General features: G+C 41.3%; 2 protein-coding genes across 2 annotated transcripts; one reads left to right on the forward strand and one right to left on the reverse strand.

The window, feature by feature from the left end:
• Window positions 1–624: 624 nt before the first annotated feature.
• LOC124288637 (membrane-associated tyrosine- and threonine-specific cdc2-inhibitory kinase-like) lies at window positions 625–22,359 on the reverse strand. The gene is given in 18 exon segments (XM_046725189.1): window positions 625–4,234; window positions 4,950–5,097; window positions 6,079–6,183; window positions 13,016–13,115; window positions 13,263–13,296; window positions 13,299–13,427; window positions 14,428–14,469; window positions 14,880–14,983; window positions 15,990–16,096; window positions 16,337–16,431; window positions 16,938–17,060; window positions 18,140–18,215; window positions 18,619–18,744; window positions 18,877–18,959; window positions 19,471–19,568; window positions 20,256–20,367; window positions 20,370–20,399; window positions 22,040–22,359. Coding segments are annotated over 18 exon segments (1,620 nt in total). The 5' UTR covers window positions 22,115–22,359; the 3' UTR covers window positions 625–4,201.
• Window positions 22,360–24,312: 1,953 nt separating this feature from the next.
• Window positions 24,313–43,852, forward strand: LOC124288634 (microfibrillar-associated protein 1-like). The gene is made up of 10 exons (XM_046725187.1): window positions 24,313–24,666; window positions 26,007–26,241; window positions 27,212–27,341; window positions 28,057–28,139; window positions 29,074–29,187; window positions 29,696–29,804; window positions 38,382–38,542; window positions 40,601–40,760; window positions 41,884–41,973; window positions 43,030–43,852. Exons 1-10 carry the CDS (start codon window positions 24,600–24,602, stop codon window positions 43,201–43,203), a joined length of 1,323 nt encoding a protein of 440 aa, XP_046581143.1. The 5' UTR covers window positions 24,313–24,599; the 3' UTR covers window positions 43,204–43,852.
• Window positions 43,853–72,089: the final 28,237 nt, after the last annotated feature.

The following is a 72,089-nucleotide window of genomic DNA, read 5'->3' on the forward strand; positions in this document are numbered from 1 at the left end:
TCTGTTCTCAAGAACTTATTGATGCCTTAAAACAGGGTCATATATGGACAGCACTAGCTTTCTCATGACGAATAGATAGCGTTAGACATGGTGGGGTGGTGGTTGGAGGAAGGGATGCTATGGACCCTCTTGTTAGACCATGAGGATCCGGGTTAGAATTGGTCTTTAGTAACCCATGCTTGTTGTAAGAGGCAACTAACGGGATCGGTTAATCAACTTTGCTAATGCTTACTTGGTTGACAACAAGTCATCGTATCCCAATTGCGTAGATTGCTGCTCATGATGCTCATCACTGGATTGTCCGGTCCACACTCAATCATTTACAGACCGTAGCCATATAGCTGGTATTGCCATTATTTACAGACCGTAGCCATATAGCTGGAATATTGCTGTGTGCGGCAATCATGAATGTTCAGTATTAGTACTATGGAAGGGACAACTGGACTCTCAATTTTTATTGCAAATGCTGTAACAAACTAGGCAAAGGTTATCTAGGTTTGTTTGTTCGTTAACACTGCACTCAGCAATATCCGGCTATATGGCAGCTGTCTGTAAATATTCAAGTCTGGGGTGAGTGAGTATGGTTTTACACAACTTTTAGCAATATTCCAGCAATATCACGACACAAGAAATGGGCTTCACACTAATCGAACCTGGGCCAGACAATCCAGAGACCAACATCATAAGCATCAGTCTATGCAATTGGGATATGATGACGTGTCAACCAAGTCAGCGAGGATAACCATTCGCTCCCGTTAGCCGGCTTTTATCAGAAAGGTTATCAAAGGTCACAAACGACCAAAGAAGTACTAGCCAATATTGTTACATATTGTGATAACAACTATCACCTACTGACTACACTGTACACAGCAATATATCAGTGAATTAGAAATAGAAATGCAAGTACTATTCTTTGCTTGATTAAGTAGTATTTTGTCCATTAAAACTTATACATCTATTTTGGCACAAGTGAATTAAAATGTAGCAACAGGTAGAACAGAGTTAAATATACACATACTAGGGAAAAATATTACACATAGCTGACATAGAGACCAGGATTCACAAAATCTTCATGTGCTCAGGGCTATGAGCTGGGACACTGAATATCTGTAATCTGCTGAGGAAAAATTACTTCATTGCCAAAGTAACTGTTGTGGTTTAGTGAATATTAAAAATGATGCCAAATGTTACGATAATTTACTGCCAATCTAAAACAACAAAATTTCACAACAGTTAACTACCTTATCAAATTGTTTGATGGGCATACCTTATCAAAGTGTCCACTATTACACAAATCTGCAGTTATTTCAGCGATTCCATCTATTCGATGTCTTCGTTCCCTGTCATTCGATGTTGTGGTAGTACTTGATGCCCGAGTCAAGCACAAGAACTTGGTACTGCTGGCATTTTTACCAATAATTCTGTTAGCTTAAATAGCTTTTTCAAATATTTTGCATGCTACTGTTTCACTTTCATGAATTCTGAAATTTAGCTACCTGTCAGATAAATTACATGTTGGATAAAAAGATAACTCACTCTATAATTGACATTGTTGATTTTGACTTAAATGAATCAACATGTTACATTCCCTGGACCAGGCTAGATACTTTCAAACACATATCAGCTGACAGAAACTTGTACTTCCTTGTTTGTCAGAAGCTAGTGGCTAAATACCAGTCCTTCACCCTCACCAAACTCACACACCCACCAACCAACAGGAGCAAATGATGAAGAAAAAGAAATATATTTATGATAGATTTCTGATGAAAGTCACTTTTCCATACAGGCTGATATGAACTGTGAATCTTTGATAATGCTGAAAGCTTACCTTTCAAAACTACTGGTATGCCATCAGAAACGTAAGGAGAAACAATTTAGTGTTCTCCAAAGGCAAACTTATGACAAAAGAGGCATCAGCACATAGAACACTCTTGTGGCTTAAAGCAAAGCACACAATACAAGGCCAACATTAAACAGTGTCAGTAAAGCTAAAGCCTCCCGATCATAGTGTATTAACACAATATAAACTGGTGTCACTGATTACATAGTTAATAATATACAGAACTACAAATAACTATCATATTTATAAATCTATACAATCATATACTGTGCAGTGCTCAAAATTAAGTGGGTCCTGAGTTCTATGAGATTTTCTCAAGAAGCAATATGAATCTAGGGACTCCCTAAGTGGTTACATTTTAGCTTGGCTAAGACAAGAACAAACAGGACTTCTGGGCTCAATTTAGAACACTGGTGTGCGTCTACAGGGTGACTAGTTTTTCATGAACACATGGAAATGTTCCTTAAAGGAAGACACAGTGGGTGATTACAGGTCACTTCTTTATACAGTTGTTGCTGGTACAATCCCTTCATTCATGGAATTGGTGTACAATCTTAAGTGACCCTTTATTTCTTGGCTTACCGATTCCACCACTCCACAATCAGAAATAAAATAATAACAGCATAAACTCCAAGCATAACTTAGAGTAACTTTGAACTTATAAATTAAAATGGATCAAATGCATCTTGTGCTGTACACTTTCCAAATACTGCATTAGCATATACTTTCTGCCCACTAAATTGACCAACCCAAACAAATAACACGTACTGAGCTACCCAAACTTCATTACCTCTTTACCAACCCATGCTAGACATGCTCACTGGTAAGTGGTAATCACTAAGTGACCAAAATGATAGGAATCATATGAGATCTGTTTAACTTTAACTGAGTATTTGTACAGAGTCCATAAACTTCAGGGGCTGGCTACTAACAATATCACTGAATATCATGATATTGATGTAACAATATATCTTGATGTCATACCACATCAGTGTTCACGAATAGCGTCTGACCCTCTGACAAATCCGGCAGATTCGCCGGTGGTCCGGTGGAAGTCTACCACCTGCCGGCCCCAGTGTCCGACTGTATATTTTACAATGACTTTGACTGAAGTTGTCGTATGTGACACATCACACTTGTTTGCTGTTTACAAATTTTACGTTTGTTAATAATTTCAATGCCACTTATAAGAAGTGTTAAATCTGAATTGTGTGTTTAATTTTTATTCTATGGGTCCTGTGAATTTTCAGTGGGTCAGACAGACCTCTGAAACTTACAGGGTTACTTTGAAACACCATTCGTGAACACTGCACATTACTACAAATGTATGAATACCAATTCAAATTTAGTAGATCATTGCCACAAAATGCTTCAGTTTATGATTACCATTGTTAAAAGGGACACAGAAGGCAGCGAATTATAATAACGTTAAATGGATAGTTGTGATAATACTTAGCATTAAGTTGATTAATTGCAAGTCTACGTATGTACATTTTATCTATACACATACAGAATAATTAAGTATATCATAAAGTTATATACAAACATCATTAATTTCCATTCAATATCTCAACTGCTTAAACCCATGAAGTCATCTTGTCGGTGTACTGTAAAAAGGTATAACCTGAGGTCATACATGTATACCATCAGGTTTGAAATACAGATCTAAACTGACATTAGGAGGGAAACGTTTTTCTCAGTTTAGATAAAGATAAGCTGTGGAAAACATCTTAAAACGAAGGAACTGTTTTGACCAATATAACACATGAGTAAAAGAGAGATTTTACTGTAAATGCATTTACAAAATTAGTTCATACACACAACTCCACTTCCATATTTTCTGAGTATAATCTACAAATCAGATAAATTATCCATTCATTAAATAACATCTGTACATACATAATATTTCACATTCTTTTCAAACAAGACTTCACCTTTCAATTCTTCGTAGGGAGAATGACAAGATTCTGGCCTCTATGTTGCTTTCACTAATAAGAATAAGAATAAACTCACCATATCTTCAACATATGGCCAAATGTGATTCATATTCTAATAATTATGTAAAATATGTTTTGATAAATACACCAACACCCAATCCAGCAGACACACAAATTTTACCTCCATATGGTTGATTCCCGCACAAAACCTTGTCAACTTGATCATTTTTCTTAGAGAATATTGCTTTAACTCACAAGCACACTGATAGATATTTAGGAGAATCCTTATCTGTAAATGAGACACAGAAATGAAGGAGTGAAGAAGGCAGCAGTAGAGGCAGTGATCAGCAGACAGCACCATATGAACACAGCAGGCAATTGGTCATGGTCTCAGTAGGCAGTGTGAACAGCAGCAGCAAGTCATCTAATCCTCCTCATCACTGGCAGCCTCGAACATCTGTGTAACATTAGTGACCATTCATAATTTATGGCAATTGGGGTTGATGATGATTTTTATGCAGAAGCATGTACAATGTGAATGACTCCCCTAAAATTTACATACAAAGTAAGTGACTCCCTTGCATAACATGTACAAAATCAATTACCCCCCTCCCCCCTCCTATAATTTATGAGCATAATTTTTTAATATTTTAAAGTACAAAATTGCTTTTACACCCCCCCCCCCCCCAAGTACATGAGTACAAAATTGCTGACACCCCCAAAACTCCCCAGAACAAAATGGGTGACCCCCTTAAAATCATCATCACCCCTCCCCTAGCCATAAATTATGAACGGTCCCTTACAGCAGGGAATAAAATACACTTCACTCCAGATGTCATATTCATTATGCAGGCAAATATTGAAGCAACATAGTTTCGTTTTTCTTTAAATCAGAATCATTTTAAGGATTCTGTAAGCAGCTAACATTCCATTTTTTTAAAGCAATTCAAGCCCAGTAACCATTCAAATGAAAATTGATTTCAAGGTAAAAACAAAGTAAAAAGTGTTTATGGCTATTTGTCTGAGTGTACTGCTTATAATACTTGAAAACATGACTTATAAAAAAGCAAATTCAAAGTCTTGTTAAGGCAACATGTTTAAGCCTTGTGCAAGTTCTAAGCATTCTATAAAGCTAGCTAAGATTTGGAACCAAGACCATAAAACAGGCTCACCCCTAGAAGATTTTTGGGCTCAATGCCTGGCTTTGCAATTTCTTCAAGATCCTCCAGACAGGGCCCTTCGATGTTATAGACCGGAGTGAGTGATCGGTCACTGTCTATACTTGTCTCAAGGCTAGAACACGGACTCCCGATAATCCTCCTGCAGAAAGAAACAATGATAACACTGGTGATGGATACTTAATTCAACAAAATAATGCATGCATGCTTTACTTAATTAATGTAACAGTAGCATGTGTTGGCAGTGTTTTTACTCAGAATCATCAAACTCAATGTCAGAAATTTACTCAGTACTACAGGGATTGGGAAAGGCAGGGGCCATGGGCCATTTTGCACTTTAGAATAAAAAATGGCCCATTAGAATTTTGAAGTTTACTATTGATACAAGGGCAGTGGCCCATTCTAAATTCAGAAAATGGCTAATAATCCTGAAAATGGCCCATTGTCAAAGTTCTCTACCCCAATCCCTGGTACTAACATGGTTGTTCAAGGACTCATATCTTATCCTGTTGACGTATAGTCTTATTGTAAACATTATCTGTCAATGGTTGAAACTATTGTATCATTGTCTGTGATACGACTGAAACCTAGGGAATGAAACCTTGAAGTGTTTCTAGCTTGTGAGCTACCTGTGTACTCAATTCCTATAACAGAACAGCCCAATCACAGTAATTCACAAATCAACTGTCATTTTCTAATATTCAACAAGGATAATTTTTAATATATATGTCTAAATGTGAAAATATAAATTCAGGATAATATTTCCTTACTTTTATAATCAAGAAAATTTTCGTAAGCCTGCAGAAATAATTCTTCTTGATAGTTTAAGTGTTTTTGCATGCTTTGTAAAGTCTACATGCCTAAACACTAAGTATTACTATAGCTTAGGCTGACTCTGAGGGAGGACTTTCATGAATGAGAACAATGTTTAGCTAAACTGGTCCCCCAAATCCTTGTAAGATGAGTGAGTGAGCAAGTGAGTGAGGTAGACAGGCAGGTTTAATGCTGCTTATCCAGTATTTCAGTGTGCTGTAGATGTTTGTTTTTCACACATTATAAAAGCCACCTGGGCCACAAATAATTGTGCATCTATTTGACAGAAGTAGATAATGTATTTACTTACGTTTGTCTGGAAGGCACGACTGGTGAAGAGCTGAGTGGGGTAGGCACATTGTTTGGTCGATGTCTAAGAACTGGTGTAGTGAATGCCCGCCTTGGTGCTGGGTGGCTGAACACAGAAAACATGTACCTGTACAAACACTTCCACTTATCTTGTTCAACATCACGCGTGAGACAGATTTGTTCACTGCCTCAAACATATGTCTAATGCAACACTACTTCATTAATAATGACATGATATGTGGGAGGAAAGCCTGACAAATCATGAAAATACATGTATCAAATGTTTTGGGCCCAAACTGAAGGTTGAATAACACTTTTCAACTCATTGAACCATATCCCAACTTAAGGTTAAGTCTGTAAATAATCGAGCCAATTAATATCTATAAATCTCTGCAAATGTGATATGATGTCATGCCTCAAACCAAGTCAGTGAGCCTTACCCCTCAATCCTGTCAGTCACCTCTTACGACCATAGGCATCAGGAGATAATAGATCCCCCTGATATGGTATAATTAGGAAATGGGTTTTGGTTACCTATACCCCTCATTTGGTTCATTCCTACTGAATACTTCCAGTTCAGTGAAGAGAAAAACATGATGATCAGTATTTTTTGGTATCTCTAATTATCCAAAGGCAGAACTAGACCGGTCTTGGTAGCAAGTTTCATTACAAATATTCAATGGTTCTGCTCTGAAAATCAACACTATCTTCACTTTCAGTAAAGTCCAACTTTTTATGAAAACATAAAAAAAAAATGAAATTAAAAAGAAATTCCAAATCATCTAAAACAATAACTCACTACTTGACTGATCTATATATATGTAATTTTTCAAGTAAAATTGATATTTTTATACTTATCCTGACTCATGATCTTTTGCTTATCTCCCTGTTCCTTCCGAATGGTAGTGGAACACTTGAATCCCTTGAAGTTCCCGAAGCGGACGTAAAAATACACTCACCCACGGGTTACCTCCCTTTTGCAAACAGATATGTGACCAGCCTTACTTGTCACTCTCTCCTGATTTTCTGCCCATGCACTTGGATCTGCTGTGAAATCCGAAGTGTTTCCAGCGGGGAGGTTGGGAGGGCTTCTCATCATGAGTCAGGATAAGTATAAAAATATCAATTTTACTTGAAAAATTACATATTTTTTCTTATCCTGACTCATGATCTTTTGCTTATAGAATCCGACGGATTGGTGGTTGGTCAAACCACTTCGTGGATTCATCAGCTGTCCTTAGATACGTCCTGTATCCCCTCCATGGGAACTGCGAAACGGCATTTTTGTGTTCCTATTCTTCCAACTTCCGTTATAACTCGGGGTGCCACTTCAGTCACAGACAAGTTGAATCATGTTGAATCATGTGGCTACAGATAAACTAGTATCTTCTTATTACTAGATATCTTATAACAACCCATAGATTATGATAAGATCTTTATCATAAATGAGTTCCGACCCCTTCACGTACAGGCAAGATCTTTACCCGTACAGGATCTTTAATCACTCATGCTAGCCTGTCCTAGACTGTGCGCATGGACTTTCAAACTAATACTTTTCCTTAGTAAAAGTTATCAACAAGTCAATGTGATAAAGGGTGAGATTTTCCAACTCAGTGCCTTTGAGGAACCGTTAGTTGCTGTGCTACAACGAGAGGCCCAAATTGGTGAATGCCTGAGACGTCTTCAGTGGCTATGTCTCGGAGGTAGTGGTTGGCAAATACAGTGTCCGACTTCCAAAAGCAGCCCTCCATAATTGCAGATATAGAGCAATTTCAATGCAGAGCCAGTGTTGACGCCAGTGCTCTGACTTCATGTGGGTTGGAAGCTCTAGGAGGTTCTAGTCCTGCTGCTTTATAGGCTCTCAATATGACTGCTCTCATCCAGAACGATATCGTCGTTCTTGAGACTTCTGCTGAAGTCAGTGGATATATCTTCAGGGCTCTGACCGGACACAAGGATAAGTCCTCTATATCCTCTGGTCCAAGGATTGTAGATAGAGCTGGTACGTGGAATTGTATCTGGCTGACCAGGTAGTTGGTTCTTGGCAATGAAGTCCCATCTAAGTCCTAGATGAACTGCAGCATGGTGCCCCGTGTCGAATCCGGTTCAACCAAAGTCCAGCGCATGTATCTCTGATATTCAAGCTGCCGTGGCTAGCGCAAGCAGGAACAGAGTCTTCTGTGTCAGCAGCTCGAGGGTGCCGATTTATGTAGAATGCCACTGTAGAGTTGTCCGTGTGGACCAACAGCATTTTGTTGTTCAGCGAGCTCGACCATAGTTGTAAGGCGTTGATCACGGCTTTCATCTCCAGCAGATTGATGTGAAGATGCTGCTCTATTTTGGACCACCTCCCTGATGCAACTTGATTGTTGAGATGCGCACCCCAGCCTTGTATCGAAGCATCTACGTACAGATGTGTGTCGAAGGCCGGCTCTTGTAAATAAATCCCTCCGCAAACGTTCAACCTGTGTGTCCACCACAGTAGATACCTCTTGAGGTTGTCTGGCAGCAAGATTCGGTCGACGCTGTCTCGATGTTTTGTCAGGAACCGTTGCAGCGGTCTTAGTTGTAACCTTCCTGTGCGAGTCAAGTCCTGCGCCGAGGTTAGTAGATCGAGTAGAACTTGCCATGATCATAGTGTTAACGATCTTCTGGGACGACAATACGATTCTGTGTTGTGATAAACCTTATTCCCAGAAATTTCTGATCTTGTTTTGGTTCCAACTCTGACTTCATAAGGTTCACCAGCCATCCTAGTTGAGTGAGCAACTTGATCGTGCAGTTCAGCTGTAGTCTAAGTTGACTGGCATCTTGGTGAACCTGAATTCTGTCGTCCAAGTAGAAGGCATTGCGTAGACCTCGATGATGTAGATATGCGACTATAGGCTTGGTTACTCGTGTGAATAGCCACGGAGCCGAAGATATTCCAAACGGTAGGACGTTCCATTGGAAGTGCTGCCCTCTGAATAGGAATCGCAGATACTTTCTTGATTCCGGATGTATGGGGATGTGTAGGTACGCATCCTGCAGGTCTATGGCCATGTAATCTGCTGGACGGACGAGTAGTCTTAGTTGAGGTAGGTGGATCATTCTAAACCTGTCTGGTTTCAGTAGATAGTCTGTTGAATTTGCGCATGTTGTAAATCAGTCTGAACCTCTCCTTGGAGTTCTTCTTGGGTACTAGAAAAATTGGGGAGTAGAAGCCTGGAGTGAGATGATGCTGATCTATTATCTCTACCGCCTCCTTCATAAGTAGTGAGTTGATGGCTTCTTGTAGTCTGTCTGTCGAAGACCATCGGGCTGAAGGTTAGCGGAGGTGTGGCCTTGAGTTGTACTCTGTATTCTTCTCGTAGTACTTGGGAGACGTAGTATTTCCCAATGTTTCCAGTACCTTTGAAGATGTCCACCCACTGTCGATGGTTTTACAGGAACGGCTGGGGGTGGAAGACTCCAGTCGTTCCGAACCCTGATATCAACGTCTAGTTCCTCTGGATCCTCTGGGAGTGCGGCCTCTGTAATTTCCAGATGGGCGACGAAAAGATCCTTTGCCGCCTCTGAAGCTGGAGTACTTCTTCTCCTTTGCTTTCTGTATGCTAGAATATTTGGAATTGCTGTTATACTTTTGCGAAGTATGATGGATGACATTGGCCAGAGTATCTATGGATTGTATCATCATAACTTCTCTAGAGTCGTGCGTAGCTTCCTTAGCTGCATCGTCTATTTGTCCTCCAAAGATAGTAGAAGCCTCCCATGGAGCTCTCAGCAGCGGTTGGGTGAATCTGTCACTCCATGAACAGGATGTAAGTAGCCCTTGTCTGCGTAGTAAAGTGAGACCTGCAGATATAGATGCCAGATGGTCCGATAAAAAGTATTGGTCTTTCTTCTGAGTTATGAGCGCCGAATATATCATTCTGTCCTCTTCCGAACTTGGGTTCTGAAAATTATTGATCAATGCTTCATTGATAGCTCTGGACCTGGCCGACCCGAAGAAGGATCTCCTTGTAGCAGTATCAAGTTGAGATAACTTTTTATCTTCTACTTTATACATCTTGTTCCGGGAGTCGTTGACTAACTTTATGTTATCATCCCATTCAAGCGCCTTTATAAATGGATCCATATGATGTAAGGGGAATCTCTTCACATTAAATGATGGCAGATGCCGACTCTGGTACTTGGATGCTTTCACGAAAGCTGTGTGTAGGTTGGAGGGTACCTTGGATATAGGTTCAATCGGAGGGATAGTGACGGAGTCAAAGTCGTCGTTACGCATCATATAAGTGTAGACTTCATCTTTATCCAAGCTGTAACCTCTGCGTCTGGGAAGACGAAGTCTGCTTGCTCATCCAGTATCTCCTGATTATTAGAGCTAGGCCTCCGTGTATCATCCATCTGAGAACCTGTATCCCTTCTCGAACCTTCATCATCCTTTTGTGAACCTCTGTCTGCAGATTCCTCCCTACGCGAACGTCTATCTTGAGAGTGCTCTCTTCGCGAACCTCTATCTGTATATTCATCTCTTCGCGAACCTCTGTGATGTAGCTTTCTCATCGCGAACGTCTGTTGCTAGATGTATCCCTTCGCGAACTACTGTGATGTGAGCCTTCTCTTCACGAACGTCTGTCTCATGATGAGTGACTTCGTGAAAGTCTGTGAGAGATATGAGATCTCGATCCTAGATTGGCTAAGTGTAGGAGATGGATCCTTCGATGTTCTCGAAAGTTGGGGGTTCGCAGATGTAGAACGATGAGTAGGCATCTCATGTCTTCTATCCGCCTCCAAGATGACAGAGTCGTCCGACTGTGGAGACCTTCACAAAGGAGTACGTTCGCCAACTTAGTCTTGAGACGTAGTTCTTTGAGGAGTAGGTTTGCGCAGGTCCGTAGGTTTGCGCACGCTGTTGGTAGATGAGAGGTTTCGCTGAGCCTTCGCTTCTTCCTCGAACCTGAGTTCCATCATGGCCATCATCTGGTTGGTGAATGGTCTCATAAATTCACCCGGGTCAAAGTTCTGCGTTGGTTGCAGCTGCTGCGGTGTAGAAGAAGCGTTCGCGAAACACTGATGAGTTCTGTGCCCGGACTTCACTCCATTGAGAAGTAAGTGGTAGTTCGTCAAACAGCTGTCTTGCTGTGACCGTTGCAGGAGACGATCTAGTAGTCGTAGAAGTCGATTGAGTCGCTGATCTCGTAGGTACTTCGGGTAGAAGTAAAGGGGGATCATCAAAAACGTCTACATCATGTGGAGGTAAAATCTCTTCGTTGAAGGATTTCTGATGCGTTGACTTACTGGCCCGCGTAGATTTACCCTCTGATCTGGTAACAGATGCTTTCTTCTACGATGTAGAAGAGAATGACGTCTTTTTCTTAGCTTGAGTCGGAGTCAACTGCGTTGTAGCCGATCTCTTCTTAGCCCACGTACCAGCAGACTGCCCCTGCAACGTACTCAACATGGCACCAGTATTATGAATTTCAGCAGTAGCAAGCAACATCTGATTTGCAGGCTCATCTCCTGTTTTATCAGCCGTGACTTGAGATGACTTCCTCACCCGATCCATGGCACGGCTATAGATATAAGATGAATATTGATTAAATTGTAGATTTGATGAATCAACACAATAAGTACAGCGCAAGCTGGAAGAACATGGTTTTATGCACGAAGGGCATTGGGGGTAAGGATTAGCCACGGATAACCTGTGCCTGCAAACACTGCAAGATTTCATGAAATGTAAACAAATGCACATAACGATGAAATTATGACACAAATACAAATAATTTTTACAATTTTTTTTACATATAATACATAGTAGTTATTGCCAAATCCATACACAGCGTAATTTTGAAGAATAGGACCTAAATATAAAGGATATAATGCCGTATATGGGACTCCAGTGCTCGCCCAACCATCCACTTGGGCGAAAAGGGAGAGAGTGACAAGTAAGGCTGGTCACATGACTGTTTGCACGGGAAAGGGCAAAAGGGAGGTAACTCGTGGGTGAGTGTATTTTTTAAGAAAAGCGGGAACTTCAAAGGGATTCAAATGTTCCAATATTTTGAAAAGGAAAAGGGTGATAAGCAAAGATCATGAGTCAGGATAAGATAAGTTTATCTAAAAAAATTCAATCATTTTGAAATCTGGATATGAGCATCACTCATCAAATGTCCAACTTGTCCACTTCGGCATAACAGTATTAACATCAAAAAAAGCAATTTACCAACAGTTTAGGAGTTCAGTTCCAGAAATGGACAATAGATGGTAGACCAACAGACATGTTTATCACTATGTTTGCTATTTTCCAAACTGTGGGCACAACACAAATAAGTTGCTCATCTCTCATGGGTGCCTAATGGCTGGGATCATGTAGAAATGTGATGTTAATTTCTGGGTAAATGTGAGAAAAATTCCTATGAACAGTTTTCAGTTGGTCAAGACATGTCAGTACAAACTTGGAGGAATGTCAAAAGTGATGAATTATAGATGTCAGTGTGTGAGTATGGTTTTATGCCGCTTTTAGCAATATTCCAGCAACCTCACAGCAGGGGACACCAGAAATGGGCTTCGCACATTGTACCCATATAACCCGGGCCTTCAGAGTGGCGAGCGAACGCTTTAACCACTAGGCTACCCCACCGCCCCCATGGTGAATGATACATTCAAACTAATGACCAGCGAGCCCAGCATTCAAAAGATGCAACTCTGACTCCTCCCGTGCCAATCTATCACCATGAGTGAGTGAGTGAGTGAGTTTGGTTTTACGCCGCTTTTAGCATTATTCCAGCAGTATCACGGCGGGGGACACCAGAAATGGGCTTAACACATTGTACCCATGTGGGGAATCGAACCCGGGTCTTCGGCGTGACGAGCGAACGCTATAACCACTAGGCTACTCCACCACCCCATCTATCACCATGAAATCTATTTACTGTCATATCAATGTAACTTACAAAGGGATAGCAAAGCTTTCCTGCGATGAAGACGAACAGTCTAGGGGTGTTGCAACGGAGTTGTTGGTGATGCTGATGTCATAATCGTCAAAACAGTCATCTGGAAATAGTTTTACATCACTGCATCAGTATCTAAAACTCTATCAACATGATACAAAGGAATTCACATCAAGTATAAAAACTTCATGGTAAATATTGAGGCATATTCATTCTACTTTATAGTGGTCAGATTTTGTGGACAACCTACCATCTGAGATGCTGTGGTCTGCATGGGATGACTGGGTGCTGTCACTGGGAAGTGAAATACGGGAAGTCTTGCGGGGAAAAACCTTGTCACAGGGAAGAACAGCATTGACACCAGGAACAGGAAACCGTGCCAGAATGAGGAGAAGAACGCTTTCACTTGAGATACCTGCCAGAAGATGTATGTACCGTACAAGCAGTTGAATGTATGTCTTCAATTTGGGTGATTGTCTGACACAATTTGAGACAGTCATGAGGCGAGGTGAGGTGAACTTGGGTTTAACGTCGCACTGGAGAATATTTCCACATGCCGACGTGCATGCGTGTGTATGTGTATGTGCGGCTGCTTGTACTAGCCCAGACTTAAGCTGGTTTTATAGTGCTAGCCCACTGAGATACCATGCCGCAGTGAAGCATGAATACCCCACTCAGACACATTATACTGACTCGAGCCGACCAGTCCTTGTTGTACCCATTAATGCCGAGAGCCAGGCAGGGACCAACAAGTACCATATTTTAACGTCTTTTGGTATGACGTGGCCGGGGATCGAACCCGCGACCTTCCACTCTCCAGACGGACGCTCTAACCACTACACCACGGAGGCGGTCGTGACAGTCATGAACTATTCAGGCATCCATTATATTCTTGATTATCACTGCCTTAATTAGTGTCTTTCTCCAAACATGTACTGGCATATTCCCCTCTTCTGAGCATTGTCTTTATCATTTAGTTGTCGTTTGAAAATTTGCTGTGTGATTTAACATTTACACAGGGATATATTTACTATTCAAAACTAAGGACCCTTGATTTGACACTGAATTTTAACCTTACATTCAATGCAGTAATGTTTTATTGACCCTTTTATCAGTGAAATAGTGTTAGTTATAAGGTAAATATAATAACATGACATGAAAAATGTTTCATTACAATGGGGAATTTTACTGACATTTATTGTAAACTTCAAATATCGACTTATCACAGATAATGAGGCCCAGATAAATCAGTTCAGTTGTCATGCATCTATTTCTGACACTGCTTCTGAGCCGATAACATGTTGTCTGCATGCTTAAACTGAAGAGAGTAAAAAACACAGCTCCCATTGTCATTAAGAATAGAACCAGCTGATCTTACTGGCAGTCAAATATCTCAAACATAAAACTGTACTTACAGCACTTTTGATCATGTAGTCCCTCATTCTTCTTTTCCACACCTAGAACACAGAATACAGAATGTCAAAGAATACTGAAAATTAGAGTGAAATATAGTCTATACAGTCGGCTACTGTCAGATTCTGACAGTTTCATCACCAAAAGCATGTTATAGATAGCAGACACTCAACTATCAGGTTTATAATAGTTGCACAAGTTAATAACCAGAATCTCAACAATGTATTCATAGACAAACAGATTTTGTGCACTGCAATTAGCAACAATAGGTTAGAATAGCTAGCCTTCATTGGATTAAGTTAAAAATTCATACCAATAATTGTAACATCAAATGAAACATTAAAAACATCTTATAATTATGAATATGCAACAATGTGGTGCTTATCATTTCTTTCAGTAGTTGACAGAATACAAGATACATCTTAGAGTTCTACTTGAACCTGTTATTTCTTACCTTGCGCACACATGGAAAAGCTAACAGCTGATCTACAGTGGGTCGACTCTTGGGGTCTGGGTCCAACATCTGACTGATGACATACTTCAGGTCAAATGTCTTGTCTGCAAAATATTGGAAAAAGGTCAGTGAGTGTGTGTCCTGTAGGGAATCAAACGAAAATCTACAGCAAGACATTTGTTTGTTTGCTTGTTTAGCAACACACTCAGGCAAAAAACAAAAATGTCTGTTTCCGGTAACCCGACCAACCGACCCTATCCCACCCGACCCTAAATCTTTTTTAACCAAGTCAAAATCATGACTGGAGCACATTTCAACTCATCATTTTCATCCAAATTTGAGTATGATATTTTCATGTTTTTAGTGTATGTAGGGCTAAAATGGATTGCACTGAATTGGCATAATGGGCTCTCACTGACAAAACCTGCAAATAAATAACAAATAATGATTTGATATAGAAATCTTTCAATGTTTCATCACAAGGCATTGTCACTACATGATATGGTATCCTTGAAGACCTTCTCAGGTGCCCACCTGGTGCTACTAAAAACTTTTTAAAAAGTAATAAAAAAAACCCACCTACCCTATTTTTGAAAAGCATGTAATAGGAAATGGACATATTGGGGGGGGGCCTCAGCAATATTCCAGCCATGTGACAGAGGATATAAATAATAGAGTCTGGACCAGCCAATCTAATGATGAACATTGAGAACATCAATGTAGTTGGGATACAATGACATGCAGCAACCAAGTCAGTGAGTCTGACCTCCCGATCCTGTTAGTCACCTCTTACAACAAACATGGGTTGCTGAAGACCAATTCTAACCCAGATCAGGTAACAAGGTCACTAAGTCTGGCCACCTGATCAATCTGGTTACCTCTTAAAGCAACATGGGATGCTGGGGGAGACATTACAAACCAGAATCCCCAACTTAGAACTGCACAACAGTTGAACGCATTAACCAATTGCTTATTTAACATCAGATTTTTTAAAAAGAGATCTAGGTTCTTCACATGCTGATATGACACATGTTTAATTCAAATCCCACACATAACTGATACATGATCCATTTTAACTTTCATCTGTGATATACTCGTCAATTTTCCTACCTCGTAAGAATTCTTCAGGTAAGATTCCTCTTCTGAGAATATGCCATCCTTCACCTCCACGTGGTAGGTCAAGGTCACTTGCCATTTCTAACATTGTCATTCCCAAACTATAAAAAGAACAGTGAACACAGTTATGACACCAGTTTCAAACAAATAACAGTAAAATTAATCCCTCAATAACTGTTAAAAAGAAGTGGATCAATGTCAACAAGATCAAATCAATGATTCAGACTATCATGGCATATACTGTCTTAAACTGACCACAGCTGCTTAAGATCTCGCCAAATATAACATACCAAAATGTCACCATGTTGACACATAACAAATACATATCCAGTCAATCTTACCTAAAGATATCAGCAGGTTTTCCAAACTTGCCCTCCATGAGTTCAGGGGAGAGGTACTTGGGGTCCCCCTCCTGAGCTTCAGACATATCAAGGCTCTGCAACATCAAGTTTCTTCCACTGTTTTACACTTCTTACTGTCATTTCTATATAAATTTAATTTTCTTAACACCACCATAGGCAGATCCAGAAGGGGGGTTGCAGGGGTGCGCACCCCACCTTTTGTCCTGAAGGTTTATAAAATGACCATTGAAACTTGGATGAAAATGAAGTGTGCACCCCCCTTTTTATTAATAGTGTGCACACACCCTTTTTGAAAAAGCTGTATCCGCCCCTGACTACTCTGGCTTCCTATTTACTTCAACATCAGTTTATGTCTGTTTAGAGATTCACTGGTTGAATACATTTAGACCTTTCATATATTTTTTTTCTCTCATTGATACAAGTACACTATTAAAGTGCTTACATCATAACAAAGCCACAGTCTGTTTGGGAGTGAGAATGGTCGACAGAAAAATTATCTCTGAACAGGAATCTGTCCATATTTAAGATTTTAGGGATTGGCTAATATGTAAGCTATGTCAAAAATAACAAAATGACTTACCTTGGATAAATCTAGCACTAATCCGAAGTCTCCTAGCTTGCAGACCCCGTCAAAAGAGACAAAGATATTGTCTGGCTTAATGTCCATGTGGATCAAGTTATGTTCATGGAGGTGTTTCACTGCCTGGAAGACAATGCCATCAACAGATCAGATCAAACACATAGAGAAAAAACCTGTTACTAGTTTTTTCCCACTTACAAACCCTGCTCTTGTTTTGATTTGATAATCATCGTGATGAGGGAAATGTAGCAAAATTTCTAATAGGAGTTAAACAGAACTCCAATTGAACAAAACATACAAATGAACCTTAAGTTTCTTTCCAATTTTATAACAATGCTGAATACAGAGACTGACAATTAATGATGTTGCATGCTGCACGCAGAGATATTAAAACTTTACACATTTGAGTTTAGACCAGATAAACGAGTGATTGACAAGAGCATCAATTCATGCAATCAGGATATGAAAGATTGTGTTAACCAAGTCAACAACCCAATCAGTTTTATCACCATTTGCATGGGTTGCTGTAAAACTATCGTACAGGTATCTTCTCAGGCTCGTTTTTTTCTTTCTCTCTTTTTAAATTTTTTATTATTACTATTTGTTTTTATTTTATATATTTATCTAATTATTTATCAATACAATTTCAATGGTACACATATAATGAAAAAAAAAAAACAAAACAAACAAAACAAATCTTCTCATTCTCAATTGTAACATTATACATACTTATACATATACCAGTTCAGCATGTTCACCAAGTCACCTGCTAAAGCAGCCAGAGCTTGACATATGGTCTACTTTAAACTTGAGAAGCAAAGTTTTCTGACATGTTGTAAACATGGAGAATGGCTTCTGTACTGAATTCTTAATTGACTGTAGTCGTTCATGATGGCACCCATGAAGGTCTGGGTTAGAATGAACCTTCAGTAACCCATGCTTGTCATAAAAAGGCGACTAACGGGATCGGGTGGTCTGGCTTGCTGGCTTGGTTGACACGTCATTGGTTCCCTATTGTGCAGATCGATGATCATACTGTTGATCACTGGATTGTCTGGTCCAGACTCGATTATTTACAGACCGCCACCATATAGCTGGAATATTGCTGAGTGCGGTGTCAAACTAAACTCACTCACGTTCATGATATGGCTGATGACACAAACAACACAGTCCCTAGTTGAGTTTGCTATTAGAAGTCTTACCATAAGAAGATCAACTAAGTAGTTCCATATAGTTGTCTCCGTAATCTCATGATTTGAGTCAGCAAAGTTACTCAGGCTGCAAAGAAAGTGTACATGTTGATAATCACAAGCAAACAGGTGTAGGTATAATTGTATTTACTGTACATACATAAAAATCATGATATGAATAATATTGTGTTCATTTCTAAGTAGCAGAGTGAGAGCATCAAAATTAACTTAACCAATCATACATTTAAGTTGCAATGATAACGAAAGGTTGCTACTTGGATGGCTGATGACTATGTAAACCATCATATTAATGATCCTGACAAAGGGTCAAATTTGAAATTGATCTGGGATTCAAACCCACAAACAGTGGATCCTAATATTGTTAAGGAACCCAATTTTACACAGTTATAGGCAGTGCCTTAGACCACTGGGCCACCAATGCCCCTTATAGTGTATGTGTATGAGTCTAGAACACTATTAAGACTCACTACCTTAACATACACAGCTCAGTCTGCAGGTACAGATGTTGCCTCTCCTCCCAGGCCTTGAAGAACCTGACACAGTTTGGGTGAGGCGGCAGCTTCTCATGTTTGGCTACCTCTTCCAACTTTCTGCGCCTGCAAACATTGAATAATTAAAGTGCCTGATCATTCTAATTAAAACTTAAAATGACAGTGACTTTCGAAGCTGTAGATGAAAATGTCTTCAATATTAGACTGATAAACCTAATTACCACACAGCTCCCTCACCTGTCTGATTCTCCCCTAAACCTTTCCTGTGATCTCTTCACTGCATACAACCTGCTATCCTCCCTGCTGCGCACTTTGAAAACCTTAAACACAAGATGATAATTCATGTTAGGAAAACTGGACAAAATTTATAATTTTGATGTGATTGCAGATGTTAAGGTCTATAAGCAAACATGGCTCTACCCCATGAGCTAAATCTAACTTGCCAACAATTTATACCAGAGTAGTCAAGCCAGTTGTTCAACACAAACATATATACCATGGGCTTCTTTCACAAAGCAACCTTTACTAAGGTTAACCTTAACTCCCAATCTTTAACATTGCACTAATGTTACCTTAGTGACTTACAATCACCCTAGTGCTTTGTGAAAATAGGCCCAGGTACATATATCTGGGGAGCAATATACTAGCTGAATTCCCAATGGTCTTGGACTACACTGGACAAGTAGGGGCTGTATCAACATGATCAAATACTGAACAAAGGGATGCTTATGATATACTTAATGAATATTTATTAATTTTAAAATAACCATGATCATACATAAGAATCAAAAACATTTGACTTTGTGTAGGTCAGTTACATGACTTCATTACCTCTCCAAATGAACCAGCTCCCAGCTTGGAAATGATTTCAAAGCACTGATTGAAGTAGAGATCTCGGCAGTGCTCATTGTACTTTGTGCTCAGGAATGCTAAGTTGTTGTCAAGGAAAAGTAACAATGACGTCATATTTTGCATTACCAAAATGTCACTTGTATCTCATAACAATGTAAATACTGACCTAAAATTCTAAAATCACCTTTGTCAAATACAAGTGAGTGAGTGAGTGAGTTTTATGCTGCTCTCAGCAATATTCCAGCTATATGGTGGCTAGTTGTCAAATACAAATGTGTAAGTTGTTTGACAAGTGTGTACAGGTGAGATGTCAAACATTTCATTCCATACATATAACATTTGCCATAACTGAATATGGCATTTCTAGTTGATCATCCTGTCCAAACAGCATAACTGGTCCATCATGGATCATGTTACCATACCAAAACACACAAACAAAGTGTTGATATCTGCCCCTTTGGACCTACTAGTGGTATAATGTTCACACTAGATGTGTGTATCTGGATTTGTATATCCAAACGACACCTTCATTCAAATAAACTCCTTGTGCGTCTTCTGACCAATTATGCATGAAGATAGTTTTCCTCAAACATATTCTTTCGGATCATTTCTAAACACAAAATTCAACTATAAACATGTCAAGCAAATTCCTTAGAATTTGAAAATTAACTAATTCCTCAGAATTTAAAAAAATCCAAATCAATCACAAATCTGTATCTAAATGTATCTGAGCATTTTAATATATACACAGATGGAATGGATACAGTTCTCTTCTCTTCTGAAAGACACAACTTGGGCTCTCTGGACTGGTCTGTGGGGGAAGATTCTGCTGACAGGAGGTGCACTCTTCACTGGTGGTTTGGGAGGCAGGGAGTCTAGATTGCAAGACAAGATGGTGTTCCTCTTTGCTAGATTGCAAGGCAAGATCGATGGACCAGAGTTAGTGATCAACAGTGAGTGAGTGAGTGAGTGAAACAGAGTGAGTTTAGTTTATCGCCGCCTCACTCAGCAATATTCCAGCTATATCCAGTGTGGCGGTCTGTAAATAATTGAGTCTGGACCAGATAATCCAGTGATCAACAGCATGAACATTATTCTACGCAGTTGGGATACGATGACATGTGTCAACCAAGTCAGCGAGCCTGACCACCCGATCCCGTTAGTCATCTCTTACGACAAGCAGTCGCCTTTTGTGGCAAGCATGGGTTGCTGAAGATCTATTCTACCCCGGATCTTCATGGGTATGAAACAAACAGAACTGTTAAAGGTGATTGATCATTCATAAATGAAAACATCTCAAGATTTTGCCAATACAATCATGTTATTATGGCTGGTTTGTACTTGTAGACCTTCTAGGTAAGACAATTTCAGGTGGACATGGGCAACTTGGCAAGCATTGAATAGTTTGAGTATTGACTCCAAAACAGTCACTGCTGATATAGAGAGCCTGGTTCATGATTCCTCCAAATATTTTGTGCATAACTGGGCAGTTTTGTGCCTCTGGCATGTTGGGGTGGGGTAGATAACATTGTCTGTCATGTCTGGGGAAGACAGAAGAAATAAGGTACTGTCACCATCACCATCACCAACCATGATTATGTACGAAGAGTGTTTCAAGTCATTGAAACATGTTAGTAAGGATGGAAATTTGAAAGGACACTCCAGCTCACAACAGTTAGGTTTTTCTTAACGTTGCCCAACGGGCCAGTAAAATTTCAAACATTTTCAGGGGTATTGCTACATGTCATAACTATTCTTGGTACTGAACATTCCTGGTGAATATCCACCTCTGCTTTGTAGGGGCCTTTGTAAATACCTATCATTATGCACACATACAAATGTATATAAAGAACATGAGCAGGTGCTTTAGGCCAGAGTCTGGAGAAAGCAGAATACAGTTGTATCCAAATATATCATTACCTTTTGGACAGTAAAGTGAGCATTGCAGAAAAGAACTATTACTGGTCAAAGGGGTTGAGATTGCTGACAGATTGATAGCAATACCAGTGTATGAAATAAGGCCCGTCCGACCGCCCGAGACGGGCAAAATTTTCAACGGACGGTCTAGATTGAAGCTAGCCAGCCTAATGGGCTGGTAAAAACTGTCCATACATCTGAGCAAATTCACCATATCTTGGTGTCTGGTCTGGTTGAATCCATTTGGGGCTGGTAACATTTTAAAGTTATCAGTCCTGATGTCTGGCTGGTTTTGGGCTTATTTCATACACCATGTACACTGGCAATACAGTTTTGTTTTTAAAAAGACAGACCTCCCAAAGAAGTTGAAATTTGCACATAACAGAATGAAGTTTCTGGATATATGTTCTGACATTATATAGCAGACATTATGTTAGATTATGTGACCATGGGGAGAGACAGCTAAAAAGTGACAGCTGTCAAAATTGTTTGACGGAGCAAAATATTACCAATAAACGATTATTGTCGCTGGCCGATGATGGCCAAGGGTTACGTTAACATGCATCGTTAGTATTATGATGTGATTACCAACACACAAGACCCATGTCAAATTTGAGGAGGAAAATGAAACCTTTTTCGTTGAAAACGTCTGCAGATCTTGAAAAAATTGAGGCGTTGGTCTTGGGCTGGAAAAAGCCGCATCCATTTTCCACTTAGTCATCTATTTCTATGTATTTCGTACAGTTGGTAACTTAAGTACATCCTAAACTTCATTAACGAGAGACTGTCGCATCGCCTCGTTTGGACATTAAACTAGACTTTGCTTGCATCCCAGCCAGTGTGTTTATTTTCCAACTGCTTATTTCGCGGTCTTTTTCGCTGTTAGAGCCAGGAGATTTGATTGGTTGAAAATAACTTCTAGAAGCTTTAAGTTATGATTTAAAAGTCGTACTATGAACGTGGTTGTGTAAAATACAAATTCAGCATAGCAATATATATCTGGCTGAAATTAAATGTATCCAGAATTAAAACTTAAACTTCACGTATTTTGATCCGCGGTGAATCACGTGTCTATCCAATCACAAGTCGCGTTTTAACGGATTTATGTAAAATAACGAAACGGTTTCTTCAACCGAAATATTATTTGCGATTGTTAGTAAATCGTCTCGAACAGTTTTAGAAAATTGGAGTAGCAAACACCAATTCCTTAAAAAAGGAGACTTTTAATCATTCTTTCCTTTTCATAGTAGACGGAATATTGGAATGTTTCAACGATATTTTAAATGTTAACATTCATAGGGACTATGATTGTAAATGATGTGCAAACGGTCCTATATATTGTAGCTAAGATAGTGAACGCTATGTATCTTAGCTACCTATATTGATGATATATATCATTGATCATGTTGCGTGGATTAATCTTCATTTTAATGTCAAAGGAGACATATGCATGATCATTGCATCTCATCATATATTTGTTGTCGATGCCATCTACGATTATTTGAAGGTGTAGGCCTACACGTACGTATATAATATGTCCTGCAGCAATTTATTTTTTTATACATACATGAAAACACAATGCCATAAGTTCTTTTTGCAGAAAATTATTGGTTTTTGTCAGTATACTGCTACCGAATTAAGTTTTTTCTCCATTTTCTAGACACAAGTTATTTGGTATTTTAGAATATAATCCCAGCTCCTTGCCCGTTTCCCCCTAGTTTCCAAATAATGATGTTCAAACTAATTTACCAGGACAGATTGGTAGTGGGTCTGAAGATATTCCCCGCCATGATTATATGAAAGTCAATACAACGGCTGTAGGTGAATTCGTAGACCAGACTGGTTCGTAGACGTGGAAATCCGGTGGATTCGTAGGCGGATTGAGCGGTGGATTCGTAGACTTTAGTAAAATGGGAAAAGTTCAACCTCAATGATGATGAAAATCGATATTATGACTTTAATGTAACCGAACAGTGTTTGCATTTTGTGAAATATATAAAATATATCAGGTAAGTATGATCGGCGATGAAAATATGCTTAAAATAATAAAATATGCTTCACAGCGGTCCACGTCCGACAAATTCTGATAAATCATAGGCCGCTAATATATTAAATTCAGTTGTGTAAATTTAAACGATATGTGTTAGGTAAGTATCGTCATTCAACATTCAGCTACGCAGACCAGCAGAGAAGTAGCAGAAAACACTTCTTAAGAAAACACTTACATCTCCTACACACAGTATTTCGCAATCAAAACAACTCACCACTTCCTAATTAACGTCCCAGTTTGGGGAGGTAAACATTAGCGGGAACGTTCAGATGTACAGGTAAACAGTATCCAACACCTGTTCCTATGTTTTACAAAACAGTATACGACAGTGAAGTTGGTGAAGGTAGGGAAAGTTATGGAAATCAACTTCTGTATTAGGAGCACGGCGTGATCGTATATGATAATAATAATACGTGTATTTATAATGCGCTAAACTCCATTTACTAGAAGAAAGCTCATAGCGCAAACAATCAAAGCACAGCACATTATTACCCCCGATAACCCAAGCTGCCTGTGAGGCGCTAGATGGTTAATAATCACATGTCTTATCCCACAGGGTATATATATATATAGATTATATACTGAACATTCAATATGAAAACATATGATAAATGGATGGCTAAATCCATCGATGTATAGTAATTCGATCCTTTAATGAGGCAAGTCTAGATAAGCTGACAGCACGCCAGACTGTTAGAGTGATATGCATATTTTATAGAAATCATCATTTGAACTATTAATTATTACCTTATAGACTTGTGTAAGTGTATTGAATACCTGACAATGCGTTTGTTTCTTTTCAGTCTTTTCAGAAAACAAATTCACAATTTAAATGTTCCAAGGGCAGGTAACTCTCCACTTCAGCTAAATATCAACTCGTCAATGAGATGATGCTTGGCGTCTAGTTACCCCTTATTCTGAAGACATACCAATTATCTTCATTATGTCTAAATAGATCCACTATAAATAGTTTCTCTGGTTCGGATTGGACCATATATGTTCAGGTCAGGTGTAATTAAAGACAGGCGTGAAGCGCCTTAGACCTATCGTGTCGTGCAGTATAGATTTTCCGTTTGCTCTTGTTTTAGATCTGTTTATATCAGAAGTCAGCTTTTTGCTAACAAGTAACTGAAACGTCACAATGGCGAACAGACCTAAAGTTCCTATCCAGTCTACAGCTGGTGCCATTCCTATTCGGAATGAAAAAGGTATGTATACTATGTTTCTTTTCTGTTTGATGTTCATTAATAACATCTTCTAGATCAAGTCAGGTAAAGCCAGTGGTCATAAAGTAACAGGACTGCAGTCATCACACAGATTGCTGATATGTTCAAGGCGTTAAAATTCGGATAAGAAGGTCTGTGGTTCGAATCCCATCACAGGACTCGGAAATTTTAAGGCCACTGACCGACTGGGTGGGCCACTGAGTTGGCTCCCAATTTGAGGATGAGCACGCTCCTATCAAATTCTGCGAAATAAATCTCAGTTCCCTGCTATGAGATCAGGATTTACATTCTGTTGACAGGGGAGTATGTAACAGAGTATGGAACCAGGCATGGGTCAACCCTAGTGATGTGCTTACTTTGTCAGGGTTAATCATTTAGTTCATGTGCACAAAGTGTCTGACATCAGTTCAGATGGTCCATGATTGGAGTTTTTGTTTATGGAAGCTACAATAGCACGATTGATGTCATATATTCTCTGACAGTAGAAGCATGATAAGGAAACACAATCATAGCAGTCAAAGAGCCCACATAATCCTTGTTTAGTGGGTAAGACAGAGATGATTCACTGTTGTAGCTGTGTCCTTTTAATTGTCCGACAGTGGTGAGTCACTGTAGCTGTGAAATTGTAGCTGTGTCCATCAGTGCTTTTACTGTTGATAATCAACTACAGGCCAGTGATAGTTCTCCAACTGCAACAGTCTTATATTCTGCTGGGGGACGGGCGTTGGGTAGCCTAGTGGGTAATGTGTTCACTCATCATGGGTACAATGTGTGAATCCCATTTCTTTTGCTCCCTGCTGAAGTATTGCTAAAAGTGGCATAAAACTAAACTCACTCACTTATATTCTGATGGTGATTTTACAACAGCTTCCACAAGCTGACTCAGTAACATCAAAATGCCCATTGGTTAATGTCCTGAAAAAATATTTTTAAGCCCTAATTCCCAATCCATTTACATATTGATAAACCAGTTGTTTTGAATAAGAATGTATTTGAACCAAAAAATGTGAATGAGATGGGTTCCCTGCCTGGGCATCTGTTTCTGTGTATACAATAAAGTGACCAGGGCAAGGAACAGACTGTTTACTAACCAGAATATAACTGTTAAGTATCACAAGTGCAGCCAAGTGTTCAGTGGCAATTTGAGAGTTTGTAGTATTGAGTATAGTATTTGAGAGTTTGACATGCTTTGCCCATACTAAGTTTGTCATGGTTGTAAATTTATTTCAAAACAGTCAGGCAATCTAGATTTACATGATTACCTCTTCCATGTCTTGTCAAACATGTCCAAAGATTTTGAAAGCATTTGTCTTTTCCCACAGGTGACATTGCTATGGAGAAGGTGAAGGTCACACGATATGTGACGGGTAAACGGCCAGACTATGCCCCAGAAAGCAGCAGTGATGAAGAACAAGAACATTTTGAACTTGCACAAAAGAAAAAGCTGGTTGTTGAGGAAACTGAAGAAGTTGAAACAACAGCAAATGAGATTCAAGACAGAAGACTGAGACGACTGCAAGAAAGAGTGGTCGATGACAGTGACGATGAAGATGACAGGTTGATATGACTTTGTGATGTTGTTGTTTGTTTCCAGCTCAGTGAACAATTTAGCGATGGTATAAAAATAATTCTTTCATATTTGCAAGTTTGGTCATTGACTGAACCATGCTGAATGAACTAATCAACCCAAATCATCCAACTGATACTTTTTCAACCCTGTTCACAACTTCTGGTCCAAAATATCTATCTTCAATAACCTAAGAAAAATTCTTTGTGAGTTTGTCAGATTTTAATCATGCTATAGAAGCTTGTTGTTGAGTAAATCTTTTTATTGCTGTAATGGATAGATCATTTTATATGTGTAAAATGTGTTATGTTCATCGATCATCATTGGCATATGTGAAGGTGGCGATAGTTTGAACATGTTGACGTTATATACTGTAAGATGTATCTGTCTTCTTTACAAGCATATGACAAGTTTTGAGAATGGTTAAGTGTGTTCATGTTTTATAAAAAAATTGAAAACTAAGCACTAACAGGCATATGTACTTCCTTTGACTTTCAAAAGTTGAAAACCCGTGAAGATCCGGATTAGAATGAACCTTCAGTAACCCATGCTTGTCGTAAGAGGCGACTAACGGGATCGTGTGGTCAGGCTCGCTGACTTGGTTGACACATGTCATCGGTTCCCAGTTGAGCAGATCGATGCTCATGCTGTTGATCACTGGATTGTCTGGTCCAGACTCGATTATATACAGACCGCCGCCATATAGCTGGAATATTGCTGAGTGAGGCATAAAACTAAACTCACTCACTCACTCACTCAAAAGTTGAAGGCAGTGAAGTGAATGATATACAATGTACTTGTTTTAGCTAAATATTTTAAAGATCATTGTGAAGATATGATTAGAATCATGACTGTAAACACAGTAAATATTAATAATAATGCAATATTTTATACATTTAAGACTGGAAATGGTATTCAGCAAGCTTTTGCAAACATTTAACTCAGTATCTATACTTACAGAGTTGCACGTCATCGACGGGAGGTCATTGAACCGGAGATCATTCAATACATGTCTGAGGATGAAGATGATCGAGGTCGTGGTAAGGATGAGGAAGAAAGCAGTGAGGAAGAGGAGGAACTGGATGATGAGGTAAGAGCTGTGATTACTTTTGTCAAATGTTTGTGTTTGATAGTTGTGGTATAATTCTGTTCATGTGTAATAAAATGTGTTTCATCCTCTTTGTGAACATGGACAAGTTGATGACCAACAGAATTGACATTCATTTTTGAATATAAGGTTCTAGCATCTTAATAAGGCAAGTGGCTTTTAAAGACCATTACTTGTTTGAGGTACTAATATCTGTAGGCAGATATCACACTGAAAGTAAAAATGAGAAGATCCGTGTCATATGTCAAATCTACTACAGCATCTACAGCGACTTAAAACATCTCCCATTAATTGGTACACAATTCAGTATGAACATGATCAAGGCTGTAAGTCCCCATGGTCCTTAGTATGGTGATCTACTTTCAGTTTTTGGCAATTGTCAGCCTGTTTGTATTGTAGTGTCTATAGTTTTGGATTTACATGCTAGTTTTACATGTATATCTGTGAGGTTCTGGTTGTGTTTACTGTCGTCGACAGTTTATGTGTCATGAATGTGTAACTTGTTTTAGTCACGATATGGCTTAAATACTGCCGATGTGACTTAAAATCTCAACTCACTCAGTATGAAGGCATTTTTTGTCTCTTCTGTAATTAATATCACAAACATATGTCAGAGTTAAAGCACAGTAATGAAAGTACTATGTAGTCAGATGTGTTTATGGACTATGACAGATTGGCAACACTTCTTGCTTTTCAGGAAATTGAGCGTCGTCGAGCTTTATTGAGGCAGCGGGCGCTACAGAGGAGAGAAGATGAAGTGGAGGTATGTGTAGGAGAGATGTTTTTAACAGTGAAAGATATACAGTCAAGCACCGTTGTCTCGATATTCATGGGACCAAGGAAAAATATCGAGTTATCCGAACTTCGAGACATCCGACCAGGGCATATCGTCACATATCACTATGAAAGAAAACAAAACCCTTCTCAGAATGTTTTGATTCGAAACTATAATCCGTTATCAGTAGTGTTTAGTCGTAACAGTGAGTACTTCCTAATTAAATCCTTCTTAATTAATCGTAATTAAATAACAAACAAGTGACACCTTCAACTCAGTTAGCTCTAATTAGTTTACACTACCGCATCCCTTTGATTCATGCCGCACTGTGTGTCAACCTGTGGAAACAACCTCAATTCAGAGGGATACTTGCCCATGAAAGGTAGGTGAATATTGAGGCAAGTGGCTCATATCGAGTTAAAAGGGTAATTTTGCTTGTTGGGACCATGAAATTATATCGAGATATCTGAAATATCGAGACATCCGTATCAAGTTAAAAGAGTTTGAATAATGATAAGTTATGAAGGATTTTGCCGGGACCGAGATGTTATATCAAGACAACCGAGATATCGAGTTATCAGAGTTTGACACAATGGTGCTCGACTGTATATGATATTTGAAACCGTCTTACTTGTTGCCAGTTTAAATTCAGAAAGTGGTTACAGATGATTTCTAGACATCTTGCCATGTTTGTTGAACTAGGCAGGAGCTAGATGTTAGGCAATCCTACTCACATTTTACAACTAATCACTGTGCAGTGCACAGGTTTATCAACACAAATGTACAATTTGTTATTGCTATTTACTGTCAACATTATCTGATTGTCAACAAACAGTTGTTGGCAATGGTTATCATGTACACACTTGTCAGAGATATTGTAAAGCTCTGTGTTTCCAGCAAGAGGAGGTGTTGGGTTGTTGGAGGACAGAGATATTGAAGTCAGCAAGAGGAGAAGTCAGAGGGAGAAAGCGAGGAGGAATCATCTGAGTACGAGGAGTACACTGACTCCGAGGAGGAGACAGGTCCGAGGCTGAAACCTGTCTTTGTCAGGAAGTATGTATTAACTTCAGCCAGTTTTACCTGTGTTAAGAGGGCTGGCATTTATCCAGGATTGTAAATCAGGTGTAAATTTTGTGTGTGTGCGTGTGTGCACGGGCTGGGGGTGGGGAAGGTCATTATTTTGTTGAATTTCTTTTGAAATTCTATTTTATCTTCTTGAATTCAGGGATATTTGATCATTATCATTAGACAGCATTCTAAGCAGTTACGTAAAACTTACCTTTATGCTTAGAGAGACATAAAATCATATTCACTCACTGGCATGGTAAGCAGCTGAAAGTATGGGTGACTGCTGCACAAAGCAACACACAGGTCAATATAGTTGGTAATTTGAGGATACTTTTACAACTTAAGTGATTATGGGGAACTATTTTTATCGCACAGACATGTTTGAATAATGTTCATGGCATAGATCCATAGTTTGTTCTGTAGTTTTGAAGTGTTGACTGAGTACATCTGTTTGAGTTGGGTAGTCATGGTGGTATTGGTTGATCTCCTTTAGGAGAGATCGTATCACTATCCAGGAGAAGGAGAGAGAAGAGCAGAAGTATCGGGACCAAGAGACAGACATGAAGAAGCTGGCCGAGGAAAGGAGGAAACAGACTCTCAAGGTCAGGCTATTGTCACATTGCAGTTCAGTTACACGCACATTCTACATTCTTTTTCATATAGTCCTCCTTGGGGTACATATAAGCATTTAAATGTCCATTTAAAATCCCTGCGACAGTTGTAACAATATTTGAATAAAAATATTTACAAAACAAAAAACTACGTTTTTGTCTTGTGAGACCACCCCTACAGGGCCCCACGGACCCCTACAGCCAAGAGCAGGTAACTCTAGCCTATAACCTCGTACCTCACTTTCCATGCTGTAGTTTGACTGACTAGACGTGGTGTCCAGATCGACAAGAGAGTTGATTTTTTAAATTCCCTGCTAAAAGATGAGTGGTTCCGGAACAGCTACTGCATGTATTGTTCTCTTTTTTCCCTGCATGGGTGATTTAGAGATTGTTTCTGAAATTTTTTCATTCATCTTTTGTTGTAACATTGTACCCATCCCTGTCGGCTTGCAATGTGCTTGTCAAGATGGCGGATGGGTACCTTCGCTATGCTCACCTTTTCATTGTATCCTCTTAAGGTTATTCAATGTTTAGTGTAGTTATAGTGTCTCAATTATGTTTGAAGTTAGCACGTTAGGGCGTGTTTTCCGCTGCTAGCATTTTTTCCTATATACAATTTTTTTCGTATTATGGTGGTATATTGAGGCATATCCAGCATAAATTTTGCTGGTGTTCAACTTAATGCTTGCTCTATCTTTCACATGTATGTGTTAGTTACATTAGCATTAGTTTTTATCGCCCATGCGTGTCTTTTATGTATATGTTATAAGGGCAGGTTGTTGCAAGGTTTTTCACTTTTTGCAGTTTAAAACCTGCGCTTCGTGCCTTGCATCTATCCCCGTGAAAGACACTCATGAGGTGTGTTTGCGGTGTCTTACGGAGGGTAAACATGACGAGAAGGGTTGTCCAGCGTGCGAACGTTTTTCCCCCAAGACTATTAAGTCTCAAAGGGCGGATCCGCTGTTCTACAGCAACTTAATCAGGGCGGGGGGTGATATCTGGGCCCAGGTATCCCCATCCAAGCGTTCACCAAAAAAAGGGGTCTTCTGGAGCTGCCTCCTCTACAGAGTCAGCTCCTAAAAAAGCTAAGGTCGTCAAGAAGACCTCTACTAACCCTGTCTCTACCCCTGTCTCTACTCCTGTATCTACCTCCCCTACACCTACTGTTACTTCAGCCCCTGTAGTTACATTCAATACTTTATCAACTTTATTTCAGGAGCAGATGTTGTCCGTGAAATCTTTGATTCACAGGGCGCTAGCAGGGTTCCGCATGGAGCTCAGCAGCCTGTCGTCAGGGATGGATCGGACGCATCTAGGGGGGTTGGATGCGGCCCAAGTTTAGGCTCGGGGATCGCTCCTCCCTCCGGGCAGCTTGATCCGAGCTTGGGCTCTGGAGATAGCTTGCCTAGGGCACCTTGTGGCGACCTAGCTTCGGGCTGAGGTTCGTCACAGGCGCGTCGCGCCGGCGAATCAGGTCTTGACCTGTCTTCGCCTGATGCCCCGACCGGCAGCCGCCCTGGCGCTGACCGGGTCGGGGACACCTCGGCGGCCTGTGTGCAGTCTGGGTTGCCCGGGAAGCCTGTAGGGGCAGGTTCTTCTCAGGCGGCCCGGCATGGGTTCCACCAGGGGTCAGAGTGACCCGAGCCTTTTGGCTCCACTTGATCTTCTGAGCACTTCGTGTTCGGCATCAGTGGCGCCCTCGGCGACCTCTCTTGATTATGAGAGTACGGGAGCCGGGGAGTGTGTAGATGTCGACATGGAGGAGGATGAGGAGAGAGAGGAGTCAGAAGTTGGGGTTCAGTACTCCTTCGGGTCGTCCCTGCGGCAAGTTCGCGAACTTATTGCTGGAAGTGCTGCCCCAGGTGGCTATACGGTTCAGGTTCAGGCGATCGAGAGGAGATTAGACTCCAGGGGGAGACTTTGTGCTAGCCGGGTCGCCGAGGTGCGTTTGCACATTCTGCCATCACTGGTGAGTGAGGTAGTGAATCCTCTGCTGACTGGTGCACGGTCTCGGTTTGATTTACCGGACGTAGGCAAGCGGTATCAGTTGGGGGAGGATTCACTATTTGAGCCGCCAGTGGTGGACGAGTGTGTGTTTGCCCCAGTTACCCTCGGGGGGTCGTCCACGTCCTCCCTGGCTCCGGCCAGGCAAGGCAGGCGGCTACCACCTTTTCAAGCCAATGCACCCATGCTGAAGTCTGCATACCGGTCCTTTGAGGAGGTTTACCGGTGTGCAGCTCAACAATTACGCGTGGCTGTCCACTCTGCTTACCTGTCGGCATTACAGGGGCAGCTAGTGGACCAGAGCGCTACCGGTGATGACTTGTCGGCACCCGTGCTCGCACGCCAGCTCACTGACGTTTGCTCTCATCTGGCTAGGGACAGCATTAGGTGCTGTGCCAGCCAGATGATGGGTGCTGTCATGGGCATGCACAGGCTTTGGCTTTCAGTGGCACGTTACTCTCCAGCCACGCAACAGGCGCTACTTTCCCTGCCTTTCACAATGGGGTCTTCCCTATTTCCTGGGGCATTACAAGTAGTGCGAGGAGGCCGCGGAGGCGGTGTCAACTTTCAAGGATTCTAAACCCTTGTTAGAACACCCCTCCACTTTTCGCCAACGACCTTCCCCTCTTGCTGCTGCGTATCCTTCTGCCTCGGCAAGGGAGCCTGCAAAGTGGACTGCCCCTTTGCGGAGCAAGTGTAGCAAGAGAGCACGAGGCAAGGGCAGGCCTGCTCAGTCACAGCAGCCTTTTCGGGGCAAGGGGAAGCCAGCCCCGGCTTCCCATTGATTCTTCCCTCAGAGCCCTTACTGCCCCCCACACAAGCAAGCGGAGACTTGCCGACTGTGGGGGTGCATTGCCTTCTGCCAAACATCCCTGTAGGCGGCCGGCTGTCCCTATTCCTTCGGGAATGGGAGGCAGCCACTTCAAATCCCTGGGTCCTGTCCACATTCAGGGATGGCCATTTGCCACAGTGGAGGCGGGACCCACCGTCCTTCTCAGGGGTTCGACACACGCCAGTGCCAGCCTCCAGAGAGAAGGCGGACGTGCTCCGTGCCGAGGTTCAGTCCTTACTGGACAAGGCAGCCATCGAGGTGGTTCCGGAAGGTCAGCAAGGAGAGGGGTTTTATTCCACTTACTTCCTAGTGACCAAGAAGGACGGAGGGTTCAGACCCATTCTGAATCTCAGAGGGTTGAACAAGTTAATAGAGGTACCGTCCTTTAGGATGGAGACACTCAGGTCAGTGATCTCATCCGTCGAGACAGGGGATTGGCCTACGTCAATCGATCTCAAGGACGCATACCTCCATGTACCGATGCACCCCAAGTTCAAGAAGTACGTTCGGTTCTCCTTCGACGGGATGTGCTACCAGTTTCGTGTGCTCCCCTTAGGCATCTCCACGGCGCCACGGGTGTGCACCAAATTTAATTTAATCCCAGCTCAGTTAGCCAGGTCATAGGGCAGGTGCTGTTACCCATACCTGGACGACTGGCTTCTCAGGGCACAAGGCCAACAGTTAAGCAGAGAATCCACACTGCGTGTGATGGATATTCTGGTGAAACTGGGCTGGATTATCAATCTCAAGAAATCAGAACTCGTTCCAACGCAGGATCTGCCACTGGATGATTTCAGCGAGTCCATACTTGCAGAGCTATGAGACTTTCGAGCGGCCAGTGGTTGATTCCTCACTTGCGGTGGTGGTGGGACGGAGGGGAACTTGTCCAGGGGATCCTCTGACACACCCGACACCTTCCCTCTCAATTCAAACTGACATTTCCCTCACATGCGACCACTCCTGGTCTTGGGCGACCACTCAGTCTCAGGCCTATGGCCGGAGCAAGAAGTCAGCCTGCACATCAATGTGTTAGAATTGAGAGCAGTCCGCCAGGTGTTCGAGAGCTTTCTAGAATTTGTCCGTGGCCAAGTGATTCGTCTAGAAATGGACAATCAGACGGCCATGACTTACATTCTAAAGCAAGGCGGCACAGTGTCCCCATCACTTCTTCAGGAGGCGTGGCAGTTTCTACTGTGGTGCGACCAGTTCAACATTCGGGTTTTGCCTGTTTATCTCCCGGGGTAGACAGCGTGCGTGCAGATGCTCTCTCACTGCGTATACTAGCCCCACACGAAAGTGGATGCTCGACCGGGGATATCGGGATTATCTCCCAGTTGTTGGTCGTTCCAGGTGGATCTGTTTTGCGTCTGGGGTGACGAATCAGATTCCTGTGTTTTGTCCTCGGATTCGGATCCGAGAGCGATAGCCAACGACGCCTTTCAGCTAGATTGGACGGGCAGGGTACTGTGGGCGTTCCCACCAATACCGCTGATTCCCAAGGTCCTGTCTCAGCTAGCCGCTCAACCAGCTCGACTACTTGTGCTCCTTGTACCCCTTTGGTCGGCTCAAAGCTGGTTTCCGGTAATCCTCAGGTTTCTGGCTCAGCCTCCTGTACTATTACCTTTTCGACCGGACCTCCTATCCCAGAACGGAGCGCCCCACCCGAATCCCAGGATTCAGTGGGTGGTTTGGCAGCTGTCTGGAATCGCCTCCAAGCGAGAGGAATTCCTGCACCAGTTGCAGACACAATTCTGGCTTCGCGGAGGGATTCGACAAATGTTCAGTATGAGGATAGATGGGCCTGTTATGCGCTGGTGTGTCAACAGGGGATTCTTCGATCCCTTTTCTGCAGATTTAGTCTCTGTGTTAGAATTCCTCCAGTCTCGGTTGGAAGCCGGTTTAGCGGCTTCAACTGTTTGATGATATTCAACGGCTATTTCGGCATTTCATATTCCTGTTGACGGTGCACTCTTGGGGCAGCACCCTCTTGTTCAGCGCTTTTTAGCAGGCGTGGACAGAATCCGTCCGACTATCCGGCAGATTAGTCCCCCGTGGGACTTGTCAATCGTTCTTGATTGGCTGTCTGGTCCTCTATTTCACAATCTGTCGGCTCTTTCCCTCCAGCTGTTAACGTGGAAGGCAGCTTTTCTTGTGGCGGTAACTTCGGGCAGGCGGGTAGGCGATATCCATGCAATGTCAGCCGACCTCGCGCTATCTGTTTTTCATAAAGACAGAGTTGGCATTCGGTTGCCTGATACATACTGTCCTAAGAGAGATAGTGCCTTTCAGGTAACGGCGCCTATTGAGCTCTTGGCTTTCACACAGCCTTCCCTGCCCAGTACCTCTCTACGACGTACTCACGTCTTAGATGTCCGTAAGAACCTTAAGGCTTATATCAAACGAACAAGGGGTATCCGTAAGGGTAACCAATTGTTTTGCTGTTATGGCGGGGGCAAGGCTGGTCTTGCGGCGAACAAGCAAACCATTTCCTAGGTGGCTTGTCTCTGCCATTTGTATGGGATATAAGCACAAAGGTCGTATACCACCTAAAGGGTTGAGGGCTCATTCGGTTAGGGCAGTGGCTACGTCGAAGGCATATGCTGCAGCCCTGCCCATTGAGGAGATCTGCTCAGCGGCTATATGGAGCCGACCGAGTACGTTCATCCGTCACTATCAACTTGACAGACACTCAAGCTAGCGTGCTCGGTTCGGTCAGTCAGTTCTCTCCAGTGGGCAGGGTTCCACCTCTCTGGCCGATTGAGCTTTCGAGGTTTTAAGACATGAACCATTTATCTGCCGATTTTACCTGGTGTTGGGTATCTAGAACTTTCCTACCTATTCCCTTGGTGTTGGGTTTTATGGTGGTGGTTTTATCCCATGTACTGTGCATTTCTCAGTACTGCTCTAGTCCTATTGCCTTGGAAACCTTTGCTTGTATTGTACGGCAAAATATTTCTGGGTTTATTGATAAATTCCCTTATCTTTGCTTCTGACTACTTACGGGAGGGAGGGGGGATTATTTGAGCAGTTTACATTAGCGAGGTTTCGCGTTATAAACATAATATGTTTGACCCCTGACCCTGGCTCATGCCCCGGCCCGATTGGCTGTGGTGGACACGTGACCAGGTAAGTGAGCTTTTCTGCTATTTTTAGCTCGGGAATTACTCTCCTTGTCGGGGTTGTGTTTATACAGACAGAATACCGCTCACTAGCTCAGTCTTTAGGAGTCTGTCTTATGCTTATATGTACCCCAAGGAGGACTATATGAAAAAGAATCGAACTAACCTGTAGAGGTTTCAGATTCTTTGAATATAGTCCTCCTTGGGGTACGGCCACCCACCTCCCCACATTCTGTCTGATTCGTTCAGCATGGAAAGTGAGGTATGAGGTTATAGGCTAGAGTTACCTGCTCTTGGCTGTAGGGGTCCGTGAGGCCCTTTAGGGGTGTTCTCACAAGACAAAAACGTAGTTTTTTGTTTTGTAAATATTTTTATTCAAATATTGTTACAACTGTCGTAGGGATTTTAAATGGACATTTAAATGCTTATATGTACCCCAAAGAGGACTATATTCAAAGAATCTGAAACCTCTACAGGTTAGTTCACGTTTTTGTAGTCGCTAGACAGTTGAAGACATTACAGACACAAAACAGTTGAAGACTCTGAACAGTTGCAGACATTGTAGACTCTGAACAGTTGCAGACCCTAGACAGTTACATACACTGGACACTTGCAGACATTGTAGACTCTGAACAGTTGCAGACATTGTAGACTCTGAACAGTTGCAGACATTGTAGACACCCTAGACAGTTACATACACTGGACACTTGCAGACATTGTAGACTCTGAACAGTTGCAGACCCTAGACAGTTACATACACTGGACACTTGCAGACATTGTAGACTCTGAACAGTTGCAGACCCTGAACACTGGACACTTGCAGACATTGTAGACTCTGAACAGTTGCAGACCCTAGACAGTTACATACACTGGACACTTGCAGACATTGTAGACTCTGAACAGTTGCAGACATTGTAGACTCTGAACAGTTGCAGACCCTAGACAGTTACATACACTGGACACTTGCAGACATTGTAGACTCTGAACAGTTGCAGACATTGTAGACTCTGAACAGTTGCAGACCCTAGACAGTTACATACACTGGACACTTGCAGACATTGTAGACTCTGAACAGTTGCAGACCCTAGACAGTTACTGACACTGGACACTTGCAGACATTGTAGACTCTGAACAGTTGCAGACCCTAGACAGTTACATACACTGGACACTTGCAGACATTGTAGACTCTGAACAGTTGCAGACATTGTAGACTCTGAACAGTTGCAGACCCTAGACAGTTACATACACTGGACACTTGCAGACATTGTAGACTCTGAACAGTTGCAGACATTGTAGACTCTGAACAGTTGCAGACCCTAGACAGTTACATACACTGGACACTTGCACACTTGTAGAGACAGTTGTAGACTCTGAACAGTTGCATTGTAGACTCTGAACAGTTGCAGACCCTAGACAGTTACATACACTGGACACTTGCAGACATTGTAGACTCTGAACAGTTGCAGACATTGTAGACTCTGAACAGTTGCAGACCCTAGACAGAACACTTGCAGACATTGTAGACTCTGAACAGTTGCAGACCCTAGACAGTTACATACACTGGACACTTGCAGACATTGTAGACTCTGAACAGTTGCAGACATTGTAGACTCTGAACAGTTGCAGACCCTAGACAGTTACATACACTGGACACTTGCAGACATTGTAGACTCTGAACAGTTGCAGACATTGTAGACTCTGAACAGAACAGTTGCAGACCCTAGACAGTTACATACACTGGACACTTGCAGACATTGTAGACTCTGAACAGTTGCAGACATTGTAGACTCTGAACAGTTGCAGACCCTAGACAGTTACATACACTGGACACTTGCAGACATTGTAGACTCTGAACAGTTGCAGACATTGTAGACTCTGAACAGTTGCAGACCCTAGACAGTTACTGACACTGGACACTTGCAGACATTGTAGACTCTGAACAGTTGCAGACCCTAGACAGTTACATACACTGGACACTTGCAGACATTGTAGACTCTGAACAGTTGCAGACCCTAGAGACTCTGAACAGTTGCAGACATTGTAGACTCTGAACAGTTGCAGACCCTAGGCAGTTGCAGACCCTAGACAGTTACTGACACTGGACACTTGCAGACATTGTAGACTCTGAACAGTTGCAGACCCTAGACAGTTACATACACTGGACACTTGCAGACATTGTAGACTCTGAACAGTTGCAGACCCTAGACAGTTACATACACTGGACACTTGCAGACATTGTAGACTCTGAACAGTTGCAGACCCTAGACAGTTACATACACTGGACACTTGCAGACATTGTAGACTCTGAACAGTTGCAGACCCTAGACAGTTACATACACTGGACACTTGCAGACATTGCAGATGCTAGACAGTTGCAGACATTGTAGACACAAGGCAGTTGCAGCTATTGTAGACACTAAACAGTTGAGGATTAACAGACCTGAGACATCTGCAGACATTGCCATCACAATGGCAGTGGTAGACATTTCAGACTCAAGACAAGTTAAAAGGTGCACAAAATGTACACACTGAGAGTCTTCTTTGTATTGTTAATTATCCATTTTACTCATTCTTCATCTAAATATATGACTCATACTTGATCTGCTGTTGTAGATGGTGGAGGACGAGGCACGTCGGGAGGTGGAGGAACAGCACAAGATGAAGGACGCCCTGGACCTGGTGCCTACAGATGATGAGAATGATGAGGAGGAGTACGAGAGCTGGAAGGTTCGAGAGTTGAGGAGACTCAAGCGAGACAGAGAAGAGAGAGAAAAGTAAGCACTGAGAGTTGGAGAGATTAATGGGAGATTCTCTTATCACTGTCACTCAATGAAAACTACTATGTCTTGCAATATAAAACCCTATATCGGTTACACTTACTTGGGTTGTCAGTCCAGATTTGAAGAGGTCATTATGCGACGATGTCGTATTGGCCACACTAGATATACGCATGAGTACCTATTAAAAGGTGAGGATCCTCCGTTTTGTATCCCTTGTGAGGAACGAATCACGGTCAAGCATGTCTTGCTTGACTGTGTTGAGTACTCCATCACAAGGGATATCTATTTCAAATCCAGAACTATGAAGGATCTTTTACTAATGTAAGTCCTCATTTAATTATTGCTTTTTCAAAAGAATTAAATTTGTTAACAGATTTGTAAATAGCTAAATATTTTATGATTGAAAGTTTGAATTAGTAACATAGATTGTTAGTGGCTGTATCCTCGAGGGGGTTAAAGTACTGTAAAATTATTGTCCTCCTGAGAGATGCACGAAGTCCCAAAACATTCAAAGTCAATTTCAACTTTCCGTTTTTAATCATTAGAATATTTGTAATTTTAATGTATGGCTAGATATGTCTTAATTGCTAACGGCTGAGGGATGATATAAATCCAGCTAGGGCCCATGCAGGAAGCAAATGTACTGTAAGTCCCCATGGTCCCCTAGTATGGTGATCTACCTTCAGTTGTTGGCGATCTATAGCCCATTTTTAGATTGTGTTGTCCCCTATGGTTAAAATGTTTTAGATTCAATTACTAGTTTTACATGTCTATCTGTGATACTCTAGTTGTTTTACTGTCCTTCGTCGGCAGGTGTATTATAATATACATATATTTTATTTCAATATCAAATGTTCTCGTCACGATATGGCTGAAATATTGCCGATGTGACGTTAAATATTAACTCACTCACTCACTCACTATGTCTTGCAATAGTGCCTACTTGCAAATCCACAGATCCAAGGTACCTGCTCATTAAAATGCATCCGCAGTTGTCATATTTGTGAAAATGTAGTGGCCCGTAGCTCTGTGTACCAGGATTTCTTGTATTTGAGCCCATGCAAAATACAGCCCATGTGCCTAAAATTGGGATTTTCATCCATCTTTTGGCCCTAGGGCCTTAATTAAGATTTTGCATATTTATTTGTTGGGAGTGATGTCCCTTGGTAAAAGCATGTGATGAATCTCAGTATTTACAACATTCATAATGCAATCAGGGTATTCCTGTGTACAGAACTCACTGGACTCCTGAGACAGGTCAGATACTTCTCACTAAAATAGGGGCGGTGGGGTAGCCTAGTGGTTAAAGCGTTGGCTCGTCACGCGAAGACCGGTTAGAATCCCCACATGGGTACAATAGCCCATTTCTGGTGTCCCCCCATTGATGTTGCTGGTATATTGCATAAAACCAAAACTCAGTCAGTCAGTCTCACTAAAATAGACCACTTAAATACAGTTCCAAAATTTAAAACCTGGGCTTAATTATGTTTTTTATAACTTGATTACCGAAGGAGTGATTTATCATTATTAAGCCAAGGTCTAAAATCCAAAAATACTCAGTTCAGAGCCCAGGTCATAAATCAGGCAAAGTAATGCAGCATAGGTAATGATATTATGCCACTGTTCACCCGGTAGTAAATGGGTACCAGGTAGGATGTAATGCTAATGTGACTGATATCCATCTAACACCTCATGAGCAGCTTGGGTTGTATACTGCCAAGGGAGCTGGGAAGGAAAATCGAGTACCCATTTACCAGAGTAACAAGTTTTGACTTGTGAATAGGAAGCTAGCGCTTAACAGTGGAATAAATTTGAAAGCTCTGAACCACAGTTATTATAAATATTTCTCATGATCTTTTCTGTAAGAAAATACAGCTTAATGTGTGTTTCCTGATTACAGTTAGAGACATCAGATCACTCCTATCCTGTCAAATATGTGGTCATCGTAGAATTGTTTATCTTTTGTCAAATATTAACAAAATGTAACGTAGTCTGATAAGTAGTGCAATGTGAGGCTAGAAAATGTGATGGTAATTATCTGTGTATTTCCAGCACGGAGAAGGAGAAGACTGAGATTGAGAAGGTGCGGGGTATGACAGAGGAGGAACGCCGCGTGGAGTTCCGCAACAACCCCCGCCAGGTCACCAACAAGGCCCTCAAGGGGAAGTACAAGTTCCTGCAGAAGTACTACCACAGAGGCGCCTTCTTCATGGTCAGTGGAAGATGCTGTTGTTACCGCATCATTTTGACAGGACTTGTGCTGGTTATCGCTCACAATATGCAGATTGATCAGAGCTGAGGAATATTAATTCATAGTATTCGAAGTACTACTACTACAACTGATAGTAATAATGCTAAATTTTGAGCCTAGAATCCAACGCAATGCTGTTCTCTGGCGTTACTTTATTACCCTGACGGAATTGTATTTTCAAAGCTGCTACTAAGCGCTTCGCGCGACCTATAGGTCCGTACATCCGCATCTCAGGTACCCATTTTAAACAGCTGGGTGGACTGAGTGCAATGTGGACGAAGTGCCTTGCCCAAGGACACAACACAGTATGAGACCCAGGTCACAAATTTTTGGTGTCTCCACCGGGATTCGAACCTGGGCCTTTGGTGTGAGAGGCCAGCATGCTGACCACTACACCACTGTGCTATCAGAACCTTAAGATATTATTCTTTCTCGTGTTCAAAATTCTAGTGAATTTAAAAGGTCTTGCTATATACTTAGCATGGACATACCTGTCTAAATTAACTTGAAAGCAGAGCAGAAAATAAAATAATTATTTGCTTGTGCTCTATATGGGTACCAATGGACTGTTTGTGTAAGTCTCTGCAATTGGTTGTGTAGGGTTGTGTCCCTTAAGCTTGCCAGACACTTATGATGATGAGTTTGAATCCCAGTTTGTCTTCATTAGGTTTGTCAGATCCATACCCATGCTTGTTTTTTCTCTTATCACTGTCACTTAATGAAAGGACAATCATCTCAGACCTGTGCCACTAAGGAATTTCCTCCCATATTAATTTGACACACCATGATATAAGTGAGTGAGTGAGTTAATATTTATAGTCACATCGGCAGTATTTCAGCCATATCGTGACTGATACAAGTGAAATACTGCTCAAACCCATATTAAACTCAGCTCATTGTCACTAATGTGCTATTGATCATGTTCTGGCGTGAAAACTTATTTAACAATGCCAATAGGAATCTGCACTTTACACTGGCAGATGTTATATGGAATATCCAAGGAAAGGATGTGTCTCATGTAAAAGTGTGGATCTTGTCATTGTCAATCCATACCTTGTTATATCTCCTCATGTTTGTGTTGTAGGATGATGACGAAGGTGTCTTCAAGAGAGACTTCTCTGCCCCAACACTGGAGGATCACTTTGACAAAACTATCCTGCCTAAAGTCATGCAGGTGTGTACTCAGATTGTCAACCCCAGCAATAGTGTCCATACTAGGGCTGGGACGGGTACTCGGGTACTCGAATCGGGGTCGGGTACAGCTGGAATCGAGTCCTATTTCTTGGAATCGAGTAACTGGAAAGATGACAAGGGCAGATAATAACTTGTCTTTTTCATAATTGACTTAACACACATTTACGTCATTGTATTGTCCGATTAATGAAGGTTATTATTTATGACTGTAATTTATCTGAGCATGAGCAGTGAGTAGTCAAATTACAGTAACAGCAGGAACGAAAGGTTCTGTGTTTTAACGAGGAATGTAAGTAATGGTGTTACTCTTTATATTGGTTTAACAGACGTAAATTAAATAGCCTAAGATCTGTTTTAATGTCTTATTGCCATCCTTTCAAGTTTTCTATAATACTCTCTGTCAACTTGGATTGAATATTCAGAAAGTTGACGGAAGCCCTGTATTTCTTACTTTTCCGGGTACTCGATTCCGATTCGGGTAAGTACATGCGGGTACTTGATTCCATTTTTTCCTACCCGTCCCAGCCCTAGTCCATACAGTCTGTAGATACTAGAAGTTTGTATTCTATGCTTGATATGACCAGGTATTCATTTCAAAACAGTTTGTTGACAGAATGTTTTCCTTCTACCGCGGATCAGAAATGAACATTTGATTGAGTATTTATGAGGAGAAATTGGTTGCATTTAGGGACTGGTCATTTAGTTTTGGGCTGGCTTGGCCTAGTCTGGACTTAGGACTGTGTATATTCAGAACAGTTAGTAGACAGAATGTTTTACTGCTGCAAGAAAGGAAGGCTTGAGTATTACTGAGGTTAAGTTGGTGGAAATGCTGTGGACATAAGCTGAACTGGTCATTCAGTACTGGGCTGGGCTGGGCTGGGCTGGCCCTGGGCTGGGCAAAATTGCTCTTAGGACTGTGTCATATTTTGCTGACCATGTGTTGTGACAATGTTTCATATCCTAGTGAAACTTACAGTGCACTGGATCCAGAACTGCTTGTATTACAGTTGTTGATACTGGCTACTATTGTTTGCAGGTCAAGAACTTTGGTCGTTCTGGTCGGACGAAGTACACACACTTACTGGACCAGGACACCACCCAGTTTGATTCCCCCTGGATATCTGACACTGCTCAGAATCTCAAGTTCCATGCTGCCAAGGGTGGCGGGATGAAGCAGCATTTTGATAAACCCACGGTCAAGAGGAAGTAACGGATGCCCTCCCACTTAGAACTTGAACTGAGCGAATGATGGAGTCATCAGATCTCCATTATATTTAAAGCCACTTTAGTATGTTTCTGGTCGTGTTGGGTCCGAAGAGGATGCGGGATCAGAAACATATATCTTTGTGAGGGGTGGCCTGTTACAGGTTAAGATCAGAGGAGATGTGTATTAAAACTGAAAACTGGTGAAAGATCTATAGTGCAGTGTCAAGGCTGCATAACATCACATGTAGAAAGGAAAGCCATGAAAAGATGTCTTGTGTTGTGAGATATTTCCTCAAAGCAATGGGCTATGGATGATCAACATCTGGATGTACATTTGGGGTTGGGGGGAGGCATCACTTGACAGCAATAAAGACTTGACAGTATATGGTTGAGGGGAAGGGAGGCAAGGGGTTGAATATAAATATCCGTCATGATCATGAAGAAAATTGGCATTTGTTGGTTTTAAGATCGGAAGATAAATAAATATTCATGAGATACTATATTGGTTTCTCAAGGAAAATCAGGATAGCTTATTGTTCTCAAGAGAATTCACAAGGACTTATTATTTACATATGTGTTCGTATTTTAATAAATCATGCATTGTACATAATAACATTGTCATACATTGTATGAAATAAAAAAGATGAAATGTTCCAGATGTATGTTTTCTTCATTAAAACACTTTTGCTGGAACCTGTTGTATTCTGTCAGTTATACTGACAGTTTATGTCATCAACATGGGTGAAAATTGGTTATGATGGTCATCATCTATTAGGATGTCATTACACAATGTTTATTTAGCTAACCAGTTAGAATTGATCTTCAGTAACCATTCTTGTCGCAAGAGGTGACTAACGGGATCGCCTGGTGAGGCTCGCTGACTTGGTTGACACATGTCATCGTATCCCAATTGCGTAGAACGATGCTCATTATGTTGGTCACTGGATCGTCTGGTCAGGATTCCATTATTTACATATATCTGAAATATTGCTGAGTGTGGAGTTAAACAACAAACCAGCCAGCCAACCAGTTTATGCAGCAGTGGAGTCTGATTGAGGTACACAACTGACATGACCGCCTCCCTGGTGTAGTGGTTAGAGTGTCCGCCTGGAGAGCGGAAGGTCGCGGGTTCGATCCCCGGCCGCGTCATACCAAAAGACGTTAAAATATGGTACTTGTTGGTCCCTGCCTGGCGCTCGGCATTAATGGGTACAACAAGGACTGGTCGGCTCGGAGTCAGTATAATGTGTCTGAGTGGGGTATTCATGCTTCACTGCGGCATGGTATCTCAGTGGGCTAGCACTATAAAACCAGCTTAAGTCTGGGCTAGTACAAGCAGCCCCACATACACATACACACATATGCACGCTGTCATATGAGCGAATTATTCTCCAGTACGACGTTAAACCCAATTTCACCTCACCTCACCTCACACAACTGACAGAATACAAATGGATGTAAAGGATCACTTAAATTTCTGTTTTTGTGAACCACATCTCACGAGAATTAACAGAAAACATTCGCTTGTTTGCTCTGCGGGGCCTCCCCTGGTTAGGCAGTAAGGTTCTTATGAAATACAAAATGGTGAGGAATCGGTCTTCAGCAACTCATACTTGTAAGAGCCGCGTAACCAGATAATGTGGTCAGGTTGGTTGACTCATCGTATCCCAGTTACGTAGACGCTCATGATGTTGATTACTCAATTGTCTGGTCCAGATTCCGTCATTTACAGACCGCTGCTATGTAGCTGGAATATTGCTTTGCCCGGCTTTGTCCAAACAAATAAGTCAGTATCTTTGTTGAAATATGCGTGAGTTATGTCTCTATGTTGATCCCATTGCATCTATACAGCTCTGCTGGGCTTCAGTGATAGCAGAAATGCTATTCCTTACAACATTCACAAGAGAATTATACTCCATGATGACATGGTAAAAGTTTAGATCACTATATTTTATCTAAGCATTACATTGTTTCTTACATCACCAGTTATTCTTCTTTAGCCCAATGGAATGTTTTTCGGTAGATAGCCCAGATTAATTATTGCTGGCGCAAACGTATTGGATTTCCTCATATCTATTGCACCTTCTACTGGGTGTGACAGGGCACAGGCCCCCACTGCGGGTCAGAAAATCGATAAATCCAGCCCCTACTGCCCTGGTTGTAAATCCAGCCCTATCGATTGTACATGTTATATAGGTGGGGCTGGATTGTAAACCAGGGCTTAGTTTATCGATTTTCTGACCCGCAGTGGGGCCTGTGTGACAGTAGGGGCTGGATTGTAAACCAGGGCTTAGTTTATCGATTTTCTGACCCGCAGTGGGGGCCTGTGTAGTAGGGGGGCTGGATTGTAAACCAGGGCTTAGTTTATCGATTTTCTGACCCGCAGTGGGGGCCTGTGTGACAGTAGGGGGGCTGGATTGTAAACCAGGGCTTAGTTCATCGATTTTCTGACCCGCAGTGGGGGCCTGTAGTAGGGGGCTGGATTGTAAACCAGGGCTTAGTTTATCGATTTTCTAACCCGCAGTGGGGGCCAGTGTGACAGTAGGGGGGCTGGATTGTAAACCAGGGCTTAGTTCATCGATTTTCTGACCCGCAGTGGGGGCCTGTGTGACAGGGAGAAGATACAGGGAGCGTCGCGCCAGATTACTTTAAAGAAGAAAAAGGAACGTCTATTTGTTTTATTTCGATCCCCGCAACTTCACTGCTAAAAATAACCGCTAGAAGTCATACGCGGGAGACAAAACAACATGTTCTTGCTAAAAATACTTTGGCAGAGGACATCGTATCTTTCATCTCGCCCTTTAGGTCCTTGTCAGATTTTAATGAATATTTATTTGAAAAATATATAAATAATTAAAAGCGACAGGACCCTGCCAAATTCATAGTAATACACAAAAGCAGTGGATTGTACAATTCCAACTACATCAAGAGCATACATAAATTATCACTATCAAATAGTCATGATACTCGGTGTCCGCAAAAAGGTGAGCGTCATATACTCATTGAAACGAATAAGGGAGCACATGAAAGTACAAGTGTTCCTTTATTCTTTTCCAGGTTTCTTCACAAGGTATGATTTACACTGTGGGTGAAATTCTGGAAATAGATAGAGGAACACTTGTGTTTTCACGTGCTCTCTTATTCGTTTCCATGAGCATATTTGGATACGTCCTCCACAGCACGTCATAATTTTTGTTGTAATTTTTGTTGCGGCATTACATGTTGTAACCTTGATCGAAGAACATCTGAGCAAGATTCGTTTGACGTTATTTGAAATCGGGATAAACCCATTCGATTGTACCTTAAAAGTGTAAGCACCCAAGGCTGGATGTGTTGGAATATTGCCCAACATGAAGTGAAAGCTGACTGACTGACTGAGTTTAGTTTTACGCCGCTTTTAGCAATATTCCAGCAATATCACGGCGGGAGACACCAGAAATGGGCTTAACACATTGTGCCCATGTGGGGAATCGAACCCGGGTCTTCGGCGTGACGAGCCAACGCTTTAACCACTAGGCTACCCCACCGCCCCAAGTGAAAGCTGATATCACACATCACCATACACATAGCCATACTACAGAAACAGCTGTAATCGGAACCATTAACGGAATTCCAGTAAATTCGTCAACGAAGATAAAAGGCGGTTAATTTCCATATTTTCCGAATTCGTTTTTCTTTATTGCCCGTTAACAGAACAGGAAATCTGGGAATGGGTTTTCAAGAACGCAGTAAAAAACATTAATCACCTGTGAACGCATTATTATATTCATAATAGGTTTTCTAGTAAAGTCCTACTTATTGTACACAGTGTTTAATGTATAAAGTAAAGTTATTGAACGACATTGTCCTTGTGTGATGTGAACGAAAATGACTCGACAGAAGACACGGACTGCACAATAAAAAGGCATAATCCTGTTTTCAAGTATCAGGCGATATGCTATTTAGACAACTATTGGGTGAAATATATTTTGAATTAGAAATCACATCTATGACAAAAGCAGCTGAGAGGAAAAGTTTTATTCTGTTCTGAAAAACGAAAAACTACCGTGAAGATCCGGGTTAGAATTGGTCTTCAAGCAACCCATGCTTGTCGTAAGAGGCGCCTAACGGGATCGGGTGGTCAGACTCGCTGAGTTGGTGTGACACATCATCGTATTTCCATTGCGTAGATCGATGCTCGTGCTGTTGATCACTGGATTGCCTGGTCTAGACTCGAGTAGTTACAGGCATCCGCCATACAGTTGGAATATTATTGAGTGCGGCGTAAGGTGCGGCGTAAAAACTAAACTCACTCACTGTTCTGAAATACTGAATGAGAATGTCTGTGTGTGTACTCGTGGTTGTGGTTGTGTGTGTGGTTGTGTGTGTGTGTGTGTGTGTGTGTGTGTGTGTGTGTGTGTGTGTGTGTGTGGATATGAGACTATCGAAATATTTCTGTGTTTGTGCAGATGTAATGTGGATGCTGATGAATAATATGTGTGGAGCGCGCGCGCGTGTGTGTGTGTGCGTGTGTTTCCTCCCGCGCGTGTAAGGTTTCTGTGTGTGTTTCTGTATGATTCAGTGTGTATGAGGTGAGGTGAGGTGAAATGGGGTTTATCGTCGCACTTAAGAATATTTCGCTCATATGACGACGTGCATGCATTTGTATGTGTGGCTGCTTGTACTAGCCCAGATTTAAGCTGGTTTTATAGTGCTACCTCACTGACATACCATGCCTCAGTTAAGCATGAATACCCCACTCAGACACACCCGTGAAGGTGCGGGTTAGAATGTGCTTCCAGTAACCCATGCTTGTCGTAAGAGGCGACTAACGGGATCGGGTGGTCAGGCTCGCTGGCTTGGTTGACACATGTCATCGGTTCCCAATTGCGTAGATCGATGCCTATGCTGTTGATCACTGCATGGATTGTCTGGTCCAGACTCGATTATTTACAGACTGCCGCCATATAGCTGGAATATTGCTGAGTGTGGCGTAAAACTAAACTCACTCACTCACTCAGACACAATGTACTGACTCCGAACCGATCAGTCCTTGTTGTACCCAGAATGGGACCAACAAGTACCATGTTATAACGTCTTTTGGTATAACGCGGCCGGGATCGAACCCGCGACCTTCCGCTCTCCGGGCTTATGAAGATCTGAGGGTGGTCAAGACTTGGTATTTCAATGTCAAAACATTGAAGGACCTGTTTAGTAATGCAAATTATCTTTTAATTATTGAATTTTTAATGGAAATAGAGCTTATTGACAAATTTTGATTCTTATATATTGTAGATAAATAAATTGTTTGTAATTGGAAGTTAGAATTAGTAACTCAGATTGTTAGTGGCTGTATCCTCCAAGGGGATTAAAGCATCGTACAATTATTGTCCTACTGAGAGGGCACGTAAGTCTCACCACTTTCAAACTACATTTAAACTCACAAGATTTTTAAAACGTAGAATTTTTGTAATTTTAAATTATGGCTAGATTTGACTAGAATCGACAGTGGCTGAAGGGATGGTGTAAATCCAGCTAGGGTCCATCCAGGTAGCACAAGTCCCCAAAGTCCCTAGTAAGGTCATCTACCTTCAGTTCCTGGCGATCTATAGCCCATTTTATGTTGTAATGTCCTAAATAGTATATGATGTGAAGTTGGAAATCTCTAACTGTGATATACTATTTGTTTTATTGTCCTTTGGCGACAGATGTTAAGAAATAAAATTATAAAGTACTAGTATTTACTGTTTTAGTCACGATATGGCTGAAATATTGCCAAAGTGACTTTAAATTTTAACCCACTCACTCACTTTAGACTTGGCATTCTCTTGCACTGACGTTTAACATTTGACTGAATTAGTGTGTGTAGGAACTAGTGAAGCGGACTGACAATCACCTCACAGTCATTATTCATTTCCGAAGAAATGTCACCAGGTCATTCATAGTTGGCATTTCAGCCCCGCCATTGTTGGGCGTATCCTTTTACAGTTTACTATGTTGTAGCTATATCCGGATCTAAAGTTTATCTTTATCTACGTCTAAGACATGCGTCAGTTGAAGCTTTCCTCCCACAAGTTGTTACACCGTGATGTAATGTCACGCTGATAAATGCACCTCACTCACACATCTTTATAACCTAAAACGCCATCACAATGACACAGAACCAGTCACTGTCCAGAGTACCGTTCCATTACGGTACCAGGATCTGCTGATGTTTATAAACATCACGACGTCGTAGATCGATGCTCTCAACCACCGAGAGTGTTGTGACAGTGGCGTCGATCAACACTCACTCACTCACTCACTCACTCACTCACTCACTCACTCATGCACCTAAGCACGCACTCACTCGGTTTGTTTGTTGTTTAATGCCACGCTCATAAGTGAGTGAGTGAATATGGTTTTACGCCGCTTTTAGCAACATTCCAGCAATATCACGGCGCGGGACACCAGAAATGGGCTTCACATATTGTGCCCATATGGGGAATCGAACCCGGGACTTCGGCGTGACGAGTGAGCGCTTTAACCATTAGGCTACCCATACCGCCCCCCGCGCACTCAGAAGACATGCTATCTATATGACGACGGCTTGTACATAACGACTGAATTGGGAGTCGAACCCTGTTGGCCTGTATGACGAGTGAGTGGGTTGGGTTTTACGCCGCTTTTAGCAATATTCCAGCAATATCACCGCGGGGGACATTTATACACTGAAGGCCATGGAACCATCTTGAAACGGTGCTATCTTTGCGTAAAAAAACTAAATAAGTAAATCAGTCCCCATACGCTTCACCCAAGACAATGACTGAGTGACGATATTTTGGAAATGTCAACCATGCAATATCAAATAAGAAGAGTAAACACAATCAGATGTAGCTTCATTCTTGGATTCTGTGTAATTCAAGTCACCTGCTCCATTATTCACGCGTCATCAATCTAACTACACATCATTAAATGACTCATTTAGCACCTATCCTTGCAACACAGTGGTGTGTAGGCTCGTAATACATGGAAGTATCAATTTAACAGGAATATATAAATTCCCTAATTACCCAAAGGTGTGCTGCTGAAAGCAATAAACCACTGTGCGACAGAATCCTTTCATCAAAGAGACAGGTCTTCCCTATATTTCATGCTACGCTTGGTCGGACAGTCATGTCGGTATAACTATGAGAAGTCGACTGGAATCCCATAATAGCTACTGTGTATCCATTTGAAGCCTTGACATACCTATACTCATATTCCCCATACAGCATAGACCTTCCCGGGCAGTCTTGACTTTCACAGTACTGTATACCTGTTCCCAGGCAGACTAGGCATTCACAGTACCGTATACCTTTTCCGGGCAGACTAGGCCTTTATAGTACCCTATACCTGTTCCGGGGCAGACTAGGCTTCCACAATACCCTATGTCTGTGCCCGTGCAGACTAGGCCTTTACAGTACCCTATACCTGTTCCCGGGCAGACTAGGCTTCCACAGTACCCTATACCTGTTCCCAGGCAGACTAGGCTTTCACAGTACCGTAGACCTGTTCCGAGGCAGACTAGGCTTTCATAGTACCCTATACCCGTTCCGGGGCAGACTAGGCTTCCACAATACCCTATGTCTGTGCCCGTGCAGACTAGGCCTTTACAGTACCCTATACCTGTTCCCGGGCAGACTAGGCTTCCACAGTACCCTATACCTGTTCCCAGGCAGACTAGGCTTTCACAGTACCGTAGACCTGTTCCGAGGCAGACTAGGCTTTCATAGTACCCTATACCCGTTCCCGGGCAGACTAGGCTTGACAGTACCCTAGACCTGTTCCGGGGCAGACTAGGCTTTGATTACACAATGCCATTTAGAAAGTGGTCAAATGTTACATATGTTATATTTGGGATTACACTTTCTTAATAAAGTACAGATTCTAGTACCTTTTGGGTTTAGTCCCATCCGGGATTCGAACCCACACCCTCAGAGTCAGGCACCTAATCGCCAGCATACAAAGTCAGCCATCCAACCCACTCAGCCATCGCGACTTCCACAGAGTAACAGAGGAACCAATCAGTGTACTCATCTTCTTCTTCTTTCTGTTTTCAGCTATGTTTGTCAGGCTTGTTATGTGATCTATGGTACTTCTTCCCTTCCCAAATCCATTCTGTTCTTCGACTAACAACTTGTTGTTAGACAGTCTGCAATTCAGAATATTACAATATATTTTATACATACTAGAGGTCTGTGAGATATAGAGAATACTACACTCGGTCTCATTACATACGAATTATACGAAACTCGTGTCCTTCCTATGGTATCTGACCGAGCGAAAGCGAAGTCAGAAACCTTAGGAAGGTCACGAGGTCACTGAGCTTCAGCGTAGTATCATGGTTTGCTAGGTCCATCCGATGCTTGCAGGCTTCACCGCATCACAAACCGTATTGGTGGTGCGGACTTTCCCCCTGCCATAATACTAGCTGCCGTGATATAAGTCAAATATTATTAAAAGCGGCGTAAAAAACACCAACTCACTCACTCACACAAGGAATTATAAGATGTTTCATAATTTATAATGTAAGCAAACATTTATTTGACTCAAACTCAAACCTCTCTTGTAGTTTATTACTAGTTAAGGTGGCAAAACTATAGGTAATAGAAAGATAGATAGATAGATAGATAGATAGATAGATAGATAGATGTACCCTGTGTTACAACAGTCTAATAACAACCACATATACTCGGTATACGGGTTAGTAGGTATAACCGAGAATAATGCAAGACAGGAAATAAGCGCAGTTGTCTTTATCATATATATATACTCTGTACACAGTTGTCAATAACAGAAAATTGTCAAAACAAAGTACAGTTTCCTGTTTTATTACCAACGAGGGCGAACATATCGGGGTTCATGTTTTCATACGTTGCCCTTGGGCAAAATATCACTTGGTGACGTGACGTCCTGAACAATGCTATGGCGTTACATTTCTTCTGTGACGTTGCGGTCTACATGCGGCGACGGCGGGTAGCCAGCCTATTTTTGAAAGTAGATTTGGGTTTATTTTCCTCAATTTGACGACTTCGGAATATCATATTCTTGCCCATATCATACTATGTTTACGACACTTGGCTGATGTATCTAATATAGCTTCTGGCAATGAGACGGCGTCTGGTGTTTTGATTTTAAGGGTTCCTCCCACAGAAATCGTGAAAATAAATGAATAGCTACCAATAAGTATTTCACACCGTCATTGTCCGAAGCTATATTAGATGCATCAGCCAAGTCAATATCCTCATCGGAATTTAGCTAACACTTTTCTTTTATATCTTGGCATTGAGCAGCAAAGATACAGCCCTGGTACTCTATCTTTGTTAAACCCATATGGGTAGAATGTGTGAAGCCCATTTCTGGTGTCCCCCGCCGTGATATAGCTGGAATATTGTTAAAAGCGGCGTAAAACTGAAAATAAACGAATAGCTACCAATAAGTATTTCACACTGTCATTGTCCGGAGCTATATTAGATGCATCAGCCAAGTCAATATCCCACCAGTCATTCGAACCAGTTGAGACCACTCTGTTTCCTTTGAATTTGTACTTTGGAGGTCGCTGAAACGAATAGGCATCTTCAGAAGGTAGCCACTTCTTGATGTGATGTAAGCCAATATCAAATTTCCCTTCCTTCTTCACCATGTGATACAACTTAGTTGGACCCGAAACGGAGACTGGATGTTTGGGATTAAAGTAAATGCTGGACAAATATTCTTTCCATCCTTCAGCTGGCATGGCTTGAATAGAAATAATATGAAAACAAACATAACCTGGCTATATAAGCCTTCAATGTCAAAACAATTAAGGATCCTTTATATAATGTTATCATTTAATAATTGGTTTTGTAAAGGAAATATAATTATTAGATAAATTGTGAATGCTATGTTTTGTAAATAGATAAATGGCAGTATAAATTAGCAACTGCGATTGTTAGTGGCGGTATCCTCAAAGGGGGTTAATGTAACTTACCAGTTAATTTAAACGTAGCGTTTTTGCTATTTTAACTTATAGCTAATTTTTCCTACAATCGCCAGTAGCTGAAGGGATGGTGTAAACCAAACTAGTGTCCATGTATGTAGCAAAGGCACTGTAAGTCCCCATGGTCCCAAGTATGGTGACCTACCTTAAGTTGTTGGCGACCTATAGCCTGTTTTTATATTGTATTGTCTTCGTAAATAAAATAGTTTTAGATTTACAATCTAGTTTTAAACACCATCTGTGATTGTACAGTCCTTGAAAGACTGGTTATTTAATAATTTGTATTTATTGTGTATGTAAAACCGTCAGTATATGGCTAAAATATTGCCGAGGTGACGTTACTCACTCACAGGCTTTATAAGCAGTAGTGCAAGGTTGTGAAACTATTCAAAAGGGTTTGTTTAGACAGCTGACTGCCTTGCCTTCCACCTTCTAGCTAAATGACTTCATTTCTTTCCCGTTTATTGCACATGAGCTTGAAATACACCGGTCCATACGCTGATATCTATTTTTAGCTGTGACGTCACTGTCTCTGACCCCTTCCTCATCAGCCAATTAAAATGCCGTCCCTGTGTCGCTGAACACCCAATTCCTATTCATCAGTAGCCTATACATGTTCCCGGACAGACGAGGCCTTCACAGTACCCTATACATGTTCCCGGACAGACGAGGCCTTCACAGTACCCTATACATGTTCCCGGACAGACGAGGCCTTCAGGTACCCTATACATGTTCCTGGACAGACGAGGCCTTCACAGTACCCTATACATGTTCCCGGACGGACGAGGCCTTCACAGTACCCTATACATGTTCCCGGACAGACGAGGCCTTCACAGTACCCTATACATGTTCCCGGACAGACGAGGCCTTCACAGTACCCTATATATGTTGTCGGACATCTCAGGCTTTCACAGTACCCTATACTTGTTCCTGGACAGACGAGGCCTTCACAGTGTCCTACACCTGTTGTCGGACAGACGAGGCCTTCACAGTACCCTACACTTGTTGTCGGACAGACGAGGCCTCCACAGTACCCTAAACCTGTTGTCGGACAGACGAGGCCTTCACAGTACATTATACCTGTTGTCGGACAGACGAGGCCTTCATAGTAACCTAAACCTGCTGTCGGACAGACGAGGGCTTCACAGTACCCTAAACCTGTTGTCGGACAGACGAGGCCTTCACAGTACCCTACACTTGTTCCTGGACAGACGAGGCCTTCACAGTACCCTATACCTGTTGTCGGACAGACGAAGCCTTCACAGTACATTATACCTGTTGTCGGACAGACGAGGCCTTCATAGTGACCTAAACCTGCTGTCGGACAGACTGAGGCCTTCACAGTACCCTACACTTGTTCCTGGACAGACGAGGCCTTCACAGTACCCTACACTTGTTCCTGGACAGACGAGGCCTTCACAGTACCCTGAACCTGCTGTCGGACAGACGAGGCCTTCACAGTACATTATACCTGTTGTCGGACAGACGAGGCCTTCATAGTAACCTAAACCTGCTGTCGGACAGACGAGGCCTTCACAGTACCCTAAACCTGTTGTCGGACAGACGAGGCCTTCACAGTACCCTACACTTGTTCCTGGACAGACGAGGCCTTCACAGTACCCTATACCTGTTGTCGGACAGACGAGGCCTTCACGGTACCCTAAACCTGCTGTCGGACAGACGAGGCCTTCACAGTACCCTAGACCTGTTGTCGGACAGACGAGGCCTTCACAGTACCCTAAACCTGTTGTCGGACAGACGAGGCCTTCACAGTACCCTAAACCTGTTGTCGGACAGACGAGGCCTTCACAGTACCCTACACCTGTTCCCGGACATCTCAGGCTTTCACAGTACCCTACACTTGTTCCTGGACAGACGAGACCTTCACAGCACCCTAGACCTGTTGTCGGACAGACGAGGCCTTCACAGTACCCTAGACCTGTTCCCGGATAGACTAGGCCTTCACAGTACCCTAGACATGTTCCCGGACAGACGAGGCCTTACAGCACCCTAAACCTGTTGTCGGACAGACGAGGCCTTCACAGTACCCTACACCTGTTCCCGTCGGCAGACAATCATTCACAGTGCCTTATACCATATAGCATATACTCTACCAAATGCGTGTTACAGGTGCGAACACATCTACAGATTATCATATACCTTGTTCGAGGGAAACATACACATACACAGTACCATTAACATGTTCCAGGATGTTCACCCAACGAAACACCAGTGACGCATGTGGTCTCATCCTCGGCAAATGAATTTGTTCATTAATTGTCTCTGTTCAACCAGCAGTTAAATGGTACCCAGTAGTATAAGTCAAATGACTGTTAACCTTCTAGCGCCACAAAGAAAGCTTGGGATATCCGGGGTTATAATGTGTCAGCGCCTTGAGCGTGCACACGTGCGTGGAAACAGGCGCTTTATAAATGGCCATTATCATTATTATATTACCCTGTACAGAATCAGTATCAGAGTACCCTGTACTTGTTGTCGGACAGAATAGACATTTGCAGCATCCCATTGTTTTTCCCATGCAGAAAAGACATTCATAGTACCATACACTCAAGGCCAAAAGAAAGTGGCCCGTGCCAAAGATCTTAATAAAAATCAACACAGACAAAAAATTCATTCATATCTGTTTATGTTGATAGAAAGGCCACTTGCTAAACATCTAGAGGTTATTACAACATCAACCACGAAGTAATGTTTAAGCAACATTTAATTAAATGACACTGGTATCAAAAGGCAAAGTTACATGTTTTCAGTTGTGTTGAAAAATATCTGTGAACTCCAGATTAAAACACATTTGTCAACCATTGCCGCGGAATGGACTGTGGACTCGAATTCCGGCATGCTGTAGTCGTCGTCTAACTGTGTGTCTGCTGACAACTCGACCGAGTGCCGTTCATGCCGATTCCGAAACTGTCAGGAACCGATTCCTCAAATGTAGAATTCGTAGATATCGATCTTACTGGGGGTAGTGACCTTTGGTCTACCTGACCTTGGTCGGTCAACAGTCCAAGTCTATTGACAGTATGTCTGTGACAACCAAACGTTCTTGCGACATGGGCATGAGAAGCTCCCATGTTTATCATTCCTGTGACTCTTTCACGCTGTTCTGAAGTAAGTCTAGGCATATCTAAAGTGTTTTCCTGTTTCACAACGTCTGTGTTATACCAACGGTCGTTAAATGCCTCTTTTCTTCTTACGTAGTGTCGCTTTTATCCTTAAAAACGTTTATTTCACCATTTGCACAAATTTCACGATTCTTTATGTCGAAGTCAATTTTTCCAAATGCCAACATTATTGGTGTGTTTTGGCGATTGTTAAACAATAGAAAATAAATTTCAACAATTTTGAATAAATTTCAAATATCGAAAATAAAATGGGCCACTTTCTTTTGGCCTTGAGTGTATACTTATTTCAGGTCATGATAGGTCTTCAGGATACGCAATACTTGTTCCCGTGTTGAACATTCCATTAGTGTATACTTGTTCCGATAAGAGTGGGTCTTTGGAGCAGCAAACTATTCCCAGGGCTATAACTCCTGAGAAGAACAGGGTCACGATCCACAACCCATTCCTAGTGCTACGACATTCGTAAGCCTATGATAAGCCACGGAGTTACGACATGTCGTAAAGTAACGAACGCTTTGTAGATCGGGACCCAGGTTCCGGTTCTCTTAGTCATTACACATCAGTCGGCTAAATTTACACAAGGTTGGGCAAGTGAAAATATAACCAGGGATTAATCGTTTAAATATATCATCCTAAGCAGTACATGATAATAAGAAATGACATACATTTTCTACATAGTTACAGGAACACATTTCACACAAGCTTAAGCATTTTGGTTTATTTATATATCTACCAGTTTCTATATTCAACCTCGCCAAGGCAATACGAAATTTCTTGATAGCTATACAATGAAGATATGGTTCAACACCAAAAAAAAAATTAAGTTGAGAATAGAAATTAGCGATTTTTTTAGCAATTAGATAGCGAGGAATGCCATTCTTGTAAATATATGTTTTGGGCTTTAGATATGAATTCACAAATAAAAAGGTTATTGGGAATAAAGTCATTTTCTCATACGTATCCAAAACCCTTTGTAGACAATAAGTTTTTCAATCTTTATCAAGCCAGGTAATTGTACCATTTGAAGCATCTGGCAATAATGAATTATAACATTTCTTATGAAAATACATAATACAACTTTTGTACACAAAGATATACAAAGGGTATCTCCCGAATTCGCCACGTACAACGTGGTTGGGGGTACATAGTTTAACACAGAGTAGATATTTACAGGCTAAGGTATGAACTGTTTCAATGGATGAATTACAATCACAGTCTAGACCCCATACCTCGGCACCATAAAGCAAAATAGGCATTACTTTAGTGTCAAATATTGTGAAGAAGACATCACATTTCATATGTTCAACACAAGTGAAGGTCCGGGTTAGAATATTGATCTTCAGTAACCCATGCTTGTCGTAAGAGGCGACTAACGGGTGGTCAGGCTCGCTGAGTTGGTTGACACATGTCATCGGCTCCCAATTGCGCAGATCGATGCTCATGCTGTTGATCATTGGATTTTCTGATCCAGACTCGATTATTTAAAGACCGCCGCCATATAGCTGGAATATCGCTGGGTGCGGCGTAAACCTAAACTCACTCGCACACTCACTCATATGTTCAAATTTTGTTAAACTTTTCAAAATACCAAAGAAAGTCTTTTGGGATTGTAAAGTAGAGCTCTCAAAATGTTTATGCCATGACAATGTTTGTGAAAACACTATTCCCCATTTTTTTAATATGAAGAAATACAATCAATTAATTTACCTCCTAAACACCATTTTTCGTGCGTACTAAGGATGCTTAAATTTCTACACACAACAAACTCGGAATTGTCTAAGTTGACATATAGATTATATTCCTTGCAATGCTGTTCAAGAACATTGATACGCTTTTGGAGCCAATAGATGGTGTCAGAGAATAGAATAACATCAGCAGCAAATAGTAATAAATCATATATTCCATAAAGCTGCCTTGTCAAGAGCCATTGCAGTGGCATTCATCTGTAGACAACATTGTGCAAAGCCCCAGCCCTCGTTGGTATTACGGGCTAAAACTGGACCCAGCAACCAAGAGGCGCCATAGTGGATCAGGCAATCAGGCTAGGTGATTCGGTAGATACAGTCCGTTTGAGTCAGAAACGGACCGATGAATTGCAAATTTTATCATTGTACAAAATTGCCACATAAATATAAATAGTACACATGTTTATGATTTACTAATACCCAACAGCTTTCTTATATTTGAAAATTTTCCGGACTCCACCACAAAAGTTCTTTAAGAAACTATCATTAAACTTTTGACACAGTTCACTATTTGTTACGAGGGAGGAGAAGAGAAAGGGACAGCCAGGTGTGCGAGAAAGGATGGAGACGGCACAGCACAGGCTAATGAATCAATAACTTGGTGGGCACTTGTACACGTGCTTCTCTAACACCTGGCTGTCCCTTTCTCTGCACTCCTTCCTCGTAACAAATAGTGAACTGTGTCAAAATTTTAATGATAGTTTCTTAAAGAACTTTTTTGGTGGAGTCCGGAAAATTTTCAAATATAAGAAAGCTGTTGGGTATTAGTAAATCATAAAACATGTGTACTATTTATATTTATGTGGCAATTTTGTACAATGATAAAATTTGCAATTCATCGGTCCGTTTCTGACTCTGACTCGGACTGTAGCATGTCATCGTAACCCTATGGCGTGGACGGGTACGAGTCAGTGCAGATTTCCTACGGGCAAGAACCCGATGTGTAAGACATAAAGATCCATTCAGAGTGTGAGTAAGCGTGGCTTTACGCCTCTTATAGTGCCTCTCCAGCGGAGGACACCCAAAATGGGCTTCTGTATCGCACTCATACAGGAAATCGTAGGGGGATTCAGCGACGGAAGCGAACTGTTTCTTTGTACGGTTACTCCATGACCTCCTTCTGTAAAGATCGGTACCTGGCTTCTTCTACACAACATCGCACACATCCAGGAAGTGGGAGCTACCCAACCGCCTTTTGGTTAAAGCCTTCGCTCATCACGCCGAAAACCCGGGTTCGAGTTCCCACATGGGTACAATGTGTGAGGCCCATTTCTGGTGTCCCCAGCCGTGATGTTGTTGGAATGTTGTTAAAAGCAGCGTAAAACCAAACTCACTCACTCATATGGTACACTAAACTGTCGTCAAAAAAATGAATAAATACTTCCGTGATATATATTAACTAAAATGAAAAAGAGAGAAAGAAATGATTAATTATCGGTAATGTATATGCTATAGACATCAGTGTTTTAAACCTCGAGTTTGCAGCACAGTGTTTTGGGTGAGTAAGTGGGTGAGTGAGTGAGTCCGGTTTGACGCCGCTTTCAGCAATATTCCAGCAATATCACGGCGGGGGACACCAGAAATGGGCTTCGCACATTGTACCCGTGTGGGAAATCGAATCCGGGTCTTCAGCGTGACACAGTGTTTTGAAGACTGCCTTCAGCGTCATAACGTTTTCATGACGTTAGAGATTATCAGTTTATCCAATTTTCAAGCGTATACTTCTTTTGCCCGGTAGTTTACTAACACCACTGTGTCGTAGAATATAACAGCGACATATTGAAAGTAAGCGATTGTTTGTCCAGCTCTCTTGAGTGTAAATGCTTGATAAATTGTTTATTGAACTGCTGTAGCTTACGACAAATATTGATCGGTATTATGTCCTCACGTGCAATACCGTTAGTGGAACAGTTATGTAATGAATAACGATGCAACATTAAACTAAACGAGACGTGCGTTCCGTGACATGGGACTCCAAGAGATACTTAGTTTCATCACCCGTTGTCTGTGTCAGAGATACGAGATATCGCCAGCTATAAAGAGAATTTACACCAATCAGCCGGCTGTACTGCAACACAACGTTTTATGTTCAAGATGGGGCAGTTATTAGTTGTTAAAGGAAATAGTTCGTTAAGCCGCATTATGTGTTGAGATTACTGTCTCAGTGATAGTGGCGTCTATGTTGTAGAACCATTCTCATATATGGCCTCGTGCCAGTTTTGTTTTACAGTGAGTGAGTGAGTGAGTGAGTGAGTGAGTGAGTGAGTGAGTGAGTGAGTGAGTGAGTGAGTGAGTGAGTGAGTGAGTGAGTGAGTGAGTGAGTGAGTGAGTGAGTGAGTGAGTGAGTGAGTGAGTGAGTGAGTGAGTGAGTGAGTGAGTGAGTGAGTGAGTGAGTGAGTGAGTGAGTCTTACGCCGCTTTTTGGCAATATTCCAGCAACATCACGGCGGGGGGCATCAGAAATGGGCTTCACACATTGTACCCATGTGGGTTGTTTTAGAGGCAGGTTTTCTTTCATCTGTGGAATCAAACTTTAGTCATTTGTAAATGCTTGTTTTACAATGTTTACGCCTTGCAGCATACTTAACGTCGTGTTTTAATTAGTTTTCCTCATACCAAAGTGAATAGACCATAACATTCGAAGAACAACAGATAAGTAATATTATATATGTTGGGATTTTGTCACCGTGACCAAGAAGTCGTTCTGCAACACATTTAGGACATATTTCATTAAAAACAACAATCAAATTTTACACAAGCTGTTCCACAGGAATTATGAGAGACAAAAGAGACACATTGTGTAGGTATATGTTAATGTCTGTGACGTACAGAATCACAGTTCTGAACTCAATCACTCGACCAAAGGTCTCGCTGTCAGATCATAAAGATGAGCGGTCCTATAATAACACGTGGTCTGAACACGTCAAAAGGAACTTTCATTTTGTACTCATCTTGGAATTACCAAATATGTTCAAATATGTTCACCCATTATTCGTGAATTGTAATACTGCTTATCATTCGTGAGTTGTGATCACATCTTGAAAACAGCTGATACAAATACAACAGTCAATCATTAAATGTCAATCAAGGTATCAGTTCACCCACCCAGCACCCAGCTACACCTGGTTTTACTGGTAGGGGCAACACTCGACAGTAAAGCCTCAAAGGCGGATCCAGCGTGTGTGTGCCTGTGTGTGTGGTTTGCTGCCCCCCCCCCCCCCCTGTCCTGAAAGTTTCTTAAATGACCATTGAAACTCGGGTGAAAATGAAGTGTGCACACACCCTTTTCTCAATAGTGTGCACCCCCCTTTCTCAAAAGCTATGTCCGCCCCTGAGCCTACCGATAATCATACTCCGCTTAGTCTTTTGGACCACAAAATATCTGCCTGCTTTCTGAGAGCCAACTGTCTGTACTGTGCATGTTGACTGAACGCTGCTGATCAACAAACTATTTCAGTTAACATTGCAATGCACTGTATCCCAAAGCCTAAGTCCGTGCGTCAACGAGAGGTGTAGGGAGAAAGGTGAAAAACGTTATGTGTTTCATGGTTTTACATATTTCTCCTTCTGTAGGAATCTGGATCGGTAAGCTAGCAAACTTTACTTCAGTAAATGCCCCTCCAGGTAGCTGGGATGGTGGGTTAGCCTAGCGGTTAAAGTGTTCGCTCGTCAAGTCGAAGACCCTGGTTCGATTCCCCACTTGGGTACAATGTGTGAAGCGCATTTGTGGTGTCCTCGGCCGTGATATTGTTGGAATATTGTTAAAATAGGCGTAAAACAAACCTCACTCACTCCAGGTAATATGTTGACAACGAATGGTTTTATACAAGTTGGTGGTGAATATTATGTGCAAAGTACTTGATACCAGTAGTGTCTGTGAATCAGTATAACAATAGGTAATAATAGATGTCATCTGATATTATTCTAATTGCGAAAAAGCTGAGCCCAGTGTGCGAAATAGTTTTTCTAGCCAGTCAGGCTAGCTATGCCTGGACGTTAATAGCCCACAAAATAATTCACTAGCCCGAAACTGGAATGTAGAAACTAAGAAAAAGATTACAAAAATAGCTGAGAATAAGATTTATCATAAAGCTGTTAATATGATGAACATTTTTATCAGGCCATAATCTTGCATGATTTAAAAGTGTATTTTAACTTAACAAGTCGGAAATTCCACTTATTTATCAAATTGTAGTACAGACCATTTCTGTGTATATCAAACACTTACAGGTGACCACTCAACAATGGACAGAGAGAGAAACAATAGCACTTCCTTGACCAGTTGATGTGATGGCAGACACGACCAAGGGGGATGACCGGCTCATTCCCACTTACCCAACTTGCTCAGGGGATTAAAAAGATTAAGAGTAACGGTTCAGTGATTGTGCAGGGTGAATTTGTTACCCCTGCTTTGGCTGTGACATAAGTTCACCCAACACTCTAAATCAGGGCCAAGCAGAGCAATCTCATGACCACCGGTGAACATATTTCACCCTATTTCCCAAGATAAACTACCTGAACTATATTCATATCATTTGCAACAAATTGAATATAATTGAGTGAGCTATGTAAACGACAAGGACTATAAAGTATGGACATTTCCTTGTTTCTCCATTGCACTATGGCAAACGTTCAAGTAAGCACTCGCTTCATTCATAATGGACGCGGCGGTCAGTACTTGGTGTACAGGGCTGTAAGTTCAGTATCAAGACCATACGAAATACCTACATCCATTGGAAGTGCAGCGAGAAAGACTCTCGGTCAACAATCAACACAAAAGATGGCATTGTGACATCTTACAAGGACATACACCACCATCAGCAGACGAGACCCAGAGACAAGTTGAGACCTTCCTTGCATCCCTCCAAGACATGGTCCGTGAGAAGTCAAAACCAATTTCAGCTATTTACCAGGAAGAGGTTTCAGGTAATAGATTCTTTGTGATCAAAACATCCTTACCTTACCTTTAAAATGAACAATTTATCGGTTTTATATTGATCTTTGCAATATTACAATATAAGTATTTCTAATGTTGCTTATTTATCTCGCAGATCTTGTATCCAGTGCCACTGACGCAGTCACTATTGCAAGAGTACCGGATACTATTTCACAGGTAACAAAATAAGGGATTATAGGGGATTATCAAACCCCAGTGATTTCTTCTTCTGAAACAATAGGAGTTGGGTAAGTGGGAAGACCCCGGATGACCGATTAACGCTATAAATGCCATTTACAGTGATTAATTGGCTGACAAGTCAATTTACAATGCAGTAGTGATAAGGATTTACAGTAGTGATTAAGAATACAGATTAGCGTGATATAAATTATTACAATAACGTCTCACGTGTCTTGACTACATAGTTTTTGGACTTTTTAAATATTTGGACGATGGCTGTCCTGAATTACTCGCTATGACATTAGCAGAAAGCCATGATTAATAAGAATACTCTTATCGGGGTCTCCAAGAATGGTCTCCCTTTTGAGATATAAATATGTACATTTGTAATAGAATTGTACCAATTACTGAAGCAGGTCAAGAGTGCACTCACTTAATCACACAAAAAAAAGAGAAAGTATATTCTATTGTTTCACGTTCAGTCTTACAAAAACTGCAAAGATCATTATCGGTCTAACCAATTCTAAACAAGAACGAGTTGGTTGTTAGAATTCTGTGTACGATTTTAAATTTTAAATGTTGCAGTTTATGTTCTACAGTACATAAATGATTAATTTTAAAGCAGCGGGAAAGATAATCTTCAGCTACAGGCGTATTCAATTTTATTCCCATTTATTGCTAAAGTTTAGAGAGATTACTTTGTACATCTTCACATATTGGCCGGTAAATGAACTCAGCATCTTTACTGGATATCAAGTTGTGCATTAGATTTAGAGAATCCGAACATTCTTTGTGCTCATTACTAAGGTAGGTTCGCGTCTTGTCAATCTAATTTCTAGGAATATATTTTAAAAGTCTGTGGTACAGCAAGAATTAGTCTTTAAGTCTTTCTAGTCCCGATTTCTCGAAACAAACTTAAGTTTTTACTCAAATTTCAAACTGAGTTTGACAATTTGAAACAGCTGAATTCTTAATAAATAAATAAGCCCAAACAGCTTAAGTAATCTATTAACCAAACTCAAATTGTCTACTATGTTTGAGTTTAATATCGATTTCAGTTTGTTCTGCGAAATGCATTTTCTCAAATTTGAGTAAAAACTTTAACCTAAGTCAAAACTCAAGTTTGTTTCGAGGTTTAAGTTCGACTTAAGTTTGTTCGAGAAATCGGGGCCTGATATTGTAATTATGTGTTTCATTATAAATCCCAAATGATGAATGCAAAAACCAAAAAGTTGAAAAAGAAAATGCGTAAACATTGTAGCATTATGTGTTGATCCTCTAATCGTAGAAATGCGATATACAATATCCAATCGTGTCACTGGTGAAACAACCGTTTATCATATGGTTAAATAATAGCATTATATTTTATGCAACGTACATGGTTGAAAAATCTCTATGAATGGTTTCAAGTTCCAATTAGATCTGAAATGGATATTCTTCTCTCCGTCACTATTTCCATCACCATTTTGAGATGATGCCATTACGCCAACCCTTCTCATGCCTTATTCGGGTTAAACGCTTAATAGAGCCAATTATTGGCGGAGAGACGATTCACGGTTGGTAGTTGTGGTTAATGACTGTAAATAAATCTTTAGAACCTCGTGCTAATATTTAAAATGTTTTTTTCTGAAATAGTTTACGAGACATCAAAGGATATAAATTTGCATGGTTATGAACGCTTTGTAAGGAATGTGGCAATGTTTATTACTACTTAAGCCTTTATGTAACATGATATTTTACAACACAAGGATTTCACAATGTCCTCTTCATCCTCATTACTACTTAAGAAAATTCGAAAAAAACTTAAGTTTGCTGCCTACGCAATAACTAAACTCACAGCCGTATTAGCACTGAAAAGGAATAGGATTGCGTAAATGTGTTTTACAAATGAACGAGGCTTTTTCATACGACTGAGTAGCTTCGTAATCAATCCACAATTCACCGAGAAATTGTATTTTGAACACTTAACGCATAAAGTACACCCACGTGCAATTATAGACACAATACGCAAGTTGTTACGAGTTGTATGGCAGGTGTATTCTACATGTATAATGCGTCGAGGATCCATTTGGTATGAAGTAAAAGGGTAATAGGTGTACGTTTCTACTTCATGACTTCGTTGTTTCCATAGCAAGAACGAAATAACACACGGTAATACTAAAATACGAAACTTCCGCTCTGCCGCTTTGGGAACAAACGACCCGGATGACACCGAGTGCACAGGCGCAGTACATGGAGTATGTTTGCTCTAGAATAGTTTTGCTTGCTTCAGTGCTTTCCATCCTGCGCTAGTGTGTGTGGCTTTAACAATGTATGTTTGCCAATCTCATTGCTGAACTAACTGGTTCTTGTTCAAATATCACGGAAGGAGAATTGTTCTGGGTTTATATGGCGAGTGAAGGCTCCTGTAATTGTTATGTGACTTGGGATTAGGGTTAATTGTAGGAGTCAACATTCCACGACGAAACACCTGGCCTTTGATTGTCATCTATATAGATGGCAGGGGATGAGCTAATGAATATTTGAGTTATTTGGGTCATGAAGTACAGGGAAGGACCAGATTGCCCACGCAATACGACCTCAGTAACCACACTTCCGGTAACTGTAGAAGTGACGTACATGTCGGTGATGTCATCGACCATACAGCAAGGATACGACAGCCTCTGTGTAACCATAGCAATGCGACCATGACGTATGATGGTAAGGTCAATGGATAATGGACTCTTGCACTGTTATATATGCCTTTGCCTGTGGTATTTAAACGACGGTTTGGTAGTTTATTGTTTAAAGTGTTCATCACATCGATAGCCTGAGTTCGATTCAGCTCGTTGGTACAATGTACGAAATCACATTGCGACATGTTAAATGGTGGTTTGTTTTGTGTTTCCTTTAACCAACATGTGCTTGTCACCAGTAACTCTAGTGCACTGGGCGAGTGAACGGCTTGGTGCGAACACTGTTTTTAACAGAATTTCTCTTATATCGAAAGATACATTTTTCATATAGGAAATGAGTAAAGGAAGAATCGCTGCTATTAATGCAAAAATACTTACGTCTTTGCAACCACGTATTTATTGATTCAACCATCTGTGAACTTTATCATTTTTTGTAATGAACAGGACATCAACGTGGTGCTGACAGACCACGGATAACATTCGGGGAGTTTGAGAGATTCAAACCACGGATCAGCTTATCATGCAGGGGCGGATTCAGCGGATTCCCCCGAAAACTTCCCTGAGGAGCATTTCCAACTAACCTATGGACTCCATGATTTATGTGCACCCCCACCTTCTCCAAAATCATGGCATAGCATTACATAGGTACAGATAAACCCTAAAATGTCAAGGGATTTCATGAAACCCCTGGCAACCTTTATTGATGAAGAGAACACCAAATGTATGATTCGAGTACTGAGTATATGCTGATAAAATTCATTTATTTGGACAAGATAAACTGTTTTGACACCGGCTATTACAGTCCCAGTTTAAAACATTTACAACGTCTCGATTTACACTGGTTAGGACCACAGTTACAGCAGTCCGTAGAGATACTTCTTCGTCCATTGTCACATCATTCGTAGAGAGTGAACAAACATTTGAGGATACCGGATTTCACGTCTTTTTGTTATCATCAGCTTGATCGTGATGCAAAACTATACCAAGAATGTTCCTAGGTCACCTCTTCCTCTGTCCATGTTTGGCATTTCTCGTGTCTGGAGTAAGTACTCAACATTATATATTAAGGTCTGGTGTGACAAATGTGTTACATGTTACCATAATGTAATGTGCGCTTGGAAGTGCAGCAAGAGGAATTATCAGCTGGGTTTAAAACAATCAAAGGATTAACCGATAACACACTGGTTGATTAATGTATTTTGTCGTAAAATGCCTGTGTATAACCAACGTCCTTCCTTCAGATATATGTATTTTGTTATTATTAACTTTTTGTAGCATTCATCAGAATCATTCCACTTCATTTTTTAGCTGTTTTGTTTCGATGAGACAGACAACATACACTAGGTCGCACTTAGTGCGTGTGTGTGAAATATCATCCACGTTGGCAATTTATAACATGTCTAGATGTTACAGTCATTTTTATATTAACAAAAACAGATTGTTTATGTTTTAAGAAATTCCAAAAATGCATAAAAATATAATGATAAATTCATTAGGATTATAAGACAAAACTATAAAGACGTTCATTGACTTCGGTTTTTTGTTTCAGTCCTGACATTTGTATAACTGGCATATGAAACATTAATTTCACACATTCACTGATACCCGAACAGGGAATGTATGTAATGGAACACCATGAAAATCAGTAATTTCATGAAATCCCCTGAATTTATAGGGAATACATGAAATCCCTGAGGCACAGGGATTTCACGAAATCACTGACTCTTTCAGGGATTACGTGAAATCCCTGGTTTCACACATTCCCTGTAACATATATATATATATATACTTACATCGAAGATTGATTTCTCCACTAACTTGGGGGAACCAACTGCAAACTTTATGCAGATGAATTGCATGAGGATCATGCATCAAATTGCTGAAAAGCATGTGCAAATATCGCGCATGTGCACAGCTGCGTTTTGGTGTATAGTTTTGTTAAGATTTCGTCAATTGTCACTGACTTTTATCATTTATTGAACTTATGACAATATTCTTTTCAACGTCACGAATTTGTTTACAATACATCAGTTCATGTGTAAACAGTACCTTTAAACAGTATGGAATATTTTTGCAAAATCTAGTTTAGAACAGTTGCCCGAAGTAAGTGGCTATATTTACACTAGTGAGTCTAAACTTTTGATGGGAAGTATATATGGAAGACGAGTAAATATATACTCAGCAGCAAAAAATAACACGTCAGTACGAATTCAAAATTAGATAGGCACTGTAATCAAATCATTACAGAAATAGACATAATAAGCGGATCAAAAACATTTTTTGTCTACAATATCCTGACACATCAAGGAATAACTCAGCACAATTCCAAGACATTACGTGAACGTTTGCAGTCCATTCAGACTCTTGACTTCAGTATCTACAGTGACCACCACGAGCGGCAATAACTGCAGCACAGCGTCTATGCATGGAGTGCACACTCTGAGAAAGGCCTGGCGCAACAAATCGGCTGTGTGCGGCCCTGGTATGACATTGTTCAATCCCCTCTGAATTTCATCCCAAAGATGTTCAATTGGGTTTAAATGAGGACTAAGGGCTGGCCACTGCATAATGTCAACACCGCTCTGCTGTAGGAAGTCCCGTGTAGCTCTGGCAGTATGGGCCCTGGCGTTATCATGCTGGAAAATGTTGTTCCGGCGACGTGCGAAATGTGGTATGACGTGGGGTCTGAGAGCTTGGTCGATGTAGCACACCGCTGTGATGCCACGTCCTCTCCCCTGGACCAAAGTTCTGGAACACCAGAGGACCCACTCTCTGGTTCAGGCCTATTCCACCCCATACCATGATGCTTGTGCAGTGTGGCCAGCTTCAAGTCTTCCTAGCGCCTAGTTCCTCTGAGCTGTCGTGAGAAGGGGCATCCTGCTGACGTTGTAATGTGAATGTTTCAGCCAGGTTTGGGGGTGCATGTTACAGGGCTGGTCCTTGTGAACGGCACATGCAGCATGAGTTGCATGAAAAACATGGAGAACACCGTACCATCTCCGAGATCAGGTTGCGTTTATGAGACCATTTCCTGGGTTTAATTCTGAGTTTGGGAAGAAATGTCTTTGCTCAGGTAAAGATGGATATACAATCAAAACATTACAAAAATTTCAAACTGACGTTTCTTTTGCTGCTTAGTATATATATATATATATATGCGATTCTCTATGCTATGCTAGTAAGAGGCGACTAACGGGATCGGGTCATCAGGCATGCTGACATGGTTGACACATGTCATCGTATCCCAATTGCGTAGATCTATGCTCATGCTGTTGATCACTGGATTGTCTGGTCCAGACTCGATCATTTACATACCACGCCATGCAGCTGGAATGTTGTTGATTGCGGCGTTAAACAACAAACAAACCAACTTATATTATATCAGCTAATTCTATAAACAGATGTAGCCATAAAAGCTTGACTTGATCAGCAATAATCTATATTTTATACATCTTGTTTGTTAGTCCGCCGCACATTGGATCGTCATTCACGGGGAATCTAGATAGACGATAGTTCACGCTTTTCCGAAGTATAACAATCAATTTGAAGATTACCGAGATCCTGACAGTGACAGACTTGAAACGGTACAGAGGATAATGGAACATGTCAGCCATTAGGTGGAGATTTATGACATCAAACAACTCACAAATATATAACTGTCAGTTTCTTTCTAGACCCATTCTCATGTCAACAGCGAAACAAAAAATTAAACATTTACATAGCCTTAAATTCTAACTGCAAAGTGCTGCGTGAGACAACACGACTGGGCATAAAACACATGTACATCAGTGAACGACCGTGTCTTAAGTAAAGAATGTTATATTTGGGATTACACTTTCTTAGTAAAGTACAGAATCTTGTACTTTTGTTTGGTTGAGTCCGATTCCGGGATTCGAACACACACACACACACACACACACACACACACACACACACACACACACACACACACACACACACACACACACACACACACACACACACACACACACACACACACACACACACACACACACACACACACACACACACACACACACACACACACACACACACGCACACACACACACACACACACACACACACACACACACACACACACACTCAGAGTCAGGCACCTAATCGCAAGCACACAAAGTCTTAAGTTGAAGTTGAAGGTGGCCAGTCCTTGAATTCCTATGAGCTACTATCGCCAAACAGCAAACCCATTTGCTAGTCAGTGATGCAGACACGAAGAATACAAATTGTTTTCATGACTGAGTGAGTTTAGTTTTACGCCGAGCTCAGGAATATTTTAGCTATATGGTGGCGGTCTATTCACAATATTACCAATGAAATGATTCCATGTCACAATAACCTTTTATCTGGAACGAGTCACTACTGTCCGTCTAATAGCACTTATGAAATACACTACTGTCCGTCTAATAGCACTTATGAAATACACGACTGTACGTCTAGTAGCACTTATGAAATACACTACTGTCCGTCTAATAGCACTTATGAAATACACGACTGTACGTCTAGAAGCACTATGAAAAACACTACTGTCCGTCTAATAGCACTTATGAAATACACGACTGTACGTCTAGAAGCACTTATGAAATACACGACTGTACGTCTAGAAGCACTTATGAAATACACGACTGTACGTCTAGAAGCACTTATGAAATACACGACTGTACGTCTAGAAGCACTTATGAATAACACGACTGTCCGTCTAATAGCACTTATGAAATACACTACTGTACGTCTAATAGCACTTATGAAATACACGACTGTACGTCTAGAAGCACTTATGAAATACACTACTGTCCGTCTAGAAGCACTTATGAAATACACGACTGTACGTCTAGAAGCACTTATGAAATACACGACTGTACGTCTAGAAGCACTTATGAAATACACGACTGTACGTCTAGAAGCACTTATGAAATACACGACTGTACGTCTAGAAGCACTTATGAAATACACGACGTGTAGAAGCACTTAGAAGCACTTATGAAGCACTTATGAAATACACGACTGTACGTCTAGAAGCACTTATGAAATACACGACTGTACGTCTAGAAGCACTTATGAAATACACGACTGTCCGTCTAATAGAACTTATGAAATACACTACTGTCCGTCTAATAGCACTTATGAAATACACGACTGTACGTCTAGAAGCACTTATGAAATACACGACTGTACGTCTCGAAGCACTTATGAAATACAGGACTGTACGTCTAGAAGCACTTATGAAATACACGACGTTACGTCTAGAAGCACTTATGAAATACACGACTGTACGTCTAGAAGCACTCATGAAATATACGACTGTACGTCTAGAAGCACTTATGAAATACACGACTGTACGTCTAGAAGCACTTATGAAATACACGACTGTCCGTCTAGAAGCACTTATGAAATACACGACTGTACGTCTAGAAGCACTTATGAAATACACGACTGTACGTCTAGAAGCACTTATGAAATACACGACTGTACGTCTAGAAGCACTTATGAAATACACGACTGTACGTCTAGAAGCACTTATGAAATACACGACTGTACGTCTAGAAGCACTTATGAAATACACGACCGTCCGTCTAGAAGCACTTATGAAATACACGACTGTACGTCTAGAAGCACTTATGAAATACACGACTGTACGTCTAGACTCATTGAAGACACGATTGTTCGTCTTGGAATACTCAGGAAAATTAGGCTGTCGGGCTAAATATTCTCATGAAATACTCGAATCAGCCAGCAAGATGGAAGGTGCGTCCTGTTGTGACGCGCTATAAATTTAGTTTAAATAGCATCGTTTTGTATGTGGTGAGGCAGCATGTGTTCGGCCAGCATGTTTTCGGCCAGCATGTTTTAATTATACTTTTGTGTATTCCGCGAAGCAAGTCGCATTCAAACTGTCTGTCAAATATTCATAATGATGAAATACTGAACTGTAGGTCAAGAAATGATCATGAATTTCACAGTTGTCCGCCTAGACATGCTCACAAAACACTCGACTATACGGCCAGAAATACTCGTGAATTTTACGACTGTCACTCCAGACAAACTGACGAAATAATGGCCTGTCCGGAGTAATCAGCTGTCCGTCTAGATTTACTCAAGTTCGACTCTCGGTTTAGAGCTTCTCCTGAAATAGTTCACTGTTAGTCTAGAAATACTAACTTCGTCTGGAAACAGTGAGGAAATACACGACTGTGCGTCTAGAAATATTCATGAAA

This window comes from Haliotis rubra, unplaced genomic scaffold, assembly GCF_003918875.1.
Source record: "Haliotis rubra isolate DU_JTF1 unplaced genomic scaffold, ASM391887v1 Scf421, whole genome shotgun sequence".
Classification (NCBI taxonomy): Eukaryota; Metazoa; Mollusca; class Gastropoda; order Lepetellida; family Haliotidae; genus Haliotis; species Haliotis rubra.

Coding starts and splice junctions, on each gene's coding strand:
- LOC124288634 (XM_046725187.1), top strand. CDS start 24,600: ATGGCGAACAGACCTAAAGTTCCTATCCAGTCTACAGCTGGTGCCATT. Junction 27,342..28,056: donor AGGAGGAACTGGATGATGAG/GTAAGAGCTGTG, acceptor CTTGCTTTTCAG/GAAATTGAGCGTCGTCGAGC. Junction 41,974..43,029: donor TCCTGCCTAAAGTCATGCAG/GTGTGTACTCAG, acceptor TATTGTTTGCAG/GTCAAGAACTTTGGTCGTTC.